Raw genomic sequence first — 72,089 nt, 5'->3', positions numbered from 1 at the left:
CCGGAAAATGGCGATGCACATTGATTAAATCAAATAAAACGAACGCAAATAAGAAAATTGGATAAAGGCAATACAACAGTTTTAGTTCGTCAATGCGAGCATATTTTTGCGTACCACAAATGGCTCTTGAGTTTCAGCAAAAGAATTCAATTCAATTCATTTTTTGCAGAAGTCTTCATTTATGGTTAGCCTTAGGGAATATTTACATACTAAAAGCTATCTAATTAAGTTAAGTAATAATATTTCGATTAAATAACTAACTAAGTATTTGCTGTTTCGAAAGGAGATATACTCTCCAGTGTTTCTCATCCGATTTCCGTGTATCACTTGTATTAATACGCCTTTCTTGCATCTTTGCAGTTGGCAACGGGGAACGTGATGCCAAGTTTCCCAGAACAACTTTGTAATTTCCCAAACAATTTTCATGGCACGCAGGCAGGCGAGCGGTGCGAAAAGCGCGAGCATGTGTAAAAGGCGGCGGGACGTGCGTGATGCGGAAAAGTCTATAATTTAAATATGTGTTGTAACACTTTGTTTTAATGGTTGTAAGTTGTGTGGCCACTACAAATTGTTGGTCTGCGACCGCTACTAACTGACTCATTGTCAGTAAAAAAAAAATGTTAACTTAACTGCGGCTGCGAGCGATAAACAGCTTTAAAGTAATCGAGTCCCATAATAAGCATAAAATATAACGCGCATATAAGCTTACAAAGTACCGAGATGAACTGGGGGGCGAAAAGTACAAAATAAAACTGGATGGTAAAGTTGGGAGTACGGAAAACTGAAAAGCGTTTTCCACTGCCACTGATGGCACCACTGATGATGTCATCAACGCCAAGCAGGGATGTTCCCGAATTATGCATCCTGGCAGATGAACATTCCCCGTTGAGGACACAAAACTCCCCGAAATCAATAACAATAACAGGAGAGTTGAGATCTGCCGCAGACGTCGCCAACTCTCCGGCCAGACGTCCCGCCAAAGTGGCGCCAATATTTTTAGCCGTCTCGCTTCCGGATTTTCCGGGGTTGATTACCTCCCCCATCCCCCCTCTCCATTCCCCTCATACGTTCGGGAAAACCACCCCCGGCTTTTCATCTCGCTTCTGTTTGTGCTGTTCCGTCTGACTTGTCATGGCTTTTTGATGGCTCTAGTTTGGGGCTTTTCTCAAATAGTTTTCACAGTTGCCCCCTCAACTTTTATGCAAGTGTGTGTTTTTTGTTTGGCTCATGTGACTCATGTTGCATAAAATATTTAAGTATGCAGTGCATAAATTCATTTACCTTAAATATAAACAGAAATATTTCTTTGAACCCAGCAGCTTTCTCAATCAGAATTTTACCTCCCTTGAGGGCAATTGAAATTTTTAATTGAAAACAGGAGCCAGAGATTGTTTCTTCTTTTTATTGTTTTTGGTATATTGGTATATTGGTATATTTTTTAGACCTGCGGTTTTTGACCAGGCTTGAACTTCACTTTGAACTCTTAATTGGCGTCTGGTGTTAATTGGATAATAATTAATTAAAGACTGACAATTGCAGGTGCGATTTCGAACCCTTGTAACTGATTGGCACTATGCATAGATAAATTAAGATACCCTTAAGACATTTTATATTAGAAGAAATGTTAAGAGATATTTTTCAATTTTTCCTTGAGTTCAAAAAACGAATATAAGTCAGCTTTGTGCATTTGTTTTATAAATGTTTAACAGTGCCCATTATCGACTAATAATTTATATTGCTTAATGGAAGTCTTTTTGAGTTTCAGTTGGTTTTCCTTTTATTCCCACATATCTTCTTTTGTTTAATACCTACTGCACCCACAGTGAAACACTCATCTGGTTGCACTAATTAAATAATAAATTTAAGTAGACGGCGTTGTAGTTGCCGTTGTAGTTGTGCACCACATATATGTGTTCGCTATCTTTTGACCAACGCATTTGTTTTATGTCATCGTCATTTCATAAAAAGCTTTTCCCATGACGACAAGGACGACCTACACTTGCATCCCGCCGCTGCATTCACGTTGCGTTCCTGTTTCTGGTAATTACTCAAGCAGACGTCGAGGATTCGAGAAGGACCTCCACTTCCCCTTTCCCCTTCCCTGTTCACCCAGAGAACCTCCCACTTGTCGGCTGGCAAACATAATGAACATATGTGACTACTCGTGACACGGAACACTGGCGTAAAAAGGCTCTCTCCACTCACACCACTCCAACTACGCACACACACACATACGTACACACACTCTCAGCCAAGTGGGCGTGTGCACTGGCTGCACAGAAGGGGCGTGGCCAGAACATTACGCGCACATAATTCTAATTAGTGGCATATGCCACCAGATAGCAGATAGCATTGCCCACAGTAACCAGTGCATAGTCTCAAATTATGTTATTATGCCTTTTGAACGACCGGATTATATTGCAAAGGTCTGAGGGAAAAAACAGCCTTCGAAGGCTTCACCAAAAATAATGTATATAAGACTTTATTATACAAGCGGAGTGTGGTATTCGGAAACCATATTTGTACATGGTTTCTTACCAGATTTTTTCAGTAAGATTTCTTTTTTATTTTCTAAGAAATCTATTTGAAATTTGTACTTATCAAAAAAATTGGTACACACCTTCATACCCAAAAAAAAAATGTACTTTATATTAACATTGAATATCAAAAGTAGGCCTTGTTAAAACCATCATAAGTTGTGTTTACCAAATTTCTTATTTTAAGTCACTCACAAACAAATTTTCGTACAATAAGGATTAAAACCAAATTGTGATAACTGGTATGAACCAATTTTAAAATGTCCAACCTTGATGATTTCTTTGCCAAGAAGGACAATAAAAAGACAAAAAAAAAAAGTCGAATTACTTGGCCACCGATGAGTTGTACAAAACGCTGGAGGAATCCGCAAAGCAAACAACCGAGGCTGGAAATGATGCCGAAAAGGTTCCAGGAAACGAATCTCAGTTGGAGGGTGGTCCCTTGGGATCCATCAAATTGCCTCTGAAACCGATAGAATTCGGCATTTGTTTCTCTGAAGAGACGGTCGACGATGAGGACGAGTGGCGCGATTTTACAGAGGAGAATCGCATGCAATATACGAGTGCCCGCCGTGGCATTCAACTGAGCCAGAGTTCCACAATTTTGTCCTCAATCGCCGGCGGCGAGGTGAAAACTCAGGATTTGGACCAACGGGATACCGGTGGCGATGGCATCGACGTGGGAGGGGATGATGGAATGCCAAATAACAATTGTCCATGGCAAAAGTTGGAAGGACAAATTCAGCAGACCCAAAAAAATTTAAGGCCTGATGAGCAGTCGGCAAAACAGGAGGATTTGTTTGAGGTCAAACGTCAAGTCTACGTACCACCTGCTTTGCGCCAGAGCCAAGGTGATTTCAATCAGCGTCATCAGGTGGAAAACCGTCCACGTAACACTCCATCCAAGATATCGGGAAAACCTCAAGCTCCCGATCTCAACAGTCCCGAGTTTTTCCCCAGTCTCAGCGGCCCTAAAACAACCAAACGCAACAAGTAACCCAGAACAGGATGGACATTTTCAATGAAATGTTCTAAGTTTTTTTTTTTATTTGCTGTTCTAAGTTTGCTGAGATCAATTATTTGTGGGAAAGTTTGGACTGCAGATCCACTCGCTCCAATAAAAATGAAAGCATAGCCCTCTGTTTTGTGGTGTTTTACTCGTAAACAAATTTGCACTCAACAGGCCCATTAGCATTACACGACTTTTTGGTTGCTCCCCGATGTGTCGTTAGCTGTAAACGAGCCAAATATTTACAATCAAATCGGTTTTAGCCCAAAATGCACCCGACGGACTGTAAGCTAAGCCAAACAGACCCCCTTTAAATTTAGTCGGCCCGAAATTTCGAAACCATTGTTTCGCCAGCTTTGTAAAACATTTAATTAAGGAGACATATTTATTAAAATAATGCATGTTGGTTCTTTAAAATATTTAGTAAATATTCACTGATGGTACTATTAGCATATTAATAATGTATATTCAAATATTTATTTAAATAAAATAAATCGTAAAATTCTCCAATAAACTCAATTTATTAACATCTATTGCTGTTGCCGACGGGAACTATGCAAACATTTTTCTTCCACTCCGCATTCCTGTTCTCGGCTTTAATTGCAGAGGGACAAACCCTACTTTCCTTCTAACCAGGCTAACAATGTCCGCCGTAGGGCCCGTAGCAGGAGCAGCATCCGTAGGGTCCACAGGGACCGCAGCAGTGGTTGATCGACCGGAACCACTGGCCATTATAGGGTCCGCACAGCAGACAGGGTCCCAGGCCGCCAGTCGGTCCACAGCAAGTGCCGGGCATCGAACACATTCCGGGGTTGCACATCTTGCTCTATAGTTTTTTTTTAACAATTTAAAAGTAATTTAATTATATACTCAGATATAAAAATTTGTTTCACTCTTACACTAGCCTGTTTACGGAAGTAGGATTTTAAGTCCGAAAAAAATTTGGTCGTCCCCCAGAGAGATGTTTTTGGTAAGAAAGATCGGAAGAGAATGAACAATAGCTATCCACGAGGAAAACTAAGTTAAAAAGTTTTAACAAAGATTTCATGGCCTTCTAGGTGAAGTTTTCATGGCTAGCTTTAACCAAGTTTTAGTGAGGAGTATAAGATATATCTTATCTTCAACTGAACTTCTTCTATTCCCAATTCTCTAATGGTTTCCAACTTTTTTATGACACTACCTGCAGAAACTCTTAAAGCATCTCCCAAATAGAATTCCACTTCATTGCTCCACTTAAAATACTCCAGTGCGTCTCCAAGGACTTCTCATTCCCTTAAACTCGCCCAATGTCATAATTTAGCCGAAGGCGCAACAAGTTGGAAAACCCGCGACTGATTTTCCTTTTGCCTCTCTCTTTTATTGTTTTACCGAGAGCAGAGTTTTCTTAAGCATTTTGTGTGCGGGCAAAGCACACAAACCTATATTTCTTCTCAGCCGGGATTCGGTCTTCTTGTTTACGGACAACAGAGCCGGGATTCGCAGTCAAAGTGAAGTAAAGTCACTTGACAAGTTTTGTCACGTGCGTCACATGTTGGAATGCCTCCCCGCCCACCGCCCGCCGCCCACTTTTCCGAGGCAAACGCCCGCCCGCCCCCTTTTCGCCTTTCTGGCTTCTGAGCATTTCAAGCAATTTTCCAGGCATGCCTTGCCGCTTCTGTCGTTGTCGTCATTTCATTGTTTCAAAATTGTTGCTCATGTTGTTCCTGTTGTTGACCCGGTTTTTCGTCTCGTTTCGTTCTTTTTTTTATTTTGTTGTTTCGCCTCACTCAGCCACGTTTCTTGGTCGGCAGCTGAATGAGCTCATGTTGGCGTAAATGTGTTTGTGATTATTTAGTTATGGCATCTAATTGAGTTTTGTGTTTGTTTGGTCGGCGTGGGAGTGTGGAAAGTGCTTATACAATGGCTAATTGAGTCGATTACTTCAACATTGCTCTTGTTAAGCCTGAAAAGCCGAGTGCCAAGGTAAATATACTCAAAAGTTGAACGGTGTGATTCAATTAAGGAAAGGCTTTATTTTGAACCCAAAGGAATAAAGGAAGACGGAAAAAAGAGTTGCAAAAAAGTTTTATATATCAAATTGCACCCTAAAAAATGCATAGTCTCAAGCTTTAAAACTTTTATTTCTTTTTGAAAATTATTTAATAACCGAATTAAATTTATAAGAAGAAATTTCTTTGCATCAGATTAGCTTCTAATCTTTTACCAACATTAATTTAAAGCACTTCCGCTGCAGCCTAGGTAGACTTTCCTGCGGCTTGAGCTTATTTTCCGTTCCGATTCGGAAACCTCAATACCCCGTAAAGTACCCCTATCCCCTATTCGTATCCACATCCCCATACCCATACCCGACTATATCCCGACATCATCTCCATCGCGTGCTGGTCTCGTATTACAGCATTGCATACTTGCAGGCGCGTGCGCTCCCATTCGATTTGAACTCTGTGGCGACTTTAAAGAAAAAGCATCAGGCAGCCGAATATGTTGTGACTCTGAAGCTTAATGTTTCGTGCTGGCCTTGTTTTTTTTTTCCTGCATTTTTTCCGGCTTCTTTGCAGCTATTTTTACAGTTTTCAGCAATGCCTGTTTCAGCGTGCTGAGAAGTTCAATGTCCTTCATTTTCGAAGCGTCCGTGCAGCGGAAGTTTTGGGGCGATAAGTTTTTTGTTCCGTGGCTTATGTTTTTGATTTATTTATTTGTAAGTTACAGCTTAAGAGAGGAAGAAGGAACCTCCTTTATAGTTTTAATTTGGTTAATGCTGCATAATTACATCACTAATTAAATCCAGTTAATTTATTTCTTTTATGCATTCATAAAGCAACAGGTGCTTTAAGTTTACCACAAACATTTATAAGTTCTCTGAGTTATTGAAAAAAATAAACCGAAAAGGCATTTCATATATGGTGGTTCTTAATGTTAAAAATCCCATCCAAGTTGATCTGATTGTGGTCACTTGACTGCCTGAATAATTCAGAGATGCGGATGTATTGACGAAGCGCTCTCAGACAGACATAATGGATGCTGTCTGACTCGGTCGGTGGATCAGGATGCCATATCTTCATCAGCCCGTGCATTGGCATCAACAACATGATTATCGTTGTGAGGGAATTAGAGCGAGTCAAGTGAACTCCGCCTTTCACTCTCTCTCTCTTTCCCGCTCACTCTTTCCATTGGGATTTCTGCAGCGAAGCATAACTTATGCCCATTGTAGTTATGCATTGAATGTTTTGCTGAAGTGCACAGCCAAACAACTGCTCAATCACTGACTGAATCGACAAGTCAGTGCACAAAAACCCCGGCGATATGAAGACGTTTGTGGATTTATAAAGCACTGCCGGCAATTATCCGCCCAAATGGTTTTTGTCTATAGCCAATCATGCGTTCCAAGGAGAATGAGCAGTTGTGTCGGCAGACTTTGCATTGTGCATTATTCAGAATTTGGTAAATTAGAAAACGCGAATATACTTTCCCACTGAAAATGATTTTAGACCATTACATAGATTGAAAGTCCCTACAAACGCTTAATAAATTTGATTAACTTTGTAGATGGTTGTCAACGGTCTAACTTCTACTTTCCGAAATAGACTTTAAACTGGTCAAACCATCAGAACAACCTGCAAAAAATTTCCACTCACCAAATGACCCTTGATATTCCATATTTGATCTGATTTGCACTCTGCTCCATCAATATAAGCACACATAGAAGTAAAATTAATTTTTTTGCCCATCAGCAAATGGAATTGATTTTCTCCACTGCCCAGAAATTTTGCAATTATACAAAAAGGTTTTGCCATGCAATATGTAAACAAACCAAATTTCAAGAGTTTGCATTCAATGAATTTAAATGTTCGGATATTGACCGAAGAGGCTATTGAAAAAGTGCGCATAAATCATGCAATTAATCTTAATTTGAGTAACTAGACCAGATGTCTGCACCTATACCAATAAATCTAACAAATTGCCTCTTTAAAGTGTCGTTAAAGTTCAGTTTAAGGATGCAGCTTTTCACGCTAAAGGAGTGCCAGATAAAAAAGTTTATAATTAAAACTTTACGCACGTTTTGGCCAAGTAAATAGCACAGACGGCCAACACAAACACAATGCCAGCGCTAACGCAAACAAGGAGCCATGCTTTTGGTCCTTTTGGTACGCATCCAACGTACGAGAATTTTGTGTTGCATACTTAAGTGGGCAAAGTCTTCAGAGACGGAACGTATGCCAGTGTTAAAGGATCCCGGTGGATGGGGCGTTGCAGGTCCTCGAGATTGACACTAATTATGGGACCAGATCTTGCCGGACCACCTTCTTGCATTCAAATAGTGCCCAGAGTCAGGAAACCACAACTGTGTAACCATCTCGTAGCTGACAAACATATTATTCATGAGCAACTGTTAAAACAACAGAGCCGAAATTGTAAGTCAAATGAAAGTTCATATGTAAATATTTTCAACATGCTGTGTTTGTTTTAAAATTTGGCCAACCAGTTTGAATTTGGTCAGTTGATTGTTGGTTGCTGCATAAATAATTGAAAATTGTACGGCAAGGGCAAGCCTATAATTTAAAACATGACTGTTTCCCTATTTTTGTTTATACTTTAAACAAAGATGAATTTCTCTTATTAAAAGGATTTTCGTTTGACAACTACTACTAAAAGTGTTTACATAAAATACTGTAAATATTCGTAAATAGAGGGGAGCCTTTCAACAACCGAACTAAAAGAGCAAAAGGCATTTCAAGTTAATTGTCTGAGAATTGTTATTGGCTGACGGCGGTTTCGTTTTATTTTTTTTTTTTTATTGTATGCAAATTAATGTAAATTGCTGCGGCTTTGTCTTTTGTGCAGCAGAAAATGTTCGTGTAATAAAAACACCCAAAGGGGAAAGTATAATAAGTTCAAAAACGATAGCAGCAAGTATTTAATCCAAGTTATGTAAACTATTAAAACAATCTTATAAAAAAAGACGATTGGTGAATATTAATAGCAATTTAATGCACCATGACTTTTTTTAGCTTAAGGGGGCTTCTCATGTAACATGCCAAAAAGTAGTGGTTTTTTGGGAATTTTTTCACTTGGAAAATGAAAACTTATACGAATAATTTTTGCACATATTTGAAGACATATTTAAAGTATGAGAAAAACATTTTTGAAAATTCTAAAAAACAAAATGGCGGACTTATTCAAGGTCGCGTGTGGCTCGACGCGGCTGAGGGACTTATTGCGGTACAGTGCACAGTGGTCGGTCTTGTATGGAGAAGGCGGCCAAAAATACTTCTAGTAGGAATATCGAGTTGAAATTTTTTTTGTAGGTATATAATAGCGTATGAATGTTATATTTTAAGTATCAGCACCATTAAAGCCAAATATATCCGCTACCATCGTGTTTACCATAAAATGTTCAAAATTTGACTCCCAAATGCATACTACACTTTTTTTAAAGCGTAACTGACAAAAATTATATTTATTAAACACTTAATTTTGGTTAAAAAATTAACAAAAGATAACAAAAAACGATGATTAACATAAATTTAAAGTAAAATAAAAGTAATAAAAAATAAATTCTTCAATATATATTAGAAATGGTTACTCTAGAAAACCAAAAACTGATGAAAAAGAAACGAGGTACTCGTCTTCTTTAACAGATTCTGAACGGATTCGCAGCTATTCGCAGATGATTTTCACAGATAATACTAATTAAATATTGATTAATATTTAAAAAAATTCATTATTGAGAAGTTTTGGGAACACAACTTTTACCTTTGCAGAATATTGATGTTTAGTTCTACAGAACTTGTAAAATTGAGGTGGATAAACAATTATTGCCACAGTCACATATAGCATGCAAAATTAATAAAAATTAGAAAAACACAATCTAAAAACCTTCAACTTTAATATTCATTTCACTTTCGGATATTAAACGATTGTTTTATATTTTTTTTTAATTATTAACTTAACGTTTTCAGAAGACATGCGCACGCTTTCAGTTGATCGCTGGGTTTGTGCGCTCACTTTGCGCGCCAATTTCTCTGCGAATGTGTGGAGCAAAACAAAACTAATAACTGCTTTTAAAGCCTTGTTCTATTGATAAACAGATGAGCCAACTTTGAAATCAAAATTCCAAAATTGATTTTTTGATTTTGGCCTATGGGACCGACCACTGTGCAGTGTGGAGCAAAAAGTTTTCATCTGAAAAAACAAAAAATTTTTGTATGCAGCAAGGTTCAACCGAGTGCGTGAATGTCAGCCACTTCAAAAAATTCGATTTTAAAATATTGAAATCACGTCTTGAAAAAAAAGTGCCATTTTTTCGTCTTTTTTTTGCTGAATTGGGCTGAAAAGTGTATAAAATAACTTTTTTTCACAATTTCAGATATTCACGCACTCGTTCAATGTATAATCTGCAAAACACTTTTTAGAAATCAAAAATCGGTTCAGTAGTTTTTCCGTAATCGTGTACCGCGTTTTTTAAAACATAGTTTTGAGAAAAAACGATTTAAAGTTTTGAGTTAGTGTGGGTCTTGAACTTGAGCGCGCTCGTTCAATCACTGATATTTTCCATAATATTGAGAGTTGAGTCATAAAAACTTCGGGAATATACTCTCAAGACGTTATTCCATCGATTTATGAAAAAAAAAAATTTCGATTTTTTTTAAATTTTACATGAGAAGCCCCCTTAACTTTTTATTTAAAAGCTTGAATGGCTACAATTTGCTTAAAAATAATTAAGTAAATCATTACCATATTTTAAAAGGAATGCCATACCTTATATAACCACTGAATTCCCGCCATGCTATTGCTTATTTATTTAATAATATCTGCATGCCAGACTGTTGCTTTTGGAAATTGCTGGCCATTAAGGGGTGGCCAGTGTTTAAAGCTTGCTCTTTCTGTCATTTCAATGAAAACATTCGTTGCCCAACCGTCCCCCTTTCCCTTCGAGCACCCACAAAATTGTTAATTTCAGATGAAAAGTGCATTTATTTGCATTTTCAATGCGAAAGGCGCCCTGCTAGGCAGTCCAAAAAATTATTGCATTTAATTACATAGCATGTGTTTTCGTATTGTTCTATCATGTATTCAGCGGCTTCATAGTTAAAAATATTTTCACATTAAAAAAAGCCATCAAATCGTTTGTAAACGATTGAAAACAGAAATAAATAAATTGGAAAATGTTTTATTTTAATTTAATTGAAAATATGTTTGGCAACGCAAAATGTTATTTCCGAAATTTGTTGTCCTTTAAATCGATTGTGCAGCTTAAATATTTTTGTTCATTAAAACAGTTAAAGTGGATTCGCTTTTCTGCATTCCCCAGTATGTGAATTATTTTTGCACATAACCATATGTTTTTTAACCAGTTTAAAAATTCTTATTTAACTGTCATCAGCACTCGTTGTTCGCGACGTTTGCGACATTGAAAAAACGTACGAAAGATATAATAGAAAAAACTGCTTTTGCCTTAATATCTGGAGCATCATTATTCACAGGGAACAAGGCGGGATTATCACATCGGGCAAAGAAAGAAAGAACTGAAAGCCAGACAAAGAGACAGGCTCAAGTGAAAGCCAGGCAGCTGGAGAAGAAAACATGGCAAAAAGGCAAAAAACAATACCGAAGCAGAAAGTTTTAAAAATTATTGGTATAAAGTCAAAACAGACACTGAAAAACTGGACACGGCCACCTAATACTGATAGACAAGCTTGTCCTTCGAGAAGAAGGATAACGTTTTTGCACCAGGTAGAAAGGATGTCCATTACTTCAACAATCAAGGGCGAGATTGTTGTCCTTCGTTTTGTGGTTTGAAATAAGAAAGTAACTTTGTCATCTTAGGAAAAAAAGACCTAGAACTTATCGTTTGATAAATGTGTTTGGGAATTAAACTTCTTACCAGCTTTTGATAAATTAAAAATGTAAATGGCTTTGCTAAGATGATTTGGCTTGGCTGTTTTTTAACCAAGACAATTATAAAACATAGAAATACTACTTTCATTTTTTAAACTAAACTTACGAAGAAGTTCAATTGAACAAAGAGAATTTCAGTTAGCGTTAATCAAGCTTTAAGTCAACCACTGCATCGCCTAATGGCCAACGGAACACCGCAATCTTTAGGCCCAAACCAGATCGAGCCCACACATTTTCGAGCTGTGGCTGGGCGGAGATACGGTTGAGATATACAGGGCGTGGCAAATATTATCAGTGTAATGTTGCATGGCGTCCCGGTCGTCCACAGCAATCTATCAGCAGGAAGGCAGATAGGCCATTGTGCAGGTGGTCCTGGCCTGGCCAAAAGGGTCGTCGACGCCGTCGTCCCCGTTGGCATTCGTGGCCCGGATAATGGGCGGCCGATAGGGTTGCCAAATGCAGCTCCATTCGAGACTACCAATCTGCAATCATCTCCGGCTGCCTGCCGTTGATGATGCCAATAAAGTGCTTTTTGTTGTTTATGCCGATAATGATGTGTCATCCCGTCCGACTGGCAAATGGTTTTAAAGCCCTTTTCCCCCAACTTCGCTTTAAATTGGCTGGCGTGGCGAGTTCTTTATTTTGACATTTTCTTGGGAGGTGTTTACGGGTGAAAATGCAAATGTGCGCAGCCCCCTTTTGTTGTGACCCGCCGTTAGCCAAGTTAATGACTTTGCCATGCAAATCGAATTGACCCTCGACAACCCCGAGTATTGACCGTTTTTAAGTGTCCCGAGCAGACTATTGGATAAATTATGAGCTTTCGCGGGATTGCTGAAAAGATAAAACAACGCAGTATAAACATTCCATTGAAGAGACATTTTACGACAATTATGCACTTTCGTTATTGCGAAACTTTACAATTTTTATTTAATTTGCCTTTATTTATTCATACGGCAAGCGGTTTATTGCGTTGCTATGACAACACATAAATGAAGAAACTCACCGCGAAATGGAGCATGTGGTATGGGCGATTGAGTTGGATCGTACATTCTGGAAATGAGTGCAATGCAAAGAGGGAAAGATATTCTGGATAATTTCGGGTAATAAAATGTGAAGTATTTAACAGCATTAAGTAATTAACAAATAAATTTTTATTTAAATGTAGGTACTACGGTTTATAAACGGTAGGTTTGGACTACGGAAAATACATTTAAAATTTGTGCGAAGGGAAACATTATTTAAATATTTATTTCTTATTTTACTCTTAAATATTATGTGTTCCTCTTTTTAGTCCTTTGAAATACATTTTTAAATTTAATTAACAAATTGAAATATTCCAGATTCGGAACCGCTCTTTTAAGAGTATTTATGGCAAGTGTTAAATATTTACCCATTTTTTGTTTAACTACATGTCTGTTAATGTAAGAAGCTTCCCATGCATGTATTACAAGCGGAGAACAACAGATCCAGTGCAGCAGCGGGTAGGTACAACAAAAATGAAATTCTTTAATGCGAATACAGACGGGCGACATAATAAAAATGCGCATATGCATACAGTGGTGTATTTACTATACATTGTATATGGGGGAAAATGTATATTATATGTGGGCCCTCCAAATGTACATCGTTGCAATTTTTACATTTCTGCGGCCAGGCACAAAAGCGAGCAGCCCGCCCACTCGATCACGCCCCCCGTCCGTCCGTCCGGTCATCCGTTCGTCCAGGACATCAAGTGGAGGAGCCCCCAACCCATGGTATCCCCGGCTCATGCAAATGAAGTTATCCTGCGGTTATTTGTGGCTGTCGTTATGATGTCAGTCGGGCGCGCGGGGAACGAGAGCGAATGCAACCGGATATGTTGCTGTAGCTGTTGCTTTTGCCTGGCAATTGATTAAAGCTTAATTGAATTTAAAGTCAAGTCGAGGGCTTTAAGGATTAATTACAATGTCATGGGACGCGGGCATATCACTGAAATTGATGAGCCCCGCCATTCTTCGGCCAGGATTCCGGGCCTCAATCGTCTTAACCGGCACGCAAGCCGATAAGGACACGACACCAGGTTGTATGTTTGGTCGGTATGTCGGTGTGTCGGTGTATTGGTGTGCCGGCTTGTCGATGTATTGGTATGTTGCAATGCAGCAGGTCCTTGTATCTCCTTGACGGGGTATCGGTGTGTGTTGGCCAGTGTTTCGCTTAAACCTAATTAATTATGGCAATTAATTGCAAATGCATTGCCCGACCAAAGCCAACACTCCGCACCCCGTGCGACCGCAAAAGCCATCTGACAACTGACCGACTTTCGCCGCAAGGCCGGCGACTCAGCCATGGTTTATTCCGTCCGACTTGGCTTCCTTTCCGACTCTCTCCCTCAGCTCCTCCAGCTCACTGACACACGAGAAGGCCACCGTCGTGATTAGACAATGAAATGCGAAACTGATAATTGGCTAAGCAGCTAAAGAGATCGACGATAAATGCTTTCGCCTTTCCATTGTTTGTCTTGGCATTAGAGCGACTTGCAAATGTGTCAGCTGGAAGGATTTAGTACTCAAGTATGTTTAAACTTGCCACATATTTTAAATCCCCAGCAATTGCAATGGCCTAGAACAGATGGCTGTACACTCACTTAATAAGATTCAAATTGAACACGGATACATTTTCCATATGCTCGCATGAATGTCTTATGATAAGTGAAAGCCAAATGTTTCTAGTCAACATTGGATTTATGGATTTGTGGTTGTTTCTTAGGAACATATACCTTAGTTTAATAAGTATACGATGCAATTTACACAAAATAATATTCTTAATTAAAAATTCTAAACACAAAGCATATTTTTGAAGTAAAATAATTAAATGCAGTCCAACAATTCTAGGAATGTAAAAAGATATTTACAAAACGCAAACCGTTTTCCAATAAATCAAACCCAAAATACAGCTTCATAACAGATCAAACTTCACCTTGGCATCCCTTTACACCCTCGTACATCCTGGCTGCTGTCTCTGGTCGGAAATTAATACACTTCCGTTTTTGGGTCTCCTATCGCATTACTCAAAATGTGTTTTTGCTGCTTTGCCCCGCACAAAGAGACATAAAAATTAATTTGCTTTTGCCGTCGTCGGGCTGCCGGAAGCTCGCTGTAATCAACCGACAAATAAATTAACACTGCATGATGGCAGCCAGAAGGATGGGGTTCCGAGCTCCACGTTTCGGATTTTTATGAGCGCCTGGCAAATTGCGAGACCCGCGCATTTTTGACCTTTTCACTTGATTTCCGTTTATGACTAACCTTAAATACATTTTTTTTTTTCGCCAATATTTTTCTCATATTTTTTCCCCCCGATTTTGCTGTTCTGGCGTTTAATTTTTATGCTGCCGACAAGGTTCAAAGCTGGCTTGTTTTTATTGACAAAATGAAAAGAGAAATAAATGTTTTTTAATATGCAAGGCGCGTCACGTTCGCTGGCATTATTCAATAAGCAATTTAAGAGGAAGTGGTGCGAAGCCCCCGTGTTAAAAAGTAAATATAATAAATAAGGTCAATGCAAATAAAACGAAAACAAACAAATAATTCCCGTAGGCAGAAATAAAAGGGTTTCATGAGAAGGTTTTATGATTTATTTATCAATATAGTTACTATAGAAAGAAAAAAAGAATAAGCTTTGGCGCATATTGTCGTATTTTGAATTTCAAAAGCGAAATAAAAACAGTTAATAATGTATTTTAAACGATTAGGGTTACATCGGCTTTTAAATACTTTATTAGTTTAAAAAAAATCTATAATTCTTAGTGCCCTTCAGACTTTTTTCTGTTTTTTATTTCACTGCTTCATAAACTTTTTCGCTACTTGCATTAGCATAAACATATTAATCATGCAACAGTAATGAATTCATGCTGCGCAAAAAGTTTTTTAGTTAAACAAAAGCTTTAAATTTCGCCGCGATAATTGCTTGGTGGCCACTGAGCCCCACTCTACTCTTAAATCCGGGAAAAATAGGGGCAATCCCACGCCGCCGTTGCCAATTACTAGGCAAAAACCAGCCACAACAATGTTAGATGCTTAAAATGTCGACGAAGCGCACATTAGGCTTAATTATAAGCAAGCAGACAAACGAAGCGCTTGAACATTGCCGAAAACCAAAACAACACGTATACGCCCCGTGGTGTCCGGTAAAGGACATTGTTGCTGCCGAATAGTTGTTGTTATTACAGCCTTTTGTGGTGGCCAGAAAACTTCACTTGCATAACTCACTGACGAACTGAAATAACCGAAGGACAAGGCAAAGTTTTGGCCTTTAATTTTGAGCACTGCAACGGTCACACTGGTTAGCATGTTCATGCCTGAATGGCAGTGACAGTGTGGCCAAATCAGCTATTTTTCTTCTCATTATTTTACTTGTTTTTAATAGTTTATCGAAGACTTAAACTTAAGTGAGGTATCCCGTTTAAAGGCGTTTATTTATTAAGCCCGGTTCATTTGAATTATAAGATTCCTATATGGATATAATCCATATAACCACAAATCTTTTAAATTCTAGTTTTGGCTAGGTTTTCCAACCCGTATCCAACATCACTGGTGAGAATGTGTGGTGCAGATGTGCATTTGGCACTTGTTGTTATTGCTCGGAAACTTTGGCAGAATTTCCCACCATCTGCGCTGCATCTGCATCCTGTGCGGTTTGCCTGCCGTCGCCGTTGTTGTCCAAACAACTTTCCACTTCCCTCCACTCTAATCCCCCAAACACCCTAATTCTTTCCTCGCCCTCGTTGTTTGTGGCTCATTAAAGCATTAATCATAAGATGGCGGAACGATGTTTGGCTTGGGTCGATGGCTATGGGGTCCCGGTCACGATTGTACAACTTTAATGGCATCACGTCGGCCATCTCAATTTCTTTCACTTGGTTGCTCGAATATGAGCACAAACTTCCCACTCATAAGCACATACACTGCGACGTTAGATGGTTGATACATGGTTTTTTGAAAGAAAATATGCTAAAAGTGCAAAGGCTGGGAATTTAATAACTCTGCAATAAGAGTAACTTAAATAATGGTAAAATATAACAATAGTTCAAAAATAAAGTTCAGATTTAATTCTGTTTTAAATGGTAACATCAACTTCATTTATCGAACCTGTTTAATACTTTAATTTATAAAGAGATTTCTCCCGAATAATATTATTTACAAATACAGAAATTTAACACAGTATAAACCTTGAAAATAAGTTTTTATTTTGACCCGGGTAATAATTGTTCGTTATTTTCCATTTCAAGGACCCTCTTTCTTATTTGCGGCATACTTTTGTGTGGCCGTTGAGCTAATTGTTTCGAAGCTTGTTGCTCGCCTGGCTCATAATTCTTAAATGCTTTATTACTCAAACACAAACCCTCATTTAGCCACACCCCAGCTCACACACAATCTCGCAAATTGGCCCAGAGCAACGTCGACGGTAATAAAAATTAAATAAAACGCATTCGCTTCCTACAAATTTCTTAATGTTTACTTGCCTGTTTGCGCTGAGCACATATGTGTGAGTTTGTCATTCTGTTGTTGTTGGTTGTTGTTGAGCGCTTTTATTTTGTTTGTTATTTTTTGTTTGTCGCTTTGTGCATTGCTGTGGTTTTTTTTCGCCCTCCCCTTTGTCATTTCCTCTCGGGGAGGCGGAGGGCGTGTCGCCCCCCACGGGACTTGACATTTATAGCTGGGGCATTAAAAGTCAAGAGTGGCAAATGGGGGAGGAGTTTCCTGGGGGGAATGAGGTCACACGTCGGGGTTCGGGGATCATGTGGGTCTGTGTTTTAAGGCACACTCACTTTCGCAACCTTTGGGGTAAGTAGCTCAAAAAATAGACAAAGGAGAACATAAATATTTTCATCTTCACGGGCAATTAATTAAAACTAATTATATTAATTGAGAGCGGAAGAAGGTAAGAATTTAAAGTTCAAGCATTGCCATAAATTTTATTGCATTTACATTTAAAATATTCTGATGTAAACAAAGTTATTCTGTAGGGACCTTAAGAAGTTGCCATGCACCAAATGCAAGTCACTTTGTATCATCAATTGTAGTTGGACCTTGATTATTTCGTGTGATGTAATTAGCTCAGACGATATAAATCTTTATGCGCTTACGTTCGTACATCGTGTTAATTAATATACAACTGCAACTTTTAATTGAAATTAACCTGAGTGGAAATTGAAATTGGCCATGCCCGCTTGCACAGACACATATCCGTACAGGGTTCAAATTGCAATGCATAAATCACAAAATAATCAGACATTTACGGCCAGAGCTCGTGTATTATCTGGGACTGGGTAAATTTGAGGATGAGGGTAATGGGCGGCAGATGTCAATCTCGCAAGCCAATTGTCAATTGAATGCATTACAATTACCGAAATCCCGCAAATGTTTCCTTCACCGGTATCACCGGTAGCTGGAGCAAAAATCCAAATGCAAAACTATATTGCTCGATTGCATAAATACTTAAAATTGCCTACGATACATTGCGGCAGCCCATTATGCCGCCCCCTCAAATACCCAAATTGTACAGAATTACGGAATCGTGGTGTGCAATGAAAATTGATTTATCACGCACACAGCATTTACGGTCACGCATCCGACATAAATTTTCATTCACTGCCTTTTCGGTGGCATTGTTTTTGCTGTGCTATCTGAGGCGCTGGAAAATTGTTTTGTACACAGCATAAATTGGAATTTCATACAGAACCAACCAGGCTTTAGCCGATCCGTACACCCATATGCGCATAGGTGTAGGCGGTGTAAAAAATACAACTGGCTGTTATTGTAAATAACAATAAAATTGGAACTGCGGAGGGAGAATAATCCAATGGCATGAGTATTTACAAGTACTTTGCGGTTGTGCGTGGTTGTTAAAAACATAAATAGTGGGTTTTCTTTAAGCCTTGCTTTTAGCTTCTACAGAATTATTTTATTGCATATTTATTAAAGAAATATTTTATTCGATATTATAGTTTTAAAACTATGGTGTAGATTGCTTATATATCTGAACTCTCATACCTAATCAAAACTGAACGAATCCATTGTTCTTTAACCAAAATGAATTCCAAAACGATAAGTGTGACATAGTTGACCCAATGACAGAAAGTGAGCATCAACAATGGGTATTGTAATGGCACACATTACGACAGAGATTTGCATGCCGAAAATTCATTAGCACTTTAACAATGACAATTTATGTTATACACATTATGGCCCCAGCCACCTACCACGCCCACCATTCACCCATTACCGCCCCCAACATTTAGTTTGCCCTCCTCTCAGTCGGATATTAGATTACAGAGCCAACGTAATTATTGCTTCCTGAGGTAACAATGTGCATTGCAAAACACATTTCAGATTGATATTCGCCTGCGAGTGCATCAATTGCCAAATACAAATCACTCAAATGATTCATTCATAAGCGCCGTTTGAATGGAAAGTTTACCCAGCTTTACAGTGTGTAAATCACAGATTCTGGGACTATACTCGTATATATATACACCCCAGTTGATACCACTCAATGGGCACTTTTCAGCGGACCCTCTTGGCGAATGTCTCCCAAGACACCACTAAACAAATTAGCGTTAATTTAATGACAGACATTACCGCCCCTTTCTCGCCGTCTGGCAGGATTTATAGGTTCCTATAATAGATGACAGCAGGTTCGGGTTCTTTTCGACTGCCTCAAGAAGAGTTCAAAGCCAGGCAATGTGCAGACCATAAATTCCATTTGATTTTCCTCCGAAAACTCCGACCTGCAATGTCAGCACCAACTGTTGCGTGGGCGTGGCATGCTGTTGAATAGCAATGATGGCGACGATAATAAACTTGTCGCAAGGAATTTCCGATGGGTCGACGGTGAAACAGCCGGTGGAATTTTCAATTTAAAGCTCTTTGCTGAGCAGCAAAAAACTCAAAATTTAAATAGACAGATTTGAAGCTTAACAACTCTTCAAACTCTAACCAAAAGTTTTGAATTGGATTTTATTTTCCACAAAACAAAAATGTTTTTAAAACATTACATTTTATTTTATTTTATTCTTATATATTTCAAATGAATTTCTTTTTAAGATCTTTTTTGCACATGAATCTAGTTTTGAAAAATGTTAAACTCTGCAATAAAAACCTACTGCACACATTAAATCCTAAACGCAATGATGGTGATTGAGTCTCATATTTGGCAATAATTTGAAACTGCAGTCGACTGGTGCAATATTAAAATTCGAATAGATTTCATTCACTTTGCTGAATATTTCTACACACATACACACAGAAGGATCCGCCTGCCCCCGAAAGTGGCATCAAACGCTCCGTCTCCCTCGGCTTGTAAATAATAAATCTGTTGCAATTCTTCGGACAGACAACCGAGCGGGGCAACATTCCTAGACAGCCTGGCTGCATTTTAGATGCTCCCGCTGCTCCCGGATGCTTTGGCTGATGTTCTACTTAAAAATCGTGACTGGGCTACCGTTTTCATATATATTTGACATGCATATATTAAACCCAGCTCGGCAGCTAGAAAATTTAATAACAAAAAGGAAAAGAACTACGAAAAATTGAAATGCTGCTAACTTTGAGTGTGGAATATTATTTTATAAAAATAACATGTACTTATGCTGGGGAGAAATATGGAAGTTTTTGAAAGCATTTTTTGCCCAGGTGTGCACAAAAATTGTTCGCACCTTTTCAGTTGCTTTGGCAGTTCCTTAGTTTCGGGCGGAGAGTTTTCTGCTCAGCTGACAGGGCAAAACCATCCACAAATTCCTATTTGTTTGCCAGCGCTGTTGTACATAAGTTGTGCTTCGCTTTTACAGAAAACTTTTTGCATACAACTAATGTGCACTTCCGCTTTTTGCGCGCGCCATTTTCTTTTCAGCTCGAACTTTCCCACTTCCGTATCCTTACCACTCACCATGGACAGAAGAGGGGCAGCTCCTTGCAGCAGGACCGAAAAATATGCGTTGTGTACGATATTATTTTGTGCTTCTTCGAACTTTTGTTCGCCAAGAGAGGTAGCGCGGGGAGTGGTTGTTGTGCGAGTCCCGGATGAGTGCAGGGATGCATGTATTTATTGGCAAAGTTTTGGGAGTCCTCAAGGGACTTTACCCGGCTGGCCAAAAAGTTCAATCGAAATCAAGCAGGTAAAAATTTAAGTTTGTCCGGTAATTTTCACCAGAGAGGTTTCATGTTAATCCCACCACTTGCTAATGTTTTAAAGAAACCTAAACAATTATCCAATCCAGGCACAAAACGGCTTGAAAAAGTCCTTGATAAAAGTCAGTGGAAAATAACTGCCGGCTTGTAAACGAATCTACCCCTTGGGTGCGTTGGACCAAGTGTTTTTGCTGCCGTCTGGCCAGAAGTGCAGTTGATGGGCCCAAGGACCGAATAAATGAATCCCGTAAGGGGACCATCTCTATATCCTTGCCACCATGCCGCCGTATATCTCCGCACCCGGACTATGGGACATGTTAAACAAAACAATCAAGACACTCGCTCAATGGGGAATGGACTCCTCTGTGTGGTTAGTCAATAAAAATACTGCCCAAATGGAATTAACACGCACTCGACCAGATCACCAGCTGCTGCCAAACGAATCTCAGGTTTGCATTCCGCTGCCACGCCCCCATCTACACCCTCCCGCCCATAGTCTGTCCTACTGAAAGTCCTCTGCATTGTCGCAAAACACTTTGTCTCACTTAATTTTTTGCTCGTCTATTTTTGCTTTCTTTCATTTCATTTTTTGCTCCGATTTTGCACTGGCACTGGTTTTTCCTATAGTCGTTTTTTGGTTTTACTGCCTGCTGTTGCGATGCGGCAAACAATTTCAATTTAAATTGCCAGCTTTGCTTACCTTTTTGCCATGCTCTGGGCACACTTATCAGTGTCAATAAAAGTCCGAGGGGAGAACTCTGGCCAAAAGGAACTGACCAAAACGAGTAGCCAAAGAAACGGGCAGCAAAGACAGATGTGACGCATCCAGTGGTAGCAAGAAAAAAATGTGCAAATCACAGCGGATAGGAAAGTGCCATAGATGATGGTGTGGCAACCAATATTCAGTACACGCTCGGGCTTAAAGTGACCAAAACGAAATGTGAAGCATTTACATGGAAAGTCAATATTTACCGTTTAACAGATAGTTAGAAGTTAAAAAGTTAAAATTAAAGACTGCTATGTAAATCAAGTTGTACATTTATAGATATAAAATCCAATATAGGAGTCGGTGGAACTCAATGGTATTTCGTTACCCAACACATCATGGTGTCACTTAATTAAGGAAAGAATTTCCTGACCAACAGTTATGAATGCCAAGGATAAGCACATGATTTATGATAAGCGAAAGGGGAGAATGTTTAGCTAGACAATATTGCATTAATACCAAAAAAAATTCCACTAGGCGAATGCATACACCCTTGTATCAAATTAGTATCGGTTATGACATTGGCTGCAGCCTCTCACTTTCTCCGTTTTCAGCTCTTTCATTTTGCGTTCGAAAAACGAATACATCGCGAAGTATGATGATGCATCGGCTTAAACTGTGGATATATTCTTTTTGTGTTTGTTTATGTCTTTATTTCTTATTTTCCCCTTTTTTTCGTTTCCATTAAAGCGATATTAAAAAAATATAAGCGCTTATATTCCAAGTGTAAATATTAAAAACATGAATGGAAAATGGTTGTATCGCAAGAAAACATATACAAATTTATCAAATATTAAGAAAATATGAATGATATTGCAGATATACTCTCTCTTTAATAGTTCCCTTTGAGCTTTAAGTGCTTTTCATTAATACGAAGAGAAAACAGTAAAAACCTCATTTTCAGCACAATTTTCACATTGCAGCACAAATTAATTTCCTTTGAGATTTGACTTCTGCACAACTTTATCGAGTGTCCTGCGAATTGGCGAGTTGGTGTCCTTGGTGCAGTGCCGTTTATGTATATTGTTCTCCCAACTGTTGGCGCCGGCGAACCCCGAAAAACCAGAAAGGTCGCAAAAGTATGAAATGTCACTTTACAGTTAAAATGTCCAGAAAATTATCAACTTTAACATTTTGTTGCTTTTCTGGCTCGCCCTGCAGTGAGAGATAGGAAATATAGTTGCCCAGTTTACTTGCTTGGTTGGGTTTTTGCTGCCACAGACGGCAACTTATAATGAAGTCCTCGAGGACGAGGCACTACGAGAATCTCCCTCAGTTATTTTAATGCAATTATCTTACCAATTGCGAGTATGGGTATGTCTGTGGTTCAAGAGAAGGCAATGGAAAATTTTTGAATATGTTTCTGCTGGCAAAAAAATCCTGATAACAAGCTGGAAAAAACTTTTAATTAGCCATACAAGTTAATAACGTGTATACGCAACGTTGAACCATTGAGCATCGCACGTGAACTCAGTGGAATCAGCATACTCCAAAACATTCGCAAATGTTGTGGTCTGATATTTTTATAAGAAATTTTACATGGTGTACTTCAAGTCATAAAAGAAAACAACATTTTTAAAAGCTTAAAAATAAGTAGTATATTTAATTTATTGATTAAAATAAAATAAATATTGTTTTGTAATTTTATTTGTGGATTTGGATTAAATATTTATAAAGTCAGTAATATGTAACAAATTTCTTGCAGTTTGGCCTTAATTATAAGCCTTAAAACTTGTACATCTGTTTGTGCTGGGAAATACTGAGAGGAATGTGTGTTCACATCCTCCCTGCAATATCCATAGCATAAAGACAATCTGAGCGGATCTTCCTGTTCCTGTTGGCGCAGTTTTGCTGCCAAGTAAATATGCTACGTGTGCCAAACGAACACACAAGCAAAAGTTGTTCTTGCCTCCGGTATTCCACCGAAATAATCACATATACAAATATTATTTTTGTTTTTCCTTGTATGTTTGGGCTTGTGGAGCATGTTTATGATTTTTGTAATTTGGGTTTTGTTACATTGTTTTTCCTCTAGTGTGTAATTATAATAACTTTTTGGTCTTATCAACTTAGAAGTTACTAAACGCCATTTGGCTTTTACAAATAAAAAATTAAGCAATTTCTAACTGATAAGTATAATTAAGATTAATAATTAGGATAATAATGTTCAAATACAAAGCGATTTTTTTAGATGCTAATGCAATGCTTTTGAAAGCTTCTATGTATGTTAATTTGCAGCAAAGGAGCTTTTATATTTAGAATTGGAATGAATATGATAAATTAAATACTCTTTCAAAAAAATGTAATACAGGATATTTATAATATCTTATACATTTATTTTTATCAAAATTATTATTCAATATAAAAATATATAAAATAATAATGATATGTGATGATGATGACTCATAAAATAATTTTAAAATCTAGTCTTTGGAAATACCCTAAAACTGCCGACAGATTCTATTAGGTTAATACCAAAAAATTCACCAACAGGCAAGGGAGTCTGCTGAGATCTCACCAATCTGACAGTTCTCGGCTGATCGTTGGCGTGAATTGTTTTGGGTCGGTTCCTCGCGCCAGCGACCGTGTGTGTTCAGATTTATTTTTAAGCTGCACGCAGAAAATACTTTTCTGTACGGGTGAAGAAAATTTTCAATTTTCAGTGAGTGTTTCCCCATTTTCGTCAGCAATCCACTTAAATAATCACTATTGCAAGTGAAACAAGCTTTTTCCGAATGGTTTAAAGTGCAAGAGAGTAAGAAGTGCAGATTTAAGTTGAAGATATACGTATAACGTGTGAAATAAATCTATATTATGTATTGGCTGGCACACTTTTAGCAGCTATATATAAAAATACATAAGAAATAAGTGGATATAATAATAAATGTGTTTCTGGTTCAATAGCGCTGTAAAATTAGTAACCATTAAATATTTTAAAGTTTAAAAGCGGTGGGGAACAGACGATTTCCCAGCCAAATGAAAAATATGTACTAGGCGAAAAAAAGTTTAAAAATATCATCGCCACGTATGCTGCCTTTGGCTTTTCGGTACGCACGACTGCCCCTCAACAAATAAAAATCGCAGCGTGTCTTTATTGTTGCCACGCGAGGGAAACGCCGAGGGATCAGCATGTAAGTGAAATGTTCTACAAGCAGCCCCGCAATTAACTAGATCAAGTATATATTATATATGCATCGATTAAGGTGTTTAAAAATAGCCATTTAAAGTGTTCCATGTTGTTGTTCAGACATTAAGCATTGCATATTTCAATAAGCCATTTTATTTGATTTAAGTTAAAGGCACTACAATTAGGCTAAATTTAATTTCATTGCCTGCGGATCGCTTTTGTTGTTTCTCTTTTAAATTGGGGGCTACAACAGAGCCAACAGGAGCACTAACAACATTGCCGGATCGACAGATCCAACTACGTGTGCTTAATCTAAATTTAGACCGGCGAAATAGTCTTCTGGCCCAAAGAAAATGACCGATGAAATACCGATTCTACACTATACACACACGCCCCCAACCTCTTTACCCTCTGACGTTTTTCTGTTGTTTTAAAAAATAAATCTAATTTCTCGTTGGTGCGGCATATCTCAGTTTTATAGCTAAAGAAAACAGCAGCAAGTGTGCAGAAAAGGAATATTCCTACACAAAACAAAGTGGAAAACCAAATGTTTAAATTAATGGAAATTCCAAATTAATTTTTAGTGCAATCCAATTATTATTAAATGAGCATCCAAAAAATTATAGGTCATTGAATGGTTAACAAAACTGAAAATCTCATTAAAATGGCGCGCGAAAATAAACAAATCATAAAAAAGGTGATCAAAGATTGAGGCTGTTTTTTATACGCATGTTCGTAAAAAAAATGCCGTCCAGTACAAATTGTTAAGTTGACATCTTTTTAGATCAAACGACAACTTGTGACTATTTATTTCCTGGCCATGCTCAGAGATGCCAACAAATCACCAAGCCACTTTCAACCGGAAATATATCATTAGCCAAATTGTATAGCTCATCGAGGAACACACCCATGGGAAAACCAAAATAATATGAGTTATGATATATAGCCGATCGTCAGAAAATATTCGCGATGACTCAGGCATTTCGCTGTGTAAGTGAAGTTCAGTCGCCAAAGGGGAAGCAAAACGGCGAGGAAAATGGGAATTTACATTATTTGACATACGCTCTTCTAATTCTCTCGAGATTTCCCCGGTCTCTCGCCAAATGTCAAACATTTTCATCTGCGCTTGCGTTCAACAACATCATCTGTTTGACAACAAATGTGAGTGCGAGTGGGATAAAAGTTCTCAATATCGGAAGACTCTCTCGATCTATTCATAAAAGTTGTTGTAGCTTCTGATAAAAATATCTATGGCAAGGGTGAGAACAATCAGAAAACAAATTAAACACAAACAATCGAAGCATAAATGTTTGGCTCCCGTTTTCATTTTGTGGCACATTTACGTTCCGATTTCGTTTTGTTTATAAACACAAAAGTCCGACGTTTGGATTTAACAATATCTTGGGATTTCCCGCTTTGCAGACGATTTATTATCTTTTTATATAAGAAGAGTGTTTCTATATGTTAAATGTAAAATATTTTATTCATTGTTTAAATATAAACTAACTTGAAGTTTAATTGAAGTTGATATGTACTAAAAGGTACCGGTTAAACTATACAAATTGTGTTTATGGTGTACCTAACTACTTGTTGAATTGTTATCCCATTGTGAACCCCAATTACACCAACGCCAGACTTTCCCAATTTCACAACCTTTAACCTATCGTTAAGCAAGCTCCGAATCCTAAGCTTTTCTTGGGCTAATATTCACACTTTCACGGTGGCTTCTGCAAAAAGCTGAATTTTCCTGCACAGTGTGCTTTTGTGGCTGATTCCTTAAACTCGTTCGCGTTGCTGATGGTCGCGTGTGAAAAATACAATAAAATTCAACACTTAAAAGCCAGAAAAATACAACAAACTAAAACTATAAAACGTAAATTGTAAAGTGTAATCATAATATACAAAGAAAGGCAACTAAAAACTCACTACAAGGATAAAATAAGAAGCTGCTTTCACTTTCTTCGCAGTGAACCATTGAAATTTTTCACACATTTACATGTGTTGGTGCAAAGTGAACTGATGTGTGTGTGTGGACTATTACATATGCGTGGGTAGGTCAATCGGTCAGCTTCAAACCTCTCGATGTCTGAAAACCCTGGCTAAAACCGCTGTACTTAATGTAATTAATAAGCCAGCCAGGCACAAAAGTATCCATACAGCATTTCCCAGGCGAGCCATCAAAAGACCATGAGCAAATTAGTTTTTACTGCCAAAAGCGCGCTCTTGACCCCATTTGGCTCTATAGAGTTTTCTGGTACTTCCATGAAAGCCAAATGAAATCAACCCGCATTATATGCAACTGAATTTCTTGGAAAGGTGCTTCATAAATACTCCCTATCCCCAAAAAATAAGGCAGAAAAAACAAACGAAAAAGTAAATTTAAGGCTTTTCTGGTCAATTTAATGAAAGTTGTATTTTGTTTGCTGCAAAGGCCAAAAGCTTGGCTGCAAAAGGAGCTTGGCAGAGAGTGGGAGAAAGAGAGAAAGTCGCTTTCTCTCGGGCAAAGTTGATTGCCCATTTGACAGTTGGGTCAGAAAAAAGTCGTTGCGACAACAAAGGAAAATGTAAACATTGCGCGTGTTTTTGTTTTGATGCTCTCTCCCTCTCACACACCCCCATAACTAGGTTATATATAGGTAGTGCCAGGAATCGCCGATAAGTTATCACCAGCGATGGAAATTCGTTGTCTGTGCACTCAAATGGAATTAACCAAAATCCAATAGAGTGCTCTGATAGCAGGAGTTAACCAAAAATGTGTTCAAAGAAATAAATTAACCATTGTGGGGGTAGAAGAAATTTCTAGAAAGAATATAGTCAGTGAGTTTTGTATGCCCTAAAAAACAAAAAGTGTTTTAAAGGGATTTAAAGTGATAAACCCATATTTTTTAGATCTAAAATCCAGAAACTCTTCACTGCAGACTTACAACAAATGCCAAATTTTTATAAACCGCCGCTTTAAACTCGTCCAAACAAATAAATAAATGAATAAATATAAAAATAAAACAAAGCTATAAGTCACCACCGTCGATCTCAATAACTAAACAAGAGGAACCATTCTTTTTTAAACAAATAAAAAGCTTTTCCCGTATTCAAGTGAGTCTGAATAAAGTGTGCATGGCTGTGTGGCGAATGAGACCAAACACACCTGTTGCCGCGATGCTTTGACCGCATTTCGCTATTTGGCTCTTGGCTAGCACCATTCACCCAGGAAAGCGCTCTTTTAAGCCGCATTTTATACAAGGGGCAAATCAATTTTGTGCGACCGAATGAAACTTCAAATATGAATACAGGTATAAGGAGATTTTATTGATGTTGTAATTGGTAGCATTATATTTCTGTATATGAACAAACATTTGCACTTGGCTTCCCATATAAAAGATAATCATTTTTAATAATTATGATTTTCTTCAATAACAAACATATTAGGTTAAAAAATATGAGTTTTGGTTTTTTTTTTCGTAACCTGACTTTAATGTTTTTGAGTGATATTCTCACATTATTCATTTGGCACTTCTTATTTTATTTACTAACTTTAATAACCTATTAAAACCCCCAATCGTTCCACAATATTAATCCGCAAAGGAGATCGTAAGGAGGCAGCCTCGTTAACACCGCAACAGCAACAATCGCCGCAACAGCCAGAGCCACAGCAACCAATTACCCGACACGATGCCTTGGATAGTTCTAGTGCTAATAATAAACTAAATCATAAACACAATAACGATAAGGATAAGGCTAAGGATAAGGATAAGGATAGGGACACAACTAGCGATAAGAATTGGGAGGCGAGCAGAGATTTATTGCCGGCCAGTGTTGTCATCGTCGATGAATCACCATGCCCCGCGAAGAGTCAAAGGCAACCACCAGTGGATTCGAGTGCGGTGGTGGTGGTGGGTGCGGGAGCACGAAGTGGAGCCACCTCCTCATCGCAGCGTCGCCGGCAATTGCAATTCCAGCGACAAAAGGAGGCCAAACTTTATGACCGCGGCGACGGGGAACCATCGCCCTCGCTCTCGCCCTCGACCTCCACATCGACCTCGACCTCAGCCACCACGAACACCACCGTGATGGGCGGCGGGGAGCTGGTGAACTGTATTGCCTACGATGACAACACCCTGGTCATCGAGAGGAAGCCCTCGCCCACCTCCCCGTCCACATCCCGGCGCTATCTGAAGGCCGAAACTCCGACGCGTGGCAGCCGAAAGTACAATCGCAAGTCATCATCGGTCAAAAGTGATTTGGAAGTCGTGGTCGTCCGGCCGGAACACCATCATCAGCATCGTTCGCCAACGATAACGTTGCCGGTTCCCGCCAATCCACTGACCACATCGGCATCGGCGGGCACATCGCCGACGGGAGCGGGACTGGGATCCGGATTGGGAACCGCCACGGGAACGGTCCTGCAACAAAGGTACATACAACTCCAGCTGGAGAACGAAAAGAATTACATTTTCCATGCAATGCAAGAGTTTGATTACATGGAACAAACTAGGCGCTCTAGGGCATAGTAAGTCGGAACCAGACCCCACAATTAACTACTATATCGTAATCCTATCGTGACTCAATGTTGTCCCTTGTCGTCTTAATGTGTGTCTCGTGTGTCTGAAACCGCATGCCCAGTGATTAATGTGATTGTTCCAGCCAACAACTGAGTTGGCGGCTTAACGGATGATTAAAAACTCAGTAAATTATAATCCACAAATAGTGGATGCAGGGATAAAATCAAATTCTCATTCTTATAGACCTTTGTTGAGCTTTCTTCTAAGCGAGCCAAAACCAAAATGATTTGCTTGCCCAAATCTTAGCAGGTTATTTAAGATGGCTTTAAATCATTCACCTAATTTTAGTCATAATAAGATAAACATACCTTATACACATAAAGCTAGCTGCAGATTAGTTAGGTTGTTTATTGAGGAAAAAACACTAAACTGTTGTAGTTTATCGCGACTTTACACAAATTAACGCCAAACATCTGTCAGAAATAAACACAGGATTTCTGCACTTTTATTCCTACTCAAATTTGAAATTCGACTGTGCTAGGGGAAACGAATTCAGTAATCAACTTTTCACATGTGTATGCTATTCGGCAAACTAAAAACATTAAACGCTTTATTTAAACATAGCTACGAATATAATGCAAATGCTGACAACGGAACACTTTAGGCTTCTAGGCAAATGAAATTTATAAGTTAAGGTTAATTAATTTATTTTGGAAATGGTAATGTACGCTAAATGGCCACCACCCCAACCTGTAGCATAAATGATCGATGGCAAGTGCAACCCACATTTGTAGTAAAGATGAAGCTCTAATTTCGAATGTTCTATTCCCTCCACAGTTGCAGTGCCCTTGAACCGCAGGAGGAACCACCAAGTCAGCCCAGTGGAGCCCGGAGGCGACCCACCAGCACCGAACTCGCCCTCAGCAACGTCACCAGTCAGATTGTGAACAACGCCACCTACAAGCTAGACTTCAAGCAACGTCGCCATAAAAGCAACAACGGCGTTGGTGAATCCGCTGCGGGATCGGGATCCCTGACAGGATTGCCCACAGGATCGGTGACGAGTCCTGGAGCAGCGGCGGGACCCTCGACGAGCGGTAAGCGTCGCAAGTCGAGTTGCACATCCTGCGGCGGTGGCGGTATCAGTGCTCCGGCCCCGCGTTTAACGCCCGAGGAGGCGTGGCAGCTGCAGCCGCAGAATAGTGTCACCAGTGCCGGGAGCACAAATAGTAGCTTTAGCAGCGGCGGCGGACGCGACGAGGATAGCAGTTATAGTGCCGTCGGCGGCGACAGCAGCAGCAGCAACAGTTGCAACTGCGACATAACCGGCGATAATAGTACGTTGCATGGTTTTGGGGTCGGTGACGTTAGTAGTTTCATCGGCGATTGTGACGACGATAACGAGGACGACGACGACGATCCCAATAACCAGGATCTCAGCTCGCAAACCCTTCGCACAGCGGCGATTGTTGCCGCAGTTGCGGCGGCAGCCAAGGAACAGGAGCAATCCCTCGCCGATTGCGATAGCTTCAGTGATCGTCGGCAGGATGCCGATGACGGTGTCCGGATTATCCAGGATAGCGGCGGTGGCAACAACAACGACTCACTCGAGGACGTCGGCGAGGTGGACGACAACGCCGATGTTGTTGTGAGAAAGAATTCGAGGAATCGCCCATCCATCCGCAGGACATGCAGAATCACCGAGGAGGACGACGACGACGAGGACGAGGGTGATATCAACGATCGGGAGGATCAGGAGCTCGACGACGAGGAGCCCGAGGGCACCACCATCGACATTGATGAACAGGAACAGCAGCAGCAGCAGCAGCAGGAGCAAGACGAATCCGCTGAGGACGAAGACGACGAGGACGAGGAAGACGACGAGGACGTCGACGAGTATTTCGAGGAGGAGGAGGACGACACCCAGGCCTTTTCGCCATTCTACTCCAGTTCCGCGGAGCTAATCGATAACTTTGGTGGCGGCGCGGGCAAGTTCTTCAACATCATGGACTTCGAGCGCGGAGCCTCCGGTGGAGGAGGCTTTTCGCCAAATGGCAATGGCGGTCCAGGGAGTGGCGATCCCTCACGGGCGGCGAGATACGATTCCGGGGAAGGGGATCTCGGTGGAGGGAACAATATAATGGGTGAGTCTTCAGAACCTCAATAACTAAATGAAATGTCTATATCTCATACATACTAACATAAATCCTTTAACCCGCTTTTAGGCATCGATTCAATGGGCATTGCAAACATTCCGGAAACCATGAACGGCACCACAATTGGTCCAAGTGGAGTTGGTGGCCAAAAAGCTGGTGCTGGTGCAACTGCCGCAGGCCAAAAGAGACAACAGCGGAGGGGAAAGCCGCAACCAGATCGACCGCAACGAGCTCTATTCTGCCTGAGTGTCAAGAATCCATTGCGAGCCCTTTGCATTCGCATCGTGGAGTGGAAGTATCCTTTTCATAACTAATAACAATTAATCCCAACTGTTTAAGCAGTTTTAAACTTAAAAAAAAATCACTGATTCATTTTAATTTTACTTTTTTAAACGATAAAATCATCTTTGATTTGTGATCCCGTATTCCGAAATAACTATTTATTACAACATTTTCTGGTTGGATTTCCTTAACACCTTTACCCTTTCTAGACCATTCGAGTTCCTTATTTTGTTAACCATTTTTGCCAATTGTGTTGCCTTGGCTGTTTACACGCCTTATCCGGGCAGCGATTCGAACGTAACGAATCAAACTTTGGTAAGTCCTGCCCATATTAAGGGATATATTCATATAAACGAATTTTATTATGGCATACTAATGAATCTGAATCTTTGATCTTTCATATATCTTTTACGTTCACCTCACCCACATTCAAAACGCTCATAAATCCACTCATACAAAATCATTAAAAATGCACCAACGATACGATCCTTAAATACCGAATTCGAATTCCTGAACCAACAAACAAACACCTGCACTCCAAAACCAAACCAAAATTACAAAAACCAAAACACCGAAACACAGGAAAAAGTGGAATACGTATTCCTAGTTATATTCACAGCGGAATGTGTTATGAAAATTATAGCATATGGTTTTGTGTTACATAATGGTGCATATCTAAGAAATGGATGGAATTTATTAGATTTTACAATTGTAGTTATAGGGTAAGCATACAAAATATACCAGTTAAAAGCGCTTAGCGCCTAGGCCCCAGCGGCCTCGTTTTAACCATTTTCTATGTTACCTTATATCCAATTCAATCGAAATTGATCGAATCGGAAAATCTTAAAACGAAAAGCAAAAAGCAAAAACTCAAAATTATAGAAATGAAATGATGCCAAGACTGAGACACGTATGAACTTTGTATGCCGTACATTTTTACAGAGCGATAAGTACTGCACTCTCCCACTTGATGAAGGACGCCTTCGATGTGAAGGCCCTACGTGCCTTTCGTGTGCTACGTCCACTTCGACTCGTATCGGGTGTACCAAGTAAGAGCTTCATTGCACCATCAAAAAGAAAAATTACATTGAAAAAAGCAAATCCTCCCAAGATATTCTAGAGACTACGGAATGATTCGTAATTAAAACACTGCACAGAGTAAATTTAAACTTATTAATTGTAACTAAAGATAACATTTTCCGATAGTCCCGATTAAGCACATTTTTATTTTTATTTTTATTTTCTTCTTCCTTCCGATTAAATTAATTTTTATTTAATTATTTAAATAATATATCTGTGCTGTGTTTTCTGCTAAGCTTTGATTGAATGCACTAGATGTTGCTTGCCAGCCAACCAATCTAACGAGCACCCCAAACCCAATCGAATATTGGCAATTCATAACGCTATTCTACAGGTCTACAGGTTGTGCTGAACTCAATTTTAAAGGCCATGGTGCCACTGTTTCACATTGCACTCCTGGTCATATTCGTAATCATAATCTATGCGATCATTGGCCTAGAGCTCTTCTCTGGCAAACTGCACAAGGCGTGTCGCGATGAGGTCACAGGTAAGCGGAGATCCTCCCACCAACAAATCGTACAATATTTATACGTTGTACGAATATCATTCAGTTGTCTTGAATGCCACCAGATATGTCGCATTACAAAATCAACGTCCAAAAAGGTTTTATCAATAGTAGATTAGAGTGCTGGGAAATCGTGGTCTGGCAAGAACCTATAAGAAAAAGTTCAGAAAATGCCTCGATTTCCGGCTAATCTGCTAGTTAATAAGCCTATTGAAATGATCAATTGTTTGGGACAAGTAAAATATGCCAACGATGCGGCATATTCCGCAAAACAGTACTCAACACGAATACTCAAATGGCACTTCACGAACACAATCGTATCTCAGAGATATCACCTCATTCCATTCCATTTCACTACATCACTAATGCATGACTCCTAAACCAAAAAAAATCCAAAAACTGGAATCTAGGTGAATACGAGGAGAATATCCGACCTTGCGGAGTGGGCTACACCTGTCCGAAGGGAATGAAGTGCTATGGCGGCTGGGACGGACCCAATGACGGCATCACCAACTTCGACAACTTTGGCCTGGCCATGTTGACGGTGTTCCAGTGCGTCACCCTGGAGGGCTGGACCGATGTCCTTTACAGCGTAAGTTTCAAAAAAAATAAAAATTAAAATGAAAAAAATGCAGAAAAATGTATAAAACTAAGAGCTTAAAGTTTTTAAACGGGACCATAAAATTTCTAACTTCGAAAATTTTAGTCTGATTTCAAAGTGGCATACGTTTATAATCGAAATCTCAAACCAACTGCATTCAAAAATTTTCATTTACTGATGGTCGAATTTTTGACCCCTGTTTAGTCAGATTTTTTCAAGTTTTCGATGGTTTGCCATAAGGTGACTCAAGGGGACCATTTTATTCCGATTTCAATGTGGCATACCTCCAAACGGGTGTAATCGAAATCTTAAAGAAACAAATTTTAGATACTTAAAATTTTAAACAAAAATATTACCACGGACTGAAAGATCTCCCTTTATTAGATCCAAGATGCAATGGGAAGCGATTGGCAGTGGATGTACTTCATCTCGATGGTCATCCTAGGAGCTTTTTTCGTGATGAACCTAATTCTCGGTGTGTTGTCCGGTGAGTTCTCCAAGGAGCGTAACAAGGCCAAGAATCGCGGCGACTTCCAGAAGCTGCGAGAAAAGCAGCAGATTGAAGAGGACCTGCGGGGTTATCTTGATTGGATAACCCAAGCCGAGGATATCGAACCCGATGCCGTGGGTGGCCTGATTTCCGATGGCAAAAGCAAGCAGACCAACGAAATGGACTCCACTGAGAATATGGGTGAGGAAATGCCCGAGGTTCAGCTAACTGAATCGCGTTGGCGCAAAATGAAAAAGGACTTTGATCGAGTCAATCGGCGAATGCGACGTGCCTGTCGAAAAGCTGTTAAATCTCAGGCCTTCTACTGGCTCATTATCGTTCTGGTGTTCCTGAATACCGGCGTTCTGGCCACCGAGCACTATGGCCAACAGGATTGGCTGGACAATTTCCAGGGTAAAATGCATTTTTTTTTCGAATAAAACACAATTTTAAAGAATTTTTCCTCGGTTTCAGAATACACCAACATGTTCTTCATCGGCCTCTTCACCTGCGAAATGTTGTTAAAGATGTACAGTCTGGGCTTTCAGGGCTACTTCGTTTCGCTATTCAATCGTTTTGATTGTTTTGTGGTGATTGGCAGCATAACTGAGACCTTGTTGAAAAATACTGGAGTTATGCCTCCTTTGGGTGTCTCCGTGTTGCGATGTGTACGTCTACTGAGAGTCTTTAAAGTAACCAAGTGAGTAAAAGCAATTTCAAATATGGAAATATTATGAAACTTTTTAAAACCCTTCTAGGTACTGGCGATCTCTTTCAAATCTCGTTGCTTCCCTATTGAACTCTATACAATCGATCGCATCGCTCTTGTTACTGCTCTTCCTATTTATTGTGATATTTGCTCTTCTGGGTATGCAAGTCTTTGGCGGTAAATTTAATTTTGATGGCAAAGAGGAGAAGTATCGGATGAATTTCGATTGCTTCTGGCAAGCCCTGCTCACAGTCTTTCAGGTAAGGATTCTCGTAAATAATAATAATTTAATTTGCAATAATGTTTTTATTATTTGTAGATAATGACTGGTGAGGATTGGAATGCTGTGATGTATGTGGGCATTAATGCCTATGGCGGTGTGTCCTCCTATGGTGCCTTGGCCTGTATTTACTTTATCATTTTGTTTATATGCGGCAACTATATTCTGCTGAATGTGTTCTTGGCCATTGCTGTGGATAATTTGGCCGATGCCGACTCGCTGTCCGAGGTGGAAAAGGAGGATGAGCCAGTAAGCTGAAAATACATTTACTTAGGGGTTTAATATACTAATAATTTAACATTTTTAAGCCTGAAGAATTAGCGCAAAAGAAGTCTCACAGTCCCACTCCAACAATTGATGGCATGGATGACCAAATCAGCATAGATATTGATATGGAGCCTCACGAACTGGACGACGAAGACAAAATGTAATACAATGGAGCAAGATATTCATTTAAAGCCAGATGATAAGGGTTATGTTCATACACTAATTTTTTCCTTTTTTTTAGGGACCATGAAACTCTAACTGATGAGGAGGTCCGTGAAATGTGCGAGGAAGAGGAAGAAGGTATGTCATGTCAACTTGAATTAACCCACTTTTCAACTAAGCTCTGTGTAAGATTTATATATGATCTATGTTAAGAACTTTAATTTAAGTATTTTAGCTTATGCTTAGACCTTCTCTAAACTAACACATATCAAAATCAAACCAAAAATATTTCCTAAAACAATGCTGCCGACGCCTTCATCAACTGCTGCTATTTTTTGGAAACCACGCACCCAAACAAAACAAAATCGAACAAAAAAACACAAAAACACTTGCAAATATTAATCGAAAGACTCCAATTCCGAAGTATCAGCACGTGTCACTGCACGACCCCGACGATTATCTGAAGTCAGCATGAAGAAGACTAAAAAGTCCATCCCGCGAGGCAGTGCCTTTTTCATTTTCAGTTACACAAACAGGTAATTCAATCAACCGATCCATCGACATCCTACCAAAGAACACTCGCACACTCTTTAATACGTGTCTTGTGATTGGAGTTACTTTATTTTAAACACTGATTCCGACGTTTGTCGTTCGCATGTGGCAAACAATCGATTATAATTCCTTATCGAGCTGTATCTAATGCGTATTGCGAATGTAAATATATAACTTGTACAATTTTAAGTTCTTTCAAGAAACCCAATACGACACCGATATTTTTTATTATTTGATTTCTATTAGTTTTTGCATTTTGCTGTTGAGGTTGGCCAATTTTAAGTATCCACATATTTATTCAGTACTCTCTCTGTTTAATGGAGGTGTAATAAATATAAGAACAAAAACACGATATATTTTTTATAAGAACCTAAGTTTGTTTTTAAGGTATTTGTAGAATTAGTGTATAAATCGTTTCCAGACAAATTCTTATAAATGTGTTTATTATTTTTTCCAAATTGGCAACTTACATATATGTACGTAATATATGATAAAATTTGTATTGCATATAGTGGATGAAGAAGGCATGATTACAGCACGACCCCGACGTATGTCTGAGGTTAATACGGCAACGAAAATTCTACCCATTCCGCCGGGCACATCATTTTTTCTTTTCTCACAAACGAACAGGTTTTTATGTTTGAGTTTTATTTTCCCAAAGTATTAAAGGTCTCCAAAAATAGTATATATTTTGCATATGTGTGTGTGCAATGCGTGTGTGTGCAAATTATGTTTTTCTCAAAACATATTATCAATAATCATGTATTTGTCTTTTTTGTTTAACATTGTTTTGTATATTGTCCTACGTGAAAATCATACCAAGTTTATTTTTTAATTTGATAAGATTAGATCAACTTATTTTGAGTAGACGAAAATTGTTTAGACTCGTAATTCCTAGCCGCTTTTTATACCATTATTTTGTTCTTAACTTGTCTTGTGAACTCTCTAATTGCATGATATATGGTTGGTGATTTTACTTTTTGTTATTGGCGATATCATTAAACCAGGTTGATAACGTTTTATTAAACTATATTTGAACAGATTCCGTGTCTTCTGCCACTGGCTTTGTAATCACAGCAACTTCGGCAACATTATCTTGTGTTGCATTATGTTTTCGTCGGCTATGTTGGCAGCAGAGAATCCTCTGAGGGCCAACGATGACCTGAATAAAGTAAGTAGCTCCTGTTCCGAACCAGAAAATAACGTGATTAGAAATAAAATTGTAAGTTTTGCGATTGAAGCTTGCAAAGAGCTGATATCATTTTATTACTCACACAACGAACACTTTTCATTCGATGTCCTTCACTATTCATTTGTTTTGCAGGTGCTCAATAAATTTGATTATTTTTTCACGGCAGTTTTCACAATAGAACTGATTCTGAAATTGATTTCATACGGTTTCGTATTACACGACGGAGCCTTTTGCAGATCCGCATTTAATCTATTAGATTTACTTGTGGTCTGTGTGTCATTGATATCTCTAGTATCCAGGTAAATGATAATCCATCTAACTACTCTAACCCAGTAGTTGTGATACTAATTACTTCTGGAACACAAACTATAACGTCGATTTCAACTGCAGTTCGAATGCGATTTCAGTCGTGAAAATTCTACGTGTGCTCCGTGTTTTAAGGCCACTCAGAGCCATTAATCGTGCCAAGGGTCTCAAGGTAAGAACTCATCAAAACCCTTCCTTATTCGCTCTTAATTATTCTGACACATAAATAAATGCTTCAATAAAAAAGGAAAAGAATTTTTCTTTGGTTTCAGTTTTTATTTTAATTTTTATTTAATTAAGATAAACACACAAAAAGTTACAATTTTTTGTTTCTCACTAACGAGCAATTAATTTTGTTTTTTAAATAATAACTTTATAGAAGTGGTCTTGGGCCTTTAATTAATTTTAAAGTATGCCAAACAAAAAACCTTGAAATGCTGGGTGTAGGGTGCACCACAATAAAGTTATGCTAAAAAACTGAGCAACAAAAAGTATATTCATAAACAAAACACAGCTACAAAAAAATTGTTTTAAGTTCGAGCTTTACTCGTAACACCCTAACGAAAATGGGCGTGGAATAGAAATGTATGGGCGTGGCTTTGGCATAGTGAAGTCTATGTAATAACCCCTTATACTAAACACATGACCAACAAACTGTTCGCGCAAATAAAAAGGATGTCAGAAAGCAGCCTTATTTATGATTAGTTTTATACATTAAAAGAAAGTTTTACTATAACTATATATCGTCGTATCACATACAGCATGTTGTTCAATGTGTCATAGTCGCTGTAAAGACTATCGGAAATATTGTGCTCGTCACATGCCTCCTGCAGTTCATGTTTGCCGTAATAGGAGTCCAATTGTTTAAGGTATGATTTTACTTTTAAGTTCCCACTTAGTTTGCCTCTGTTTTCATTAAGAATGCAGGTCAAAGATTGCAGGGATAATCTCATAACAAAAGAATAGAAAAACCTCATTAACACTTTTAAAGATTTTTTTAATGTTACAAAAACTATAGATAGCAAAGATGTTTATAGTTAGCATTTAACGATTTGTATAAAAAAGCCATGTACAAACTTTTGAACCAAATATCATTGCATGTAACCTTCTACAAAAAATTTAAGCAAAAAATATATTTTACCAGGACTTATATTTAGGTTTAGTCTGAGCAGATGAAAACAAAATTTTTATATTTTTCATATTTTTGGGTGTACACATGAAACTTCCAAAAACCTTCCTAACTTATTGTTGTTGTTAAAAAAGTTTTTGTTTGAACTTGCATCTACTAATATTGTTCTAAAGCTTTTTTAATTTGTTATGTTTTTTATAAACGTTGACTAATTTTTCTATAGCATAATTGGCAAATCAACCAAGTTCAACTGGTTCCGAACAACTAGCGAATGTAAATAATGCCAAGTTTTGCTGGCTAGTATTGCTTATTAATGCTGAGCATAATATTTTTAAGGACAAGTCGGTATCAAAGATATATCAGCCAGTAGCCATCCACAAAAATTAAATTTTATTAAAAATAATTCATAAATATGGGCTCCTCCTTTATGAAACAGTAGATTTTGAAAATATTAAAATGTACTTCTAAGGAATCCTAACCACCGATTCGAGCGATTACACCGATCCTAACACAACTCACACGACTTAAAACACATAATGCATACATATATTGTAATATCAACTCTTTTATATTCCACACCCATTTTCTGCATTTGTACACGTCTAAATGCAACAAGTTCACAATAAACATCGATATGAGATCATAAGCACACTTACAAAAACGGTTTATACCTTATGGATTCAAAAGCACACACATAAGCACATGAATTTTGGGTTTATCCTTTAGCGAAAAATCAGCAACCTACCTTGCACCCTAGCATCAAGGCCAATCCCGTCCTTCAATTAAAAATCAACCAGGTGTAAAAAGCCCCGAAAATTATGGACCATGAGTAACAACTCTTAATAGTGTGTTGACCCTTTGAACCATATGAATTCAGAGTAAACTCACAACTTTATCTTGATTTTAAAATAAACGTCAATTAAGACTTACAAAATTTAAAAAGTTGTATGTATTTTACTATGGATTCATAAGAAACTTAATTCAAAACGTATTAGGTTTTAATTTTTTTATTTATTAAATTTTTCTTTACAATCTAAACATTTTGATTTTGATTTTATTTATGTTTACACCTTCTGTTTTAGTCTTTGTTCCTGTAACTGTAAAAATTTAAACTAAAATCCCTTTTTAGAGTGTTAAATATCAAATACAGAAACTTCATACAAAAGGATCTCCCAATATTTAAACATATTTTCTTCCTTTTTCTCCCCTTGAACGTGATTCGGTTATTTTGTATTGAATTTTGCAAACCCAACAAAAAATGTCGTAAAAATACTGATACAATGCCAAACCATTTGATTCCATTATATAAAAATGTGGCCACAAAATGCAAAAAATAACTGTCTACTTGATGCCGACAAACCACACACAAACTTGAATTGAAAATTAAAATTTATTTTAATTGTTATTCATTTGTTACGAATTCGATCCACCAACCAATTGGCCTACACTGATAAAAACCATAAACTTCTACAGTATGTGGTCAAGTGCGTTGTGGTCGCAATCAAAACCATTGGTAATATCATGTTGGTGACATATTTGTTACAATTCATGTTCGCTGTTATTGGAGTACAACTCTTTAAGGTAATTTCTTTTGAATTATATATGAAAAGTCATTGGTGTAGGGTATCTTCAGACGGCTTTAAGTGTACGCTTCTATTTTTGAAAGGAACAACTTTTATAAATAAATAAAAAAATGCGGCTTAATCTATGTGTGCTTTGAATTTTGTAGTTTCTTTTCATCTTGGTATATGTGTTTAGGGTAAAGTTTATTGGAAGGTAACTATTCTCGATGTTATATCTTTGAATTTGACTTAAAACAAGTCTTTTCCTAAAGCAAAGTCTAAGTCACATTTTGATGCCATCTTTTTTCTAACAGAAATATTTCGCTTTGCAAGAGCTTGGTAAACCAAACCTTTGTCAAGTTTTACCATCCTGCTTGAGTTGAGTTTTTAGCTTTTCCAAGACTAACCTCCAAGGCAAAGTTAGCTCGCTTCCCTGCTAACCCAATGTAATATATTTCGATATCTTCCCATGTACGTAACTCTGTTTCCAACCCAGTAACACTTGTTCGTGTCCCGTCTGTAAATATTGCTCTGTTCAAAAAAAAACTAAAACAGTTGTCGTCCATTCCATTTTGAGCAGTGTATGTAAATGTGTTTGCATATGAAACACCCTGTATATGTGTGCATACATCTAAGCAAAAATGTAGAGCTAGATAGTCAATCGTATTCTGCTCCCAGCTATTTTTGACTAGGAACCTGTTAGTTAATAGTCCGTACAGTAAAGCAGTTTTTAATGTTTGTGACTCCTGGGAAAGCAATCTCGCCCGAAGATTACTTCATGTAGAGATTGCTATCCATAACATGTACTCTTTATTGTTTTATTTGCTAATCAAATTCCTATCTTTTCACCCCTGGTGAACTCCCTTTACATTTCCCCCTATGAAATCTGTAGGGTAAATTTTTCAAGTGCACCGATGGTTCCAAAATGAGGCAAGAAGATTGCTAGTAAGTGGTAGTAAAGTAAGAAAGGGATTTTGTTTTGATACTAGCTTTTATTTTAGCGGCACTTATCTGGTTTATGATGATGGCGATGTCCATAAGCCGCGGCTCAAGGAACGGGAATGGAGCAACAATCGGTTCCATTTCGATGATGTGGCCAAGGGCATGTTGACCCTGTTCACGGTATCCACCTTTGAGGGTTGGCCAGCGTAAGTTTATTTTCAGGCTCTCTACCTATCAACTTCTAATTATTGTTAAAATTCCAGACTGCTGTACGTTTCGATTGATTCGAATAAGGAGGACGGTGGTCCAATACACAACTTCCGTCCGATAGTAGCTGCCTACTATATTATCTACATTATTATTATCGCCTTCTTTATGGTGAACATATTCGTCGGTTTCGTTATTGTGACTTTCCAAAACGAAGGTGAACAGGAATACAAAAATTGTGATCTGGATAAGAACCAGCGTAATTGCATAGAATTTGCTTTGAAAGCAAAGCCAGTTAGGCGATATATACCCAAACATGGTATACAATATAAGGTCTGGTGGTTCGTCACATCCTCATCCTTTGAGTACACCATATTCATACTGATCATGATAAACACGGTAACGCTGGCTATGAAGTTCTATAATCAACCGCAGTGGTATACGGAACTTTTAGATGCCTTGAATATGATATTTACGGCTGTCTTTGCTCTTGAGTTTGTTTTCAAACTAGCCGCGTTTCGATTTAAGGTGGGTAGAGTATTAAAGCTTCTCATTTAAACCAATAATAATTATTTTTTACTTTTCAGAACTATTTTGGTGATGCCTGGAACGTTTTCGATTTCATAATTGTCTTGGGCAGTTTTATAGACATTGTCTACTCTGAAATTAAGGTGCTTAGATTCCATGACCGAATTGCTATTGATTCTAATGTTTTATTATTCGCAGAGTAAAACCCCTTCGCAGGCAGCAGTATGTAACATTGTCGAGGGCTGTAAATCTCAAAAGAAATCTGTGAGCTTAGTTGTAGCTGTTCTATTTTTTATGGTTGAGTAACGCTTTTCTTTTAGGCTGGTTCAAATCTGATATCCATTAACTTCTTCCGACTCTTTCGTGTGATGCGACTTGTGAAGCTTTTAAGCAAAGGAGAAGGCATTCGAACATTACTTTGGACCTTTATCAAATCTTTTCAGGCTTTGCCATATGTAGCCCTGCTTATTGTGCTACTGTTCTTTATTTACGCAGTGGTGGGAATGCAAGTAAGTTTTTCAGTTCACACGCATTCTAAAGAAGAAATTATGATGCAAGCATTTAATTTTTAGGTTTTCGGAAAAATTGCCCTGGATGGTGGTAACGCCATTACGGAAAATAACAACTTTCAGACCTTCCAGCAGGCAGTTCTCGTGCTTTTCCGATCGGCCACCGGAGAAGCTTGGCAGGAGATTATGATGTCCTGCTCGGCACAACCGGATGTAAAGTGCGATATGAAATCAGATACGCCGGGAGAAGCATGCGGCTCCTCAATTGCTTATCCCTACTTTATATCCTTCTATGTTCTCTGCTCGTTTTTGGTAAGCAAACTAAACTTGTAACTTAATAAATAAATAAATAAATCAATTTTCCTTTCAGATCATTAATCTTTTTGTGGCTGTTATTATGGACAACTTTGATTACTTGACCCGCGATTGGTCCATCCTGGGTCCTCATCATCTCGACGAGTTTATTCGCCTGTGGAGCGAATATGATCCCGACGCCAAGGGACGCATCAAACACCTGGATGTGGTGACGTTGCTGAGAAAGATATCGCCGCCACTTGGTTTTGGCAAACTGTGTCCACATCGAATGGCCTGCAAAAGGCTAGTCTCCATGAACATGCCACTCAATTCGGATGGAACTGTTCTGTTTAATGCCACCTTGTTTGCCGTGGTCCGCACTTCGCTGAGCATAAAAACCGAGGGTAACATCGATGATGCCAACTCCGAGCTGAGAACCACTATCAAGCAGATCTGGAAGCGCACCAATCCCAAGCTCCTGGATCAGGTGGTTCCACCGCCGGGCAACGATGACGAGGTGACCGTTGGCAAGTTCTACGCCACATATCTCATTCAGGACTACTTCCGGCGGTTCAAGAAGCGCAAGGAGCAGGAGGGCAAGGAAGGCCATCCGGACAGCAATACGGTCACCCTGCAGGCCGGTCTGCGAACTCTGCACGAGGTGTCTCCGGCTCTCAAGAGGGCCATCTCCGGCAATCTCGATGAGCTGGACCAGGAACCGGAGCCCATGCATCGAGTAAGTTGATAATAATATCATCTACCTACAAGTTTTGGTTAAGTTGAAAGTGGTTTATCTTAAAATTGATTTTTTTAAATAATTTTTTTGGAAAGAATACTAAATTCGAACAGCAACTTTCAATAAAAATGTAGGAAATAAAAATTATAAATATTGGATAGTAGCTACATCAACAAAATTGCAAAAATTTTTTAATCTTTTAAAAATGTATTTAAACATTAAATCTTCACGGTTTCTTAGATAAAGTGTGTACCATTTTTGTTTAACTTTTGTATTTTACAGTGTAAGCAAAACTTACATACTTAATGTACAAGGGAATTCGGCTATTGCTGCTTTAATATATTTTATATATTTTTTTTATTTTTGTACTAATCGACGAATTTTTCTTGAATTTTTCAGCGCCACCATACGCTCTTCGGCAGCGTGTGGTCGTCGATCCGGCGGCATGGCAACGGAACCTTCCGGCGCAGCGCGAAGGCGACGGCCTCGCAGAGTAACGGTGCTCTGACCATCGGCGGATCCGCCTCGGCGGCGATGGGCGTGGGCGGCAGCACGCTGGTGCTGGGCAGCGTCGATCCCGCTGGCGGGGATTACCTATACGACACCCTGAATCGCAGCGTGGCCGACGGGGTGAACAATATAACGAGGAACATAATGCAGGCCCGATTGGCGGCGGCCGGGAAGCTGCAGGACGAACTGCAGGGGACGGGAAGCGGCGGGGAGTTGAGGACATTCGGCGAGAGCATCTCCATGCGACCGCTGGCCAAAAATGGGGGCGGAGCGGCCACTGTGGCGGGAACGCTGCCGCCCGAGGCCAATGCCATTCCCTATGAGTGAGTATGCGGGGCGGGAAGTGGAAAAGGTAGCGGAGCGGTCAGTAGGTCAAGTTTGGAGTTTTCACCTAGCAAAAAAAAAAAAAAAGAATTTAAAAAAATATTAAATATGAACACACGAAGCTCCATTACCATAATACTTGTTACTATGGCTTGCTGTTTAGTGAGTTGATCCATATTTCTTATTGCCAACAATTATCGTTTTCTGTTTTGTGGCATTTTGTTTGGTCACCTAGTAAAGAGCGCCCTAAAGTTTGTAATGGACAAAGGAGCCGAGCCAAGCTCAACTGAACTTGGCACCACCAAAACAAATACGAGTTTTTAATTAGTTGACTTAGCCAACTTAGTTGCAATCACAAAATACCTTTAAATGCATACTTGTGGATTTAAAACCAAAATGATACAAAAAAGACCATACTTATTGAGAAAAAAATACGCAACATAAACCAAAACTTTTACTGAATCCCCGAACATTAATTTCAGCAACCGCAATCGTGGTATTTTATTGCATCCATATAACAATGGTAAGCCTAAAATGCTGCAAATTGCAATAATAAAATTAAAACAAATAAAAACATAACAAACTACTACAGCAGTAATTGCAACAGCAACAACAAAATGCACTACAATTTATTAACATTATTTACTGTGTTTATGTTTGATCCTTTTTTAACCGGATAAAATTCTAAAAATAATTCTGAGCAAATTGGTTCGTTTGTTGTTTTCATACACACAAAATTTGACCCTAACAAAAACGCAACAAAATTTTATTATTACACTGATCTAATTGTTTACCCATGATTTGTTTTGTTTTATCTCCGGTATGTAGCTGCTGCATTCATATTAAACATACTGCAAAATTAAATTATGTACAGATTCTCGCCCACTGCGTTCTAAGATTTGTTATTGCCTGCGGCATGTAAAAATTTTGAATACGACTATTCAAATCGTATGCAAAATCATTAACTAATCAGATGAGGCAACCAAATGTTTTTCGTTCTTATTGTTATTTCCTGGCTGTTTATTTATCGGGACAAAATTATATTAACTGAATCGATTCAAAAATATTTAAAACATGTTTCACAACATTTGTAGTACACATGCATTAGAAATTATTTCTGAAACATATAAATTAGACTTGTAACTGTAGAGAAAACTCGTAGTTTAGTAAAGTTTGAGTGCAGCTTTAATCTACAGCTTAAATTAGAACCGCTTTCGCTGCATTAGAGTTAAAATCAAGCCGAACACACAAGACACATTCCAATACATAAAGCATTTACATTTGAGAGTATTTTAATTTCAGAACTGCAATTCACAGGTAAAGTCGTCTATAATATTTTAAATATGATAAAAAAAAAGTTCAGAAAATTTTAATATTAAAAAAGGTTGTGTTGGTTCATTTCTATAATGATTAGGGGATATATATTTATTAAACATTAAAATTATAAATATTTTTATTTATATTTATTTTTATTTTTCATAGAACGGTAACTTTTGCTTTTATACTTAATATGTTGCAGAAAGTCAATGAATTCGATACTTAAATTGGCTGTTCTATCAAATAACTATCGATACTTTCCTCTTCTCGCAAACTTCTTACCAATAGCCCAACATAAATAACCCCTTCCAAAAATAGACCTTTCCATTATAACATTTTTGTACCAGAAACCAAGGCGTCTGTGGCTCCTTTTGTAAATTACAAACTAACCAACGGATCTAACCCACCAAAAATCATCTGTTTTCAAAGAAGAAAAAATTCGCAATAAAAAGATAGCTTTAAAAATTCAGTCAACTGTGCCTCTTAAAGTAATTTGTTTTTATAACTCTTTTTACGAAAATCTTTATTATAGCATAAGTGATTCGAGTTTGAAAACCACCGAGTGCTGAGTTTTGAACCCTGACCAAATTCTTGAGTGTCCAAAGAGTCTCCAAAGAGTTCGAACAAGACTGGTTTCCCTCTTCATATGGGGATCGTTCCCACAAGTTTATTTTCGTTTCATTATTTTCTATTAAGTTTTAAATGCGAAAAAAGAACCAATTGAAACATTCCGTTATTGGTAAAGATTATGCTATTTCGTGTAACCGAATTGAGAGTTCCCTGATAATAATGTGGATTTAATGACATAACACCTACAACAAGAACAACAAACTACAACAAGTACCAGAAACAACTTTAACAACAACAATCGTTTAACACGCAACAACAGCAACAAGAGAGAACGTAATTAAAAGCAAACCCAAAGCAAACCCGATATCGATGTCTATATATTCAATATATATAAAATTTCTTATATATATATAAACAAGCCATGATGTTGTGCCCATCCACTCATAAGCCTTGGCCTTGGCTTTATTGAGCCGTATTCCTTACTGAAATGTGTGCCTTGCGACCATTTAAACCACATCCAATACCTATAATACTAACCAAAACCAATACTCAATTTTTAAACCCAAGCTGAGAATCTGAACGTTGTCTTTGTTGTTATCGTTAAGAATATGAATATATGTTTTCCCATGCTATGCCAAAAACCAGCCAGAAAAAGTATTGAAAAATTCACTATTGTCTTTCAGTGTTGTAAAAATGTCGTCGCTTCCTCTATTTTTTTGTGGGGGAATTATTGTCACGTGGATTGGGGACTTCTTACATTCACATCACAAACACTAAAACACTGTGAAAAAACACACCCTTAAAATAAATACTTTAGATGCTTAGAAGCGCCGCTTGCACTGTGCCTTTATCGCCTAACAATAATATAAATATACATATATATATATATATATATAAATGTTGCCTAGCATTGCTGGAGATAATTGAGCTTTGCTGTATTTATAACCATAACTGCTTGCTTAATTTAGAGAACCTTTTCATTTCATTTGTGCTTATGATATAAATATTTATTTAACGAGGTTGTAACAATGTTAAACAGTCGTGTTTAAAAAAGCTTGTAATATCGAATGCTTGACTAACAATTAATAGTAATCATATATTATAAATTCATAAGCTTGATGATCCTTGAGTAGGGAAGTGTAACATTTTGTGAGCAAATATATAAAACTGTTTAATTTTTATAAATCAGTTGTACCATTTTTAAAGAAGTTTCAAGCTGTAATGGGTATAACAATTTTTTTAAAGAGCAGCCTTTGTATACTTAAGGGGACGTTCTCTTTGTTTTGGATCAAAAAATCGATTTTTTTTTTTTCAAAAATTGAAAGCCACATATCCGTAGAATTTGTGTGTGAAAGGATTTTTCGATACGATGAATAGTTTGTCAATGAGAGCGTCTCGAATACACCTGCGTCACGCGCGCTGTGGTATGCTCTAAAAACTTTAAACGCGTTTTTCTCGAAACCATGTTTTTCAACAAAATTACGCGTCCACAGCTTCATCCTGTGAACCGATTTGCTTCATGTAAAATTTTTATGAAAGTAGATGCTTTTCTTTAGGGCACTAACCTACTCCGGAAAAAAACAATAATTTATTTATAATTTTTCAACGTGGTTTAACTGAAAAAAATGTACGAAAATCGAACTTTAAAATTCGAACGTTCATTACGCGGTCAATTTATGGCCGCAATTTGATGCCACTAGGTTAGTGCCTCGCACAAGTATATTAACTTTACATAATGGTAACAATTTTCTTTTTCTGTTGACTACAAGAGGCTGCAGGCTCGTAATTTTGGGACGATGTTTGCCGCGCGGAGGCAGACGAAAGCCGCCATTTTGCAGCCGCCATTTTGAATTTCACCATCAAATAAATTTTAAAAAAATCTTGAATAATAAACGAATTCAAAAAGCAAAACCCGAAGTTCGTACGCCTTTTCATTATCCCACAAAAATTGACGAACTTTGCCTTCATTTCGACCAAAACAAAGAGAACGTCCCCTTAAACTTTGATCTTATTTTAAACGGAAGTATACGCGTTTATTTTCTTGTAAATACAATTTCAGTATTTTTTTATGAATGTACGATTCTGTAAATATATAATATAAAATTGTTGTGTAAAGTAAATACTTAATGAGTACAGCATAGTATAGATCCTGGATCATCAAGCGTGTATAAAAATTATACTTACATATAAATTTACAAGATATTATTAAATTGTTAATACTATCTATCAAACTGTCTTATTTTATGCGCACATGCAGTCTACGCACCCAATGGTGCTATTCCTGGCCACGAACGCATGATCCAATCGACACCAGCTAGTCCCTACGATCAGCGTCGTTTACCAACTTCATCTGATATGAACGGCCTGGCCGAATCATTGATTGGAGGGGTAAGTAGTCATTTATAGTAAAATAGTAAATAGAAAAGGAAATGTTCGTTAAAAGGAACGGGTATATTAAATATCATATAAATTATTTTTTTTGTTAAACTAATAATAAAATAAAATACCAGGTACTCGCCGCTGAGGGATTGGGTAAATACTGTGACTCAGAGTTCGTGGGGACTGCGGCTCGGGAGATGCGGGAGGCGCTGGACATGACGCCCGAGGAAATGAACCTGGCCGCCCATCAGATTCTCTCCAACGAGCACTCGCTGAGCCTGATCGGTAGTAGCAACGGCAGTATCTTTGGCGGATCGGCCAGCGGCCTTGGTGGGGCAGGGGGTGGTGGTGGAGGGTTGGGCGGAAGCAGTAGCATTCGCAACGCGTTCGGCGGAAGCGGAAGTGGTCCCTCCTCGCTGTCGCCACAACATCAGCCGTATTCGGGCACTCTGAACTCACCACCGATTCCGGATAATCGTTTAAGACGTGTTGCCACAATCACGACCACAAACAATAACAATAAGTCCCAACTTAGCCAAAACAATTCGAGTAGCTTAAATAGTAGAGCTAATGCCAATAGCCAAATGAACATGTCACCAAATGCACAACAAATGCAGCAACAGTCGCCCCAAAGAAGCCAGGGCAATCAGAACTTCTCCTCATAGCATCCACATTGTAAGCTACACATACAAAATGTCTTCTTGGTGGAATTTTAAGTGTACATTTAGTTGACAAATGGGCAATTTATGTATAATTTTTTTAGCGGAGAAAAAACACTTTAGTCTTAGCATCGGGAATTGTTATATTTGAGTTGTTCACAAGCAAGAACCAAACCACAAAAAAAAAAAATCCGAAAAAACAGAGAAACTTGTATAACTTGTATAAATGTATAAAAATAATAATGTTTTTGCCTTTTTGAGAAATCTATCGTTGGCCTTCGTCCACTAACGAGCCACAAAACCAAATACCAATAAAACTAAACTGAACAAATTAAGGAAAAATGTATATTTTTGGAAAAAAAAAGATAAACAACCCCAAACTGATAATGTTTAACGTGTAAATTAGAAATAAATCAAAACCGTGAGGAAATAAAAGAAAAACACACCAATGTAATTGATTAGGTAATAATCACCAAATAATTATACCTTAACATTGAACATTACATTATTGAGCGGCATTGTAATTACCTATTTCGATTTAGACGCATTTTATTTTGTAAGTATTTAATAAACGAACAATTAATGATAAATGGAATTGTTTACGATATATGTAGCAGACATATATGTATAAAATTCATAAATGTAATAGCATAATTTCAAACTGAGCGAGAGACCGGAGCCCATTTAAAAACTAATGTAAACTGAATTTTAATTCTTATGATTGAATTTTTACAATAAAAACCTAAAAAAACAACATTGAGAAAATTAAAAGTAAAACTCAAATTATTATGCATTTTACTTAGAAGAAATTTTTTTCAGCTTCGGCTTCCGACGCTTAAATTTCTTTTGAGAGTCAAACAAATTTATGGATATCTGTGCGTTCCGAATGACTTAATCTGTTTGTTATTCATAAAATATTAATTTTATTTCAAGAATTGTTTTATTCTGGTTATGTTATCCAATTGACAAACTACTGAAGCGAGTTCTTTGCAAATTAAATTAAAGGAGCATAACCGAACTGCAATAAAATTGTTTGACCAAAGTGGTTGACATACATACAAAAGAACAAGCGCGAGGGGAAAACACAAGTTTAATTAAAAACGTGCAAATTGATTTCGCTTGATATTTTTTAATCGATTTGCAACGACTGAGCGAAGGTATTGCTTTCTGTGGAAACATATACTGGAATATATTTCTCTGCACTAGAATAGAGAAAAAGCGATTTAAATATATTTGTGTATATGCGTGCCAGTGGAAATTGACCTTCTAAATATATTTATTTTCCAGAGTCCCAAGAGCGCGCACGTGTTAATCTGCCACACAAAGGATTTAGAGTGGCTCCCCCGCAAGGAACAATAAAAAATAAACAAATAAACAGAGCAGCAGCAGCAAGTAGCTAGCATTTTGCCATCGATTTTCTGTCTGGTGCATTTTCTTAACAACACTTGCCCAAGCCCCCAGTTTTCCCGCTCCTTTCTTTTCTATTTTTTTCACTCGGTTGGCTTGTGCACGTTGCAATTTGGCGCTGCTCTTCGGTTTGCCAATGCCATTGTTTGACTTGGGCTAATACGAGTATGACTGAGCCTCAGCTGCTATCGAAGGAGGAAAAAACAGCAGAAAAGAATGAGAAGAAAGCCCGGTGTGGGTGGAATCCAACTGAGATTTTCAAAGACAGGACAGCACTGGACAGGACAGGGCACGCCAAGCTGTGGCCCACGTTCCATGGTCGAGGATAACGCAAGAAAATGTTCTTAAATTAAATATTTGCCTGGTCCAAATCGGGAGCACAGAGCCCCGCAAGCTGGGAGCCAGCTCCTCCGGCTTTGGCGAGTTAAGAGAATATGCAACTAATCATCATGACATCCACAATGCCCCTCCATAAATATTTCACATGCTCTCTGGCGATTTCCGTGCAAATATCTGGCAAATGCATTGTCACTGTATGTGCGGAAATCTTTTATCACGTAAGTGGTCGCATCTTAAGGACAAGAACTTACTTTAAGCCAACTTAAGAACGATGACATAGAGAAGTTTTAAGAGAATGCTGATCTAGATTCATTTTACTTAAAATTTAGGTTGTGGTTCAATTTAAGGTACTAATTTTTAATTTGAAGGTAAATTGGTTACGACCTAAATTGATTGGTTTCCTTTTTACACAGAAATAAAAACTAAATAAAAAGTATTTAAAGAAGATTTTACAATCCGTAACTCGTTCTTCCGCTTTTTTTAAGTCAACTTTATTAGTTTAGATTATTCATTGCAAATAAACGCATAGGAAACGCCAACCAAATTACCCGCATAATGTGGACCAGTCTCGAAAAACTTTTCTCAAAGACAAGTTATAAAGCGTAAAAAGAACTCGAGCCATTCGAATTGCTTTCGTTGGAGAAAAGTTCCAATCCAAATGGAGCTATAAAACGCTGCTGAGCCAATTGCAGTTGCAGCCGCCAAGAAGTCTGCAAAACATCAGCATAATCCGAGCATCAAATGACTGACAAGGAACAAACTTAAAGCTATGGATGCCTTGCCAGGAAATCATACAAGATGTAAAGCCGCTTCGCTCACCCTTAATTGTTCCAAAAAAGGGCGGCAAAGTGGGAGTTGTAGTAGTAGATACCACTACGCATAGTTAGACGGCCCATTACACAAACTGCACACGGCATTTAGTTTTTGCCTGAAGCCTAATTGGGCTCATTATGGTAACAAGGAATAGCGCTGCTCATTTGCGATTAACCGCACGTAGAACATAACTACAAACAAAGCGTAGGTTAAGCCCAAACAAAAACAGAAAAAAAAAAACCCTCAAAGGGGCTAAATTGTGCTCCAAAATCAACGGTGAGTTATGTATGATATGTGGAGCAAGAATTTCGGTGGGTGTGAGTCGCAAAAATTGCCCCTGGCCTTATCTTTTGTGCTTTTATCAGTGTGCAGACAGACCCAAAAGCACCGAACACAAACGAATCCCGAATCCTGTGTTTCATTAGAAAACGGCTAATTTGGTTCTCTGGGCTGCGGTGCAAATACTTATTCACCCGCCGGATGTTCAGTGAAAAAATCAAGCACAATTTCGTAGGGATGAACAAACAAAAAAAAATACCCAGCCAGCCACCACACAGAAATATAAATTACATTTGCCAGAGGGCCGCAAAAAGTGTTGATAAATGTATGAAAATTAGTTAGACGCCGCCAAAGGAATGTCAATTAGAAGAATTTCCTGGTGAAGGATGCAGAAGTAAGAAGTAAGTATCCACGTGTGCCAGTCATTATAATGTTCGGCATACATTTTAGGACATAATATATAGAATTTTTTGTACTTCACAAATAATTTTTGTTCAGTACATGAATACATTTTCCTTTTCACAAAATTCTAAATAGGTATTTTGCATTTCATACCTAACGTTCTCATAACTTTCACATATTAAAGAATGCAAATTACGAAAAAAAAAACTAACGATTTAACATATTAAAACAATAAAGCGTCCGGAGATGATATATGCAACAATTTGTGGCATGAGCACACGCTGACATTGTTTATAAGATTAAAACAAAAGGGCAACAAAGCCACAAAAAATGTGTCTGTCTGGATGGCTGAAACTTATCACGCAGCAGGGCAAAGGAGGAAAATGGCCATAGAAATATGTCACAGCGGGCGAAAGTGAAAGACAGCGCCAAAATCCGAGGTGTAATATCCTGCTTGACAGCAACAAAAAAAAAAACAAGAACCAAAAAAAAAAGGAAATATACAAGAAAGTAAAGAACAACGCAGGGAAGTTCGCGTTCCATCAGAATAGGAAGGGAAAAAATGCTTTCAAAATGACTATACAACGACGGGTGGTACAAACCGCCCAGGAGACTTCACAAGAGGCGGCTTAAGCTTATATCAGTACGTCCTTTATTAAATGTGATCCCCCAGTCCATCCTTTCATTTCTCCCAAAGCCCCCTGCAGCCTCATCTGTTGCCGCCTGCATAAAGCTTTGCCAAAAATGATTGCCACAATTTTTCTAACGTTCTAACAGCCAACAAAAGTATCTATCAAAAATTTTAATTTATTCATTAGACCAGGTTTATTGTATTATTTTTAGACAATTGCATTGCCTAGATAATTGCTATTAAATGGAAATATTCACTCTTAAATCCTTCGAGAGCGTTATTACACGATTTAAAAACATCCGAGCGGATTGAATACCTAATAGTTGTTAGCATTGAAAGCAGGAAGTGGAAGCTGTGGAATCGCCAATAATTGCATCAGTCCCAAAGGCTTCCAGCCAACTGGCATTGGATGGGATTTCAGCTAATCAATGCTGCCATCACTGAAACTGAGGTTCCATTTCCGCTCAAGGACCCATGTGATTATCTTTTGGTGCACCGTTGAAAGTGCAGATAATTAATTGCTTTTAAAACTTGTGATGTTAACCACTATACTTCAAACAAATTTTCATTTGGTTTGCAATTTCGTTCCAAACTTTAATAAATACTTCGAAATCAAACATAAATTTTAGTATTTCAATTTGTATTTCTCCATAATCCTCTCAAAATCTGTAGTTGGCCTAACTTAACTTGCCTCGCAGCCAATTTCAAATGCAACAACCATTTTAAACTTTTGAATAAAAGCAAAAACTCGAACAAAAATCAATATTAAGAGAAATGCAAAACGACATTCTATAAATAGTTGATCTATCATCATTCTGGGTCGCAGTCCACCGCCCACAAAACCGCCCTCGCCAGACTGGAAACAGATGAAAAATAAAACAAAATAAATAATGTAAGCTGTTGACGCCACCGGGGCGACCATTCAGGCTGCAGTATTCCGGAGACTCGGAGGCAAGAAGGGACTCACGGGGCAGAGTGCATAGCATCGGAGCCAAGAGGAGCACAAATCCGCTTTAACAGGCCGCCAACTGACTGCTTGGCTCCTTGGCTCCATCCAGACCAGGCCAAAACCAGGTCCTGAACCAGGAGCAGCAAAAGCAGCAAAAGCGGCAGAAGCATCAGCCACTCAGCCAACGACAGAAGCCGGCACAACAATCCATTCATTTCATTCATCTACGTACTCATGCGGAATGAAAAAGAATGATGCAAAGTTGTAAGCCGGCGGTGGCTGCAAACCTAACTAAAAAGCCAATACTCACAAAAAGTTAGTTTTACGGCCATTAGATACCCGGTACTTAAACTTATTTCTTGATAAATTGTCTTTTATAGAATGAGAATGCATTTAAATAAAGGTCAAAAGAACTTTAAACAGATCGAATTTTGCAGCTTGTTAAATCTCTAAGAAAATAATTGCTGAGCTAAATATTTTGTTTACAATAAATTGCTGTCTGTAAATTAATGATAACTTATCTTTTATAAATATTAAATTGAAAAGAAATGGCATCAAGGAGTCTTTACTGCCACATTTAGGCCAAGAAGCTGATTTCTTTTCTGAAGACTGTTTATCGCATTCCCAGCACTTGCTGATGATTGACTGCCCTTACTGATAAATCAATTCCCCTGCTTTGGATAAATTTGATTTTTAGTAAAATGATTAAAATTAAGTTTGCGCACTTCTCAATCGAATTAAGTTTACTTTTTGCCTAATTTGTGTTTATTTTGAAATGCAAATATCACATTCTTTAAAGGCAGAAACTACTCACTTGTTGACTGCATCAAAATGAATTCCTTTTAGTATTTTGTCAGAAGCGCTTTTGACTTTTCACTCGTTAGCAAGCTGATTTTTGCTTGGAACGTGAGTTGATTTAAAACACGCAGGGAAGGAGGTTTTTAGCAGTCATCTTAAATTTATTTCACGGCTTGTTTCATACGAAATCAAAGGTAAAGGCAAATTCAATTTTTCCGAGCAGAATTTTTGATAGCCCCATGATGTAATTTTTTCGAATGGAGGTAATAAAGTTAAAGCAACGTTTTTTTTTTTTGTACCAGGAAGGGAAACATGTAAAATTGCGCTACAGCCAACGATTTAGAAAATACATAAAAACTTGCCTTAAACAGAAGTTAAATTAATTCACATCTAACCAGCCTACATAGTTTCCGATTTTCCAGCTATTTACATTTCTTTGACTTTAATTGGAATAGCGTAATTTATGGCTTTGAACAAGTATGTGCGAAATTTTAAACTAATTTCGGTGTTTGCCATGCAACTGCAGCAAAAGTCAACACGAAAATTTCGCTCGCCGGCAGTAAAAGACTGATGGAGTCGAACTACATACTTTCAAAATTGTCACGGCAAGAGGACAGACATTCCATCAGCACGGCAATGGTGATGGACTAATTACAAACATGTCGCCGGTCCATTCAGTTCGGGTTTGGTCAGCATTCTCGATGTTAATTTCCATGTACGGGTCATTATCATCTCTTTTTCCCAGAACGAAATTTGTAAGTTGGCTATCTGGCTGCCTTGATTTGTGATTTGATTTGCACTCAACTAACCAACTGGCAGAGAGTTGTATGACTGCAACAGCATTTGGGTAATTATGATACACTGCTGCAGCAGAGATCATGTAAAGTTCGACCAACTTGGCCTGGAGACCATTGACCCGGCCTTATCTGAGCACTCAGACACAAACAATGATGACGGCTGCCTTTTGTTCGCATTCGACCAAGACGCCAACAATTGTTTGGAATTTATGAAGTGCTTCCTGAGTCCGGAATTCTGACCTGACAGATGTGCAAGTAAGTACAATTGTTGGCACTTAGGATGCACTCACAACTGTTTTAAGTTGAAGTCTCACATATCAGACAATTGAGGTTCAAAGTTCATCCTTTTCCTGGATCCTTCTTCCCGTTCGTTGTAATAAGCACTTAATGCAAATGCATGGTTAAATGGCTAGTTTATGAAGGAAGCACTTTTAGCATTAGTCTAACTTGATCCAATTGCATATTACCTCAAAACTGTGAGAGGAAACTCAAAATAGTAAGGCTTCTAAGTCAACCACCTAATTAAGATTGAATTATGGGAACCAAGAAACCATGCGAAATTAATCAGAATGAAATGAGAACATAATGAGGATATAAGTGAAGTGTCCCAAGCAAACACTTAATTGAATCATTGCCCTGCTACTTTCGAACTCGCCTAATTATTTATAAATATTTATTTAGGCAGCCAATTAACAGACACTATTGGGAATATAGTCGTCAATTAGCTAAGGTAACAAACCATAAATATTTGCTCAGTGAGAAGGCAGTGGAAACATGCATGGTTTCAGATGTGTTCCTTGCTCTTTCGCATTGTTTGTGTGGCAATGAAAATTAGTCACACTCACATTACCTCCGTAAAATTGCACTCTGTGTTGGAGTTTCTAATTATTTGCCATTTTGGCTACACACATTTGGGCTCATTGATCATATTTGGGCGAATTTCGGTATGGCATGGTATTGTGGCATTTTGTGTTTGAACATTTATGGTCACAACTATATGATGACAAAAGTTTCTGGGCATGGTTTGTGTTTCCGTTCGGTTAGTTTCCAGTTCTGGCTTGTTATCCTTCTGTTTTGCATATATATTGTAATGACAGTCTGCAGGTGGAGAGAGTGCAAACTTTAAACAGGGCATTTTAAATTAGTTTATAAATTGTTGTCACAATAAATATGTACATTTGCATATCTCTTCCCCATTTTAGGCCATGTGTCTGGGGTAAAATGAATATAAACAATATGTTACCTGGCATTGTTGTACATTATGGAGTACTGCCTTATTAAGAATGCATATATCTTATGAATTTTTCGATTATTAAAATAGAGACCTTTTAATAAAGTAATATTGGAACTGTGTGCTTAAAACAAATAAAAGAATTTATTTGAAGGTATATTTGTGGAAAAGTTTAGAATACAAATTTTTCCAAGAATGTATTCCTGTTAGTAATGCTGTTCACATTACGTTTAGTAATATTTTATTAAACGCTAAAACAGAGAATGTCCGTTTTATATTCCCAAGCCCACACATACAACCCCACAAACTTGACACGCAATCAGAAAGCCACAAACGCCTTGCAGTATGCAACAAGTTTTCCGCTTTCATGCTCATCTTACGCAATTATATGGGCTACATTTCGCAAAACTTTTGAGCGCAGCAATTTTAACTCCGGACTACATGGCATTCACAAAGGGCTTCGCATTTCTCCGTATCCCATTTATTTTTCATGTGACTTGCGACTGAGAGGTAACGACTCTTTCACGTGCTTTGCGTTTGAATTGTTTTCCGATTTGATTGGTCGGTTTAGAAGCTAAAATTATGCCCTCACTGAAAGGGCCAGTTTTTCAACATATATACGTCTTTTACTTATTCAAATATCTTATGAATTACAAATGGGATTTTGTTTAATTACAATATTTTTAATTAGTTTAATGTTTATAGGAAACTAATTTTCTTTTACTCAGTAATTAATAACTGCTTGCTTGTTAAATACTTTCCCCTTTTAGTGTTTGGTGGGGAAATCGTGGTAACAATGCGATCGATAAAGCAGTTTATATATGTGGGCCATTCCCCCTTCAACAAGCAAGCAGTACTATTTATATACCCCAACCTTTCCCCACAATCCAGCACTTTTTCTCAGAACCGGCAACCACTTGTTGATTTTTCATGGTGAACTGCAGTTTTCATCTCGTGTTCTACTTTCGGAAAAGCCAGAAATGCGCATGCTTGAGAGAGGGAACCCCGAAAGAAAGAGCCATCCAATTCGTGTCAAACATTTTTGTTGGCCAACAAATTTATTTGCTCAATGCGTTTGTCACTTCGTGGCCGGAATTCGGTTACCATCGTCATCATGGTTAGCATTGCAGTTCGACCAAAAAAGGAATTAGGAGAATAGAAGTAAAATCAAAACCAAAACCAAACAAGCGAATCAGACGAACCAAAATTATGCAAAGATTTACACAAAATATTATGAGATTTAAGTTTTAAATTTAAATTGTTTTTTAATGTAACCAGAGAGTCCTTGGATATGTATACGCCTTTTTCTGTTTTAATATTGGGTTTAGTTTTATTACAGCGTTGACATAGTCAAGAGTAATGACAATAATGATAATGAAAATAAATAACAAAATATTATATCAAAAAAATGTATATACGATTTTAAAATTTGTATTTTATTGTTGATTTTTTTAACTGTTGGGATTAAATAATTTCTAAACAACAAAGGAAATAATATTATCTGAACGCACTCCGTCTTAATTGAAATTTGATTATATTGAACAAGAGATGAACAAACAGTGATAGCCACAAAAATAGAAAAAATCCAATCAGATCAAAGGGGATAATGCAATTGTTATGCCATAGTGTCATTTAGTAAAAAGTTTTCGGTCGATTGTGATTTTCCACATTCTCAGCGTTTCCTTTTTCACATTTCCTTTTGTTGCTTTTTTATTTGCTGGCAAACTAATGCAATAACATTCAATGGCAAAATGCAGTTATTATTTCCCAAGTTTTTGTTGGCAAAATTTGATTGCAGTTGGCTTAATTTTTCCATGTATGTGTGCGATTTCGTTTGTTTACTTTTTTTGAATTTTTTTTCAACAATATTTTTGAATATGTAGTACATGAAAGCATTTGGTTTGGACTTTGCCTTTTTGATAATTCCCATTTGGTTTTTAGATAGGTGATTTTCCATCGCTTTACGCATTTTAATTTAATACGGTAGTCAATGATTTCTCATTTCTTTTGTGTTGATTTTTGAATAGTTTTTGTTTGCCAATTAATGAAAATATTGTTTGCGAAATTGTTTTTAATAAAAGGTTTTTGCAATTGGAGGTGTTTCAACTTTTTACTGGTTTTTGTTTTCAAGTGTCAGTTTAATAAATGTTTCGAATAAAGTTTTTGTATGCTTTTAAGGTAACTACAATAGTAGTGGTAATCCATTGTGCCTAATAGTTTTGACCTTTCCTGAACTCCATTTAACTTGAATACCACTTTGCAAATTAATCAAATTATATAGACCAAGCCCGAAGTTTTACCCTTTTGTTATCCTTCACAATAATTAAAAACGCCATAAATCATGTATTAACATTAAACGGAGTTTTTGCCATCGAACATCAATCTAATGAAATGGAAACGAAGCTACGAAAAACCAGTTATGGAAAACTATCGAGTAGTATAAAAAAGACCCACAGAAATGTACGATAATATGCTAGGTTGTAATCGTAATCATAATAATCCTAATAATAATAATGGCCATTAGGCAGGAACGGCACAAGCCGGCAAAACCATTTGGCCATTGAATTCAATTCGTGCGGAAATTATTCATTATGAATGAGAAGCAAAAGACAAGGCGAAGACCAAAGGGGTGACCTTTGACCCCCACCCCCCAAAACTTTGCCGCAAAAGCGCTCGCAAATCAATTCACGAAAACGTGAGCAGTGTTTTTCCAACGGGGAAAACCGCAAAAGGGCGGCTGGAGCGGAAAAAAGCCGGAAGGAAGGAAGAGTCGAAGTATTTCTGGAATTTAAGCAACTGGCATTCGTGGCCCCGAAATGTCAGCAGTCTCAGGCAGATGCGTGTCTAAACCATGTTAGATGGAAATAAATAATACGTAAGGGATACGATGTTAACCAAGAATTCGGATATAACGAGCAAGACCTTGTTGAAAGTCTATGTATATATACATTTTTTTATTCTACTTTACTTAATTTAAATAAAAAACCACAAACATTGATAAAGTCCTAGAGACATAAAAAACTACTAAAGTTAAAAACAAACTCTTTAATAATTTCAAAACGAGGAAAATAAACTTATTCAATTTTATGAAATAACTTAAATTTAAAGTGATCACGCCATAGCCTTTTGAGTGTAGACTTCTTAACAAAAGGCGAGAAATGTAACGTGTCTTTAAGTGGAGCAAAGTGGGTGGGAAAGTTAAAGTGAAAGTGCAGTCAACAGTTTAGCAACATTATTCGCAGCATAAGTCAAGATTATCACTTAAACGCGGCCCGCCCCCTGGCAATTGAGAGGAGCTCGCGGGAAAAACTTCAAAGAAGTGCAGAAGCCAAATAAGAAGAATAGGAAAATGCACACTAAATTGTTGAGCGTGAAGTTGCAGGAGGAATGGCCACGCTCCTCTGCATTCCTTTAACGTGTTGAAAGACAAGTCGGGGAAATGGCACAGGAACAAGGAGCGGCGAAAAGAAGAATATAGGACCCTTACAGCCTGACAACTAATGTTCAAGGACGGCGCTACTAAAGCCCCCCTCTTTTGCACCCACCCACTGAAACGATGCCGGCAGCTGCAAAAGACGGCAACATCTTTGGCTTTTTCACTTCATTTAAAGGCCACTTGTCAATGATGGAATGGAAAGTGGCTAGAAGAGGAGGTTGGCTGGCTCCCCATTGCGAAATACAGCCAGTAACCCTCCGATTATGCTGCTTGTGTCCCCTAAATGTTTTCTTTTCAGACGCTTTTCCTTGCCTTGCTACCATAATTTTCTGTCTTATTTATTCAGCATTATACCATCAAAAATAACGGCTTTTAAATTTGATAAGGATTAAATGTAAACTAAATGTTATGGTAGCATAACAAGTTTATGAATGAATAAAATCGTTTACAAGAAGATATTGTATGAAAAATGTTTTTTTTTAATAATTAATTGTTTTGATTATTCCTCTGATATACTTATATTATTACTTTTTTGTTTATATTAATTTGTTTCCCGTTGATAACATTGAGGCAACCTTTTGTTCATGGCATTTCCATCGTTGCACAAGTGCAACTTTGTGGCCAAGGTGCAAACACAACCGCAACAAAAAGTTTTCAGACCACTCTTGGCTTAAAGTGGGCCTGGCCAACCGCCTTCACAGGCCCTTCTAACTAACTAACAAACAGCGACGAGCAGCCAAACACACACACACCCACCCACCTGGTACACCACACACACACACACACAATTGAATTGAAGTGTTTTTGCACTTAAAAGTTTAAACTTTAATCCTTCAATAATATTTTCGCCGGAGTGCAAAGTTAGACCCACCGGGTAACACCTGTGCCCCCTTTGCTTCCGAGTCCACGCGACTGCGTGATTTCAATTATCCAACAGGTGGAGAAAATAGGAAATCACGTTGCAGCTCATTGGCCAAATCATTTAAACGGGAAAGGAGTGGCAAATTTGCATAATAGAAACGGCGCTTCGCCGAAAATTCCCGCCGAGCCTGATTAACCGATGAACTTTGAAGGCAAATGTACTGGCCATGACCAAGTTTAGACTAAGCCCAGTTAATCGATGGCAAATTTAACATCAGCTTTAAAATCAGCGCCGCCGCGTTGCCTCTTCTGGATTGCGGTTGCAATGCACCATAATTAGCTAATTGATTTCAATTTTCATTTCGTGGCTTTCTGGGAAAACGTCGAGTGGCTTTTCGTAGATATCAAAATGCGGTCAGCAGAGCGGTTAAGCTTTAAGAATGACTTTTTGTGGGCTGCCCAGGTGCGTCAATTTAATTATAAAAAGTATTTGTGTTATTAAGCTGACATTTATTAATGGATTTTAATCTCATTTGATTATGTTTAAATGTTTTTATTGTTGTTATTAAGCTTGGTTTTTATTTTTTGTATGCCCATATTGGTTTGATTTTTATTTAATTTTCTTTTCTGGCAAAAATATTAAAATTTAATTAATTTAATTTAACTAAAAGCCTTTATTATAATATTATATGTAATATTTTAAATAACATTCTCAAGTTGCGTTTTCGAAAGTCGAAACAGAATTTATAACTTTATACTTTATTTGAGTTATTATAATTGATTTTGTAATTGATAACAAATAAAATAAAAAATTCCTTCCAAAGACAATTAAGCTGAAGAATTACATTCTTAAGTTGCATTTTGAAAGTCGAATCACAATTTTTATCTTTATATTTTATTTGTTCTTCCAAAAACAATTGAGCTGAAGAAGTATTCAGTGTTGATAAAGGCAATTAAAGGTTAGGTTGAAAAAGGGCAGAGCTTTCAATACTGTTATCTGCTAATCTACTAACGTGGCTTTCACTTTGAGAATCTTCCTTTTGGTCCATCAACAGCTTTACTTGGCAGGAGCTGCAGGAGCTTCCATTGCATCGGGATGAAGAACACGGGATGCAGGCTGCATCCTTGGAACCTTTAATTGGGGAAAAATCACATCAAACGCCTTGCTTTGTGGCTACTGTTTACGGGCGGGCTTACAGTTACAACTGCCTGAACTTTGCTACGTTTTCACATCGGCCCAACGGCAGGCCTACACCATCGACTTTCGTATCCTTGAAAGCTGGCAAGGCCTCCCAAGCCACAGCAGCAGGGGCTAATCAAAAAGCAAAAATGCGAAAATCGTCTTTGTCATCATATGTCTAACACTCGTCTCACTCGTTGGCCCGCCCTTGCGTTTATCTCATCCAACCATCCACTATGCTATCCCACCATCCCGCCATCACTCTCCTCTATCCTTGGTCCTTCAACAAATTTGCATAGGCGTTGATTTCGGTAGCTCCTACTGCAACACCAAGGACGCCGAGCGCCGAGGTTTTGTGTTTGGATGTACCGTGCTCTGACGATGCCGAGCATCAATCAAAGGATTACATATCGAAAGTTGAAAGGCTCTTTAACGCACATAAAAAAGTGAATGTAGAGGACGGAAGTCCTATGCCCTGGCACGCCATTTGAATGTAAAGTAGACTTCTAGAGGACTTTCGATCCATCCCACAGTGGTCGGTCCCATAGGCCAAAAATCAAAAAATCAATATTGGAATTTCGATTTCAAGTTTGGCGCATCTGTTTATCAATAGAACAAGGCTTTAAAACCAAGTATTAGTTTTGTCTTGCTCCACATATTTTCGGAGAAATTGGGGGCAAAGTGAGCGCGCAAACCCAGCGATCAACTGAAAGCGTGCGCATGTCTTTTGAAAGCGTTAAGTTAATAATTAAAAAAAATATAAAACAATCGTTTAATATCCGAAAGTAAAATGAATATTAAAGTTGAAGGTTTGTAGATTGTGTTTTTATAATTTTTATTAATTTTGCATGCTATATGTGACTGTGACAATAATTGTTTATCCACCGCAATTTTACAAGTTCTGCAGAACTAAACATCAATATTCTGCAAAGGTAAAAGTTGTGTTCCCAAAACTGCTCAATAATGAAATTTTTTTTAAATATTAATCAATATTTAATTAGTATTATCTGTAAAAATCAGCTGCGAATAGCTGCGAATCCGTCCAGAATCTGTTAAAGAAGACGGGTACCTCGTTCATTTTTCATCAGTTTTTGATTTTCTAGAGTAACCATTTCTAATATATATTGAAAAATTTATTTTTTTACTTTTATTTTACTTTAAATTTATGTTAATCATCGTTTTTTGTTATCTTTTGTTAATTTTTTAACCAAAATTAAGTGTTCAATAAATATAATATTTGTCAGTTACGCTTAAAAAAAGTGTAGTATGCATTTGGGAGTCAAATTTTGAACATCTTATGGTAAACACGATGGTAACGGATATATTTGGCGTTGATGGTGCTGATACTTAAAATATAACATTCATACGCTATTATATACCTACAAAAAAAATTTCAACTCGATATTCCTACTGGAAGTATTTTTGGCCGCCTTCTCCATACAAGACCGACCACTGTGCATCCCCCCAATTCCTCTTCACAAAATATCGAAAATTGTATGTTTTCATCTACACGGGATTTAAAGCCCTTCTGTCATGTTTTTCGAGTGTCACACATTTGAATAACAAACCCATCAATCATCAAAAAAATACTGTAACAATAAAACCAACAAAAACACTACGGAACTGAAGCGCCGAGCTAATGAGTGTTGACATATGTCAGTTAAAATGAAGCTACTAATAGGAAGTGAGGGGAAACCGAAAAGGTGACGGGGCTTTCTGTTTGGCATTCCCTATCTGGATGGATGATTGTTAACAAGCCGACTGACAAAACCGCAGTGAAATTGAGCATTCCATGGGATTAATTAAAACGTTGACATCTACCGAAAAAAGCAATTGAGATGCAGTAAACAAAGAGCACGAGAACAGTAAATAATAATCTTGAACTCATTAAATTCAACTGAAAAACGATTTCATTTAATGGCAACTGGAATTGGATATGGTTTAAGTTTGCAATATATTTTTATGTGAAAATTACCCAGAACAAGCTAAAATGTTTTCTTGCTGAAAAATGATAAAACATTTAATCTAATGTTACAAATATTTTACCAATAAAAATATATTTTAATTTAATGTTAAATTATTGGTTGATTTATAATAAAAGAAATACATACCTGGTCTGTTCATCTTTACATATTAAATCAGCCAGCCCATTAGCAAACATTTATTAATATAACCGTTTTCTTTTGCTCACCGTGGTCCACTTATTTTTCCTAATTTCGTTCTTCATAAACATTTATGTGGGCACATTCCTCAGCTCGTCGAAGACACTTCACTCACACCGCAACCGCATCGTTAATGACAAATGTGTGGGGTGTGAATGTAATTACTGGGCCGATGTTGTGTAGTATGAACTCATCTACGACGGCGTCACACGCAGTTGGCCAAAACGTCCAAATGTCCCACCTCCGGCGATATATGGTTAGCAATTGCCTCGGCCAGACGCACAACCACTCACACACACTGTGCAGCCACATTAATCTCGTAATTAATTAAACCAAAGTCCAGGCATAAGCACAAAAAGTGACTACTTAAGCCATTTTGTCTCGGAAGCCAACACATGGCCCACAACACACACAAAGGCAGCCTCTAACTGACACATGGACAAGCATGTTGGACATTAACTTGGCCCGAACCCACACCCGCACACACACACACAAACACACACTCGTGCTGAGTGACAGGCGGCGGTTCTTGGTTTTGGCGAGTAACAGCAACAAAATGAAACATTAAGTGAGCGGAAACGGAAACGGCGGCCTAAGTGCGTGTGTGTGTGTGTGTGTGTATGAGTGTGTGTCGGCCGTAAAGTGTTACCCAGAAAGCTAACATCCGCTAACTCGGAAAGTGGTTGCCATTTTAGCCCTTTATGTTCAGTCCTCTCACCTGTTGCTGCAAAACACATACTCAATTATTTTATTAAGCAAAAGTGATTAAAATATGAAATTTGAGCTTTTAAATATTAATATAATATTTTTAGCGTTACATTAATTATCTTGGCAACTTCAGCAAAAAAGTATAGTGTACATGAAAACTATTTTATGTACACGTTTTTTATCAAATTTTCAAGGAAAGACATACAAAATTCAGCTCGAATGCATTTTACATGTTGCATGTAAGGATACCCAAACAGAGGAGTGCAAAATGATAAACAGAACTGGACGTGCGAATATAAAAGACCTGCGGTGGTCATCGTCCGGCATGAAGGGAAAATGTTTGCGAAAAAGGGCAAAGGGGAAAATGTAGGTTGGAAAAACTGCTGAACAAGGTGCGGCATATGCAAATGCTGGCCGCCTGCGGACATCTGAGGTGTTCGAGCCGTGGTCCCGAGTCCACTGCAAGAAATAAAGCTAAAATATGAAAAATAAAGGAAAGTTTGATATATTTTAAGGGATTTTTCGTTCGTTTCATTTTAAAAATAAATGTGTTGATGTTCTAGGCCCAAAATTATACAGAACAAAGCCGAAAAACTGCTTCCATCTTCTATCTTAAATTCATATGAAATATTGGACTAAGCAATAAAAAAATAATTTATTAGTTAAATTTGTTTAAATTTAACAAATTTCAAAAATATTTTTAATGATTTTTGAATTAATACATTTTTAATGTATAAAAACTTGGTCTTGCTTTTAAAAATTCTTCGTAAGTTCTCGTCACAGCCGTGAGTGAATGAATGAATGCAAGGCAAGTGGCGCACCGTTGCCCTGGGTGCCAATAAATCGGACAATGATATCTACATGAGATGGGCGTCTGGATAATGCGAAAGCATTTTAATGAAATATTTTATGCCGTCGAAGGGCGGAGGGGAGAAGCGAATTTTAATGCTTGAATTAATATTGAATGAATAATAAATGAGGCAGCTCATGAGGCAAGTAGAGTGCATTCTTATTAAGTTGTATGTGTTTAAAAGAGCTGCCAAGTACTCAAGTAATTATGCTTAAATAATTGTTGTCAATAATGTATTTCTTAACCTCTTTCGGATTTATTTACGTCTTTATTGCTTAATCATTTGTGTATACTTAATTGTATATTTTGTGGGGTGCAACTCGAGCGATTTATGAAATCGATTTTAATACCAGCTTAAAATTTAAGCAAATTATTAATAGATTTGTATAAATTGAATGGGTATTGTAAATTGTATTTTTTCCAAATGTGCGGACTTTAATAAAAGGTTTATTGTATATGCTCTTTTCAACGCAGGAAAATGATCATTTTTTACACCTCTGGCCGACCTCCACTTATTCAACAACAGCCATATTTTTTTTCGTTCGCCATCCCATTGAAATCAATTGCAGTTCACGTCCATCAGAAGCGTAAACATTTTGCTGTCGGAAATTAACACACTTTCCGTTTCCGCCCAGAAGGCGCGGCAGAATGAGAAAAGCCGGTTCGTACGCCCACATGTAGTCATAATTTATTCATATTCTCCCGAATCTCGCTGTCCTTGTGCCATTTTTCTTACCTGGAAAACAGCGATTTTTCTCATTTGCCACTCCCCGTTTTTCGTGTAGTCCGTAAATGTGCTAAATAAAAATTAATGACCACCGGAAGCGAATTGTAATCAAGGGGCCAAAACGAACAGTTACCCGTCAACAAAGTACAGCAAAAACGGGCAGGAATCAGGCATTAATGACAAAAACAACCATTATTCCGTCTACAAAACCAATCCATCCATTTGCCATATTTATTTTTGGATCATTTCCGTGGCATAAACTCTGATTTTTTTTTTTGTACGTTCGTATCAATCAATTTATATTGGCGGTGTGACGCAAATATTTATAAACTTTTGCAGCTACTGATTCCGTTATATTATAAGGGGATTTTTTTGTGCACATATCCATAAATACAGCACCGTAAATACATATATACACTGAAACCACTAATCGGTTTAATAAATAATAATAATCGATCAAAAATGTACCACAAATAGCATTATTTGAAATCGCTCCAGTGGATGAACGAGGGGATAAATGTAAATGACGTCCAGCAGAAGGATTTGAAGCATCTGCTGTCGACATCCATTTTGCTTGGCCATTTGTTGTTATGGCCTTGAAGGGGGAGTCCTTATGGCCCCGCAAAACCAATTGCACAGCAGCCTGGCAGGCAACCTCAACTTCCACCAACCGCCAGTCAAGTGTCCTGCCAGTGACTTCGACCAGGGAACGGGGTTAATCCAACCTGCCAGCTATCCTTGGCCATCTCGGTGTCACGCCTGCTTCCTGCCTCCTCCTCCTTCCCTAACCCTTTCTCCTCCCCCCTCCGACATCCTTGTCTGTCACTCAAGGAGTGCTCGCATCCTGTCCCGTTGATGTGCCAAGCCATTGTTATCGGGGCTATTACAAAATTCTAGAAAGCCAGTTTATGGTATAGCTTTGGACAAATTGCTTTTGAGGTCACCACTTATACGAGTTTAATCCAAGGAATACAAAATAACTTAAGCTTGGGTAATCCAGCTGATTTCAAATCTACCTTAATTAGTAGGTTAGTGGATAAGTTACTGTTTTGGGGAATAAATCATTAGAGTATCTATCTTTCAATAAATTAAAAAACTTAAAGTAAAAGCATGGTTCAACCTTAAAACCCTCCACCTTAAACACACGCGTTCTTTCTATTATGCATATCCAAGATACACGAAAGCAATTCCCACTAAAAGAAATCCGTGCTCCACAACCATCGCAATCCCACGCAGCTCGCAATGAAAACATTTGCAAATGTCGTCGTTTATTTTTTTAAGAGGAAGAAATGCGAAACAAAAGTGTTTTGATTGAATGGCATTTTCCGCTAATGGCGGAGAGAATATAAAGGGTTTATCAAGATAAGCGAGAAAAGAAATAAGACGACAGAAGTAGAAGCATGCTGGAGCTAAAGAAATAAACGTGAACTACTGAAACTAACTAAAGCAAAAGAAATTTATTTTAAATGAAATAAAACATATTCCTTCATTTGCTGCATAATTTATTATTTAAAACACTCTGCACTCAACTAGTCAAGCTTGACAAGACAATTAAACAATTATTCATACTGAGGCTCGCAGTAGAACGAAATCAAAATGCAAATAGATTTGTTTTCTCCCCAGCTGACCACGCCCACTCAGACGCCCACAATCAGAGCCGAAAAAGCAATCAACAAATATCAAAAACTTCGCTCATTCGTGTCATAAACAAAAAGAGCAAAAATTGCAGACGAGCGACGGAACCAATTCAAGTACAAAGGCCAGTTGGCAGTTCGACCTTCCCTACCACCCATCAACCCACCCACAACCCATTGCCACCCACTGGAACATCGGGTACTGGGTGTCGACTCACCAGGCCATGAATATTTTAGTAAATGCCGCGCAAGGCTTTGACTTTCCCACTTGGTCACCCGTGGTTCCTCACTATTTACCCACACAGCAAAAAAAAAAAAAAAAAAAGAAGAAGGGGAATGGCAAAGGGTTCTGTTTCTGGGGGATCCGACAATTTACGCCATTTTTGGGAAACTTTTCCTCTGCTTGTGCGTTCGTTGAGTTTTCCTCATTGCACCCCGCCATTTTTGTTTTTTTTTGTGATGTTGATGGGGGAGGGGGTGGTGAAAAAAATGTGCAAAGTTTGTTGGTGTCGTCGTCTACGGGGCATTTGAATTACGTTATTGCCTAGAAGTATGCTTTAGTATTTTGCGGTTGAAAAAGTTTCAATTGCTTGGGTCGTCGACATTGCGTTTTTTATTAAATAAATTGCAATGCCCCGGCACTTTCCCTCCATCTGTTTGCCGCTTTGTTATGCAAAAATTTCAAGTCAAAAAGGGTTGTGTCTATTTCTCCCCAGAGCCAACCAACTCACCCAAGTGTTGAAGTGAAAAAGCCGGCATTGAGTAAACAAGTTGCCAGCGTTTTTTTTTTCATGCATGTCCAAAGTGAAAGAAACTGGTTTTTAACTGGAGCAAGGGTGTCAAACGTGGAGGGCGACAGAGGACCCGCGGAAAGTTCATTAATTAATGAATCCGAGCCAGTCATTTGGGCTTCAAAATCCCAGTTCCTTGTGGACCCTTCGCTCTGGTTTATTTTTCTTGGAAGTCAATCGTTTTATCAGTCTAGTGCTCTCTGTACCACTTTTGCTAATAATTTGTTCTAAATTTAATCACTCTGAGTAACAATTAAAAATTTTTGAACTCCTTTTCAAAACTTATATGCTTACATTATAATAACATTGTTGAATCACATTTTGTTATTCTTACTTAATAGGTACATAAAATTGTTGGTCCTGTTTACTTTCGACTTTCGTCATAAAAAACTAATTAGAAACTAAAGAAGAAATTTTGTCTATATTTATACAAAAAAATTTTTGTTTTTTATTTTGTAACCGATTTTTTGTATGCAGCCATAAATTTGGCAGACAAGAAACTCGTGTCGGAAGCCATGCAAAGTCATTAACAGCATAATGCATAAGACCCAGGGAGGCGAACTCTTTATATCAATTTGGTAATCCCCGCCGCTTAGCACATATCCAGGGCCAGGACTCAGGATTCAGGAGTCAGGACCTCCATATAGGCGTACTTTGCGTGCCCAGAGGTCTTGTTGCGGTTGCTGCTGTTGTTTTGTTATCCCTGCAGCACAGACTTTTACCCGAACTCCAGTTGTTAGTCCTAATTAATTATCGCAATTAGTTAAATGCAGCCAAGGAGGAACTGGAATCATGGTTGCCGAGGGGAAGATAACGTCAGCTGACTGCGGCAAAAAATGAATTTTCTGCTTTCGTTTGCACGAAATGCTCAGATAATTCTCAGTTTTCCGTCTGCGTGTCGAGTTTTCATTTTCATTTCATTTAGTTTTTCCTGCAGTTTCCGGAAACTTTTCCCACTATTATTTCGCTTGTTTATTTGTTGTTTATACCCGTAATTGAATTGTTTAGCAAAGGCCGAGTAAACAGGGAGTCATGTGAAAGTCCTTAGGAAAAGGGTTTCCCTTTGTTTTCCTATTGAACTGGTCGTTTTTGAAAGATACCGTAATAATACAGTTTAAAAAGTGTTTGTTTGATTTGTTTGTCGAATAAGTGCAAACATGTTCTTCTATTTACTTTGTTACCTTGCTCATCCATCAACTATTTCTCCGGCAATTCTCATTGAAAATTCGAGACTCTGCAAGAAGCCATTGAAAATAATATCTAACATCAGTAAACAATCTGCATTTTCAGCTACAAGACAATGCATATAGGTTTCCATCCGAAGGATATAAGCACTGCCTGCAGGACCTGCGTATGTGTGTCTAAGGAATCGTATGCTGCACACATGACTGAACCCAAGGAAGGGGGAAAAAGGGGCCGAAAAGGAGGAAAGGGGGCAACAAAGTAGTTGCACAATCTGCACTGATAAATAATAAATCTTCAACATCGGCAGGGAGTCTCGAGGAGTCGGGTCCGCAGTCTGGTGTCCTGGCGACGATTCAACTGAAGCATAGACAGCCTTAAGTTTTGATATATTTGCATGCTGCAACAAAATGGCAACGCAGACAATGCGGGAAATCCTTGGTAATGAACTTTAATGGTGTCGTCATGAAATATTCGGCATATGCCAAAAGATTCCTGGGAGGAATGACTCCTGCTAAGTGCATCAAATAATCATACAAATATTGTCTGCGAAATGAGATAGTATATTAATTATTTGAAGCCAAAGGAAGTCATGCAAATATACATTTATCAAAACGGAAATATTAATATTCAAACAAGTGATTGAATATTTTGAGCTTAAGCTTGTTTGTATTTATACCAAATCGTATCTCTTAAATAAAATAAATCTAAACACTTTGGCAGCATCTACAAATTCTATTAGGTTCTTAAATTAAATTAGAGAATTGTTAATTTCTGTAACTAAAATCCCATTGTAAGGATCGCAGCTCGCAGTCAGATAATTTTGTGAATGTCCTGCTGTAAGTATTCGACAAGCAGGCAATAATAGCGTTTTGGTGTTTGCTCGGTGGCTGTGTTTTCACGCAGATAAGAAGGCGATGAAAACCGCTCCGTAACCAAGCCACAAAACTTTCTGCGACTGTGCCCAAGACATGGCAGAAGTCCTGCTCCTGATTTTCCATTTCGTCCTGTTGGTCCTGTTGGTGGCGCCTTTCGCTTTGACATAAAGCTGCAAGGCAAGCGGAAAGTTTTCGGTGTGCCAAACTTTTGGTCAATGCAGTTACACTACAGGGCGGAAAAACCAATGTGTATGTGTGTGTGTGTGTGGGTTTTATTTTTTATTTTTTTTTTTAATTTTTTTTTTTTTGTCTAGTTTGCGCTAGACTGGCGTGTAATATGAGCTAAGCGAGGTCAGCTACTAGCCACATTGTTGTTGGCCAGCGCGGCAGCCTTTATGCACATATACGCTTATAATTAAGCATAATATGAGCCAGATCCTGGACGCCAGCCTCCTCCGTTCCACGTGGTGGCTACTAAGTGTTGGCATGTGGTTTTTACTGTTGCCAGGATTGCGTCCTCCTTGTTGTTGGGATGTTCTGCATTTTGCTACTTTCCTTTGTTTAGGGTTTGCTGCGGCAAACGTGTCTGTGTTCCTGTGTGTGTTTGCATGTTTGTTAGCTTCGCTTTGCAGCATAATTTCCACAATTAACATTGCAATAAAGTTTTTACGCCAACAATTAAGCGCCGGCAAAGAAAGTTTAATTGGCAAATTTTCGGTTTAAACAATTATAACAACCAATTAAAAGAAATGTTTTGGAAATCAGGACGGTGCATTAAGAAA

At 38.1% G+C, this 72,089-nt stretch overlaps 3 protein-coding genes and 1 long non-coding RNA gene across 13 annotated transcripts; 3 read left to right on the top strand and 1 right to left on the bottom strand.

The window, feature by feature from the left end:
• Positions 1-2,713: 2,713 nt before the first annotated feature.
• On the top strand, positions 2,714-3,679 carry LOC108098180 (protein CDV3 homolog). The gene is given in 2 exon segments (XM_017200913.2): positions 2,714-2,855; positions 2,858-3,679. Coding segments are annotated over 2 exon segments (735 nt in total). The 5' UTR covers positions 2,714-2,797; the 3' UTR covers positions 3,535-3,679.
• Positions 3,680-4,048: 369 nt separating this feature from the next.
• LOC108098185 (male-specific sperm protein Mst84Da) lies at positions 4,049-4,564 on the bottom strand. Of its 2 annotated transcripts, none has more exons than XM_017200919.2 (2): positions 4,446-4,564; positions 4,049-4,372 (listed from the first exon to the last, which is right to left on the bottom strand). In XM_017200919.2, exon 2 carries the CDS (start codon positions 4,364-4,366, stop codon positions 4,184-4,186), a length of 183 nt encoding a protein of 60 aa, XP_017056408.1. In that variant the 5' UTR covers positions 4,367-4,372; positions 4,446-4,564; the 3' UTR covers positions 4,049-4,183. The 2 variants fall into 2 exon arrangements, with proteins under 2 accessions (XP_017056408.1, XP_017056409.1); XM_017200920.2 differs by having other exon boundaries at positions 4,452-4,522.
• A 21,717-nt stretch (positions 4,565-26,281) lies between these two features.
• On the top strand, positions 26,282-50,035 carry LOC108098238 (voltage-dependent calcium channel type D subunit alpha-1). Of its 9 annotated transcripts, XM_017201030.2 has the most exons (34): positions 26,282-26,556; positions 27,395-27,795; positions 28,088-28,916; positions 29,842-31,148; positions 31,230-31,455; positions 31,652-31,757; positions 32,025-32,164; positions 32,385-32,491; positions 32,857-33,009; positions 33,438-33,619; positions 34,013-34,532; positions 34,593-34,818; positions 34,877-35,087; positions 35,147-35,356; positions 35,416-35,534; positions 35,616-35,674; positions 36,601-36,718; positions 37,130-37,259; positions 37,413-37,579; positions 37,671-37,758; positions 38,348-38,455; positions 40,189-40,296; positions 41,170-41,222; positions 41,279-41,425; positions 41,483-41,954; positions 42,014-42,097; positions 42,153-42,218; positions 42,275-42,463; positions 42,527-42,775; positions 42,834-43,493; positions 43,893-44,326; positions 44,810-44,850; positions 48,472-48,602; positions 48,725-50,035. In XM_017201030.2, exons 2-34 carry the CDS (start codon positions 27,786-27,788, stop codon positions 49,256-49,258), a joined length of 8,184 nt encoding a protein of 2,727 aa, XP_017056519.2. In that variant the 5' UTR covers positions 26,282-26,556; positions 27,395-27,785; the 3' UTR covers positions 49,259-50,035. The 9 variants fall into 9 exon arrangements, 7 of the variants coding, with proteins under 7 accessions (XP_017056519.2, XP_017056516.2, XP_017056515.2 ...); XM_017201027.2 differs by lacking the exon at positions 38,348-38,455; XM_017201026.2 differs by lacking the exon at positions 40,189-40,296.
• Positions 47,864-48,131, top strand: LOC122320272. The gene is made up of 2 exons (XR_006245615.1): positions 47,864-47,914; positions 47,984-48,131. It is a non-coding gene; the product is annotated as an uncharacterized LOC122320272 (long non-coding RNA).
• Positions 50,036-72,089: the final 22,054 nt, after the last annotated feature.

This window comes from Drosophila ficusphila, unplaced genomic scaffold (assembly GCF_018152265.1).
Source record: "Drosophila ficusphila isolate 14025-0441.05 unplaced genomic scaffold, ASM1815226v1 contig_436, whole genome shotgun sequence".
NCBI classification, from domain to species: Eukaryota; Metazoa; Arthropoda; class Insecta; order Diptera; family Drosophilidae; genus Drosophila; species Drosophila ficusphila.
The sequence above is the reverse complement of the archived record's forward strand: the minus strand, read 5'-3'. Positions and strand labels throughout refer to the sequence as shown.

Excerpts from the sequence above, each read along its gene's own strand:
- LOC108098238 (XM_017201030.2), top strand. Across the intron at positions 34,533-34,592 it reads TTGGCTGGACAATTTCCAGG|AATACACCAACATGTTCTTC; the intron begins GTAAAATGCATT and ends CCTCGGTTTCAG. Across the intron at positions 41,426-41,482 it reads ACCTTTGAGGGTTGGCCAGC|ACTGCTGTACGTTTCGATTG; the intron begins GTAAGTTTATTT and ends TTAAAATTCCAG.
- LOC108098185 (XM_017200919.2), bottom strand. The coding sequence starts at position 4,366 with ATGTGCAACCCCGGAATGTGTTCGATGCCCGGCACTTGCTGTGGACCG.